The sequence below is a fragment of the Schistocerca americana genome, chromosome 2, assembly GCF_021461395.2.
Source record: "Schistocerca americana isolate TAMUIC-IGC-003095 chromosome 2, iqSchAmer2.1, whole genome shotgun sequence".
In the NCBI taxonomy this organism is placed as follows: domain Eukaryota; kingdom Metazoa; phylum Arthropoda; class Insecta; order Orthoptera; family Acrididae; genus Schistocerca; species Schistocerca americana.
Window position 1 is genome coordinate 613,323,764 of NC_060120.1, and position 72,089 is coordinate 613,395,852.

The 72,089-nt window shown below is 43.7% G+C and overlaps 1 protein-coding gene and 1 long non-coding RNA gene across 2 annotated transcripts; both read left to right on the forward strand.

Annotated features, from left to right (window-relative positions):
- Positions 1-1,575: 1,575 nt before the first annotated feature.
- On the forward strand, positions 1,576-15,935 carry LOC124594249 (chymotrypsin BI-like). The gene is made up of 3 exons (XM_047132613.1): positions 1,576-1,623; positions 6,597-6,702; positions 15,664-15,935. Exons 1-3 carry the CDS (start codon positions 1,576-1,578, stop codon positions 15,933-15,935), a joined length of 426 nt encoding a protein of 141 aa, XP_046988569.1.
- A 12,674-nt stretch (positions 15,936-28,609) lies between these two features.
- On the forward strand, positions 28,610-34,415 carry LOC124590567. Its single transcript, XR_006976630.1, has 3 exons — positions 28,610-28,740; positions 34,063-34,161; positions 34,296-34,415. It is a non-coding gene; the product is annotated as an uncharacterized LOC124590567 (long non-coding RNA).
- The last annotated feature ends 37,674 nt before the right edge of the window (positions 34,416-72,089 follow it).

The following is a 72,089-nucleotide window of genomic DNA, read 5'->3' on the forward strand; positions in this document are numbered from 1 at the left end:
GTCTCTACGGCATAAATTTAAATATTAGAGCAAGCCTAACGATTGCGAAATTTATTTTACTTACAGTTATTCCTAATAGGCGCAATAACCGCAGATCTTCCTTGCTTTGTCGTATTTTGCTAAGCAAAGATCAGACATACTGCCGAGTCAGATATATGATTTTAGTCTCCTCTCTGTTTTTTATCAGTTGCAAACACATATTTTTCCTTATTTCTTCCCGTATTATTGAATTACCATCGAATATTTCTTTTCTATTGCCTTCACTGATTGACTACTTTTAAGTTTTTATCTCTTTTTATCAAATAGAGTTTTACCGTTTATACCAGCAACTTCTCAATCAAGTAGCTCCTCAATTGGCCTCGCAATGGCTGAATATGCGCTGCTGGCCAACAGCGCTCGGCAGACTAGGACGGTTACCCATCCAACTAGTAATCAGGTCCTACAGCGCTTAAGTTCGGTGATCCGAAGGGAACCACCGTTATCACTGTGGCAAGCTCGTTGGGTAGTTTTAAGATGGCTTTTCTTTTTCATTTGGGGGGGAGGGGGAGGGGGGAGAGGCGACCTTCAAAATCAGAAGTCGGAAACGCTGTTTTAAATGTTCAGTAATCAAAGTAGTGAATCACAAAAAAATGAAAACAAAAAACCTTCCGCCAATTTAGTCCCTGAAGTTAAACAAATAAACAAAATTCTGCCTCTTTAAGTGTTGGCTTAAGCTTCCCAATAGCGTTTCTTAAATTAATTGTCACTCGCCACAATAACTCTGCAAGTAATGATACTTCTGCACAAGGCCCGCACTAATGGTTGCGATAGGGTGCAGCAATTAAATTATTCAGGTAAAGATCTTTGTTGTTCAAGGATTTCGTGAAAGTTGGAAGCATGGAAAGAGTAACGGTCAACGCAGAATTTACATAGATAATAATGGGATGAACTATGGTCTTTTATGCGTAGATGAAGGCCGGGGGATGGTCTCCACGTTTTGCTGGTAAGTAGTTTCAGTTGATATTATTTTGAATGGTTAGGATTCGGGATTCCAAGTTAGTTTTTTTATCGAGTGTTAGGCTGAGTGTTTAGTATTCTAACTCGGTGAATTTGGTGGTTTTAGATTACTAGATAGTTCTCTGAAATACAATGCATGCGTGGATTTTCGTACAGTTATTGCCTGGATTTACATAGGATTGATGGTGAAGTGCCTTTTTTTCCGTCAGGTGAAGAAGTTATTGACATGGAGTTGAAAGACTCTTTGGGATGAATGGCGATTGATATGGACATCAAGGAATGTAGTGTTACCAGTATACTGAAGTAGGTACACAGGAGGGGATATCACTTGTTTACTGACGAAGGTTATATGATCATTATCGTGATGTCCTACACTGATGAGTAAAAGAATCATCCCGTATCAGGATTCACCTGTGGCCAGTTGACCGACACGTGTCTATTTCGGCGTAGATACGATATTGATCTTCAGTACTTGAAGCTTCGTAAACACTTCACGCACGTTCCCAAGCTCCTCTATCTAAGTGCTTTGGGGTGACCACATATATGTCCACGGGTGTGGGGCAGTGTGTCCATCCCGAAATGAAAGTCCTGCTCGTGTGTCTGATGTTCGTAGCGGCAGCCGTCCAGGTGAGATCGCCTGTAGAAGTACAGATTCCACTGTACGCTAATAGCGCTTATTTCTTCTCTAAAAAATGTTCTAACAAACGTACACATATGATGGTAGTACTCATAGTCTGTTCTACTCTTAGCTGTTTTGCGCTTCCTTCTCAGCCCCAGTTTAATTGCAAGCGATCGGGTGCATGTGGTTTCTCGCATTTATTTATACTATAGATAATATTACAACAATCAAATTATATCAGAAAAATTTCTTTCAAAAGTTCTAATGTAGTAAAAGCATCGATTTTCATCTCAAGTTCCATGTTTCTTGCCAGCACAATAGTTTAACACTTAACTATGGACTGTCTTTGCCAACAGTTGTACTGTGAAAACCGTTAGAAATGGTAAAAGACTCCTATTTCATTTTATACACTCTAGCAAAAAAAAAAAAAAAAACGCACCACGAAGGGATTGTCCGAATGGGACGGAAATCGATATATTTACAGACAAACAAACCACTACAATTTCGGAGAAGTTGAATGATTTGTTCAAGAGAGAGCTCCAGAAATTGAGCAAATCAATAACGCATTGGTCCACCTTTGGACCTAATGCAAACAGTTATTCGGCTCGGGATTGATTCAGTAATTTTTGAAGTTGTCGGATGTTCTCCTGAAGCATATCGTGCCAAATTCTGTCCAATTCGCGCGTTAGATTATCAAAATCCGGAGCTCGTTGCACGTAATGCTCCAGACATTGAAGAATAATCTGGGCAATTCGAGCTAATGATTTGGCCACTCATCGAACGTTAATGGGATGTAACAGACAGGTCATTTCGTGCACAAAATCCTGCATCGGCAACACTTTCGCAGCTATGGACGGTTATAGAGGCAGCATGGCTCAATATTTCTGCAGCGTACATGCAATGACTTGTTGAATCCATGTCACGTCGAATTGCTGCACTACACTGGGCACGTTATTAGGAGATATCAAAATACTTTTGTCACCTCGCTTTGTAGATCTGAACTATGATTCTGAACTCCGTTGCATGCCGGGTTGTTTAAAATGATTCTGGCTTTTTTCATCCATATTTCTTTGAGATCACGCCACTTGCAGTCGTAACGTTTGCTATATACTGAGCTTCCGGCCGTCGACCTAAAGTAGACCTCTGTACGTTAACACTTCGTGGTTAGAGGCGGTGACCTGCCTAGCTTATGTCAGGTTACGAAACAAGGCTTTTATTGTGTATTGAAGGTGTAAAACTAAAAAGAAGCTATAGCTGGTTAATATTAGTGGTATGGCATCAACGAACATCAGTATTGCTAGGCTATCTGAATCTCAATTGATGATGTTGAGGGCGGCCGTGGTGGCCGAGCGGTTCTAGGCGCTTCAGTCAGGGGCATGGATGTGTGTGATGCCCTTAGGTTAATTAGGTTTAAGTAGTTCTAAGTTCTAGGGGACTGATGACCTCAGATGTTAGGTCCCATAGTGCTCAGAGCCATTTGAACCATTTCAATTTGATGATGTTGAGCTGAGGTAGTTTGCGACTAGCATTTCCGTTCGATAAGTGTTACTTCAATTCATGTACATTTTCCGCAGGTTTGTTTCCTACATAAAATCTTTGAAATGTAATACAGACATATTAAGAATTAGGCTGCTTCGAAATTTCTTAATGCTATGAGCAATGGACTGAACAAAACAATTTAGCAGAGAAATGCAGTATGTAAATAATCAAGGGCTCGAAGACGAAAATAATTGCATTTCCGTCCGAAACGAATAACCGTTCATAAAAGGTTAAGTATCCACCTCAACAGTCGAGGTCGCTGACGCACGCCGTTGCTGAAGCAATCGACTCAGAATTATCCGGTTCGAAATTCGTGTTGCCGGAGAAATTTTTGTCGCCAGCAAGGAGAGGAGCGGTAGTGTCGTAAAGTTCCTCATCGCCAGACTTTGTTTCACGCCAAGGTCCTGCATTAAGTTCCAAACCTCTCCTCACTGTCTCATAGACTGAAGGCATCTTACACTGTATGATGGTGATCCACTCTTCAGGTGGAAACGCTAAACCCATCGTTCCATTTAGTGCTAGTCGAGAATAGTTGCCTAAGTCAGGACAGTTCAACCCGCAACAAGCAGGCCTCATGCGGCCGAAAGGAAATATCAGTGAGCATCTAGCCCGGAATCGATAAAAGAAAAAAGAAAACTAAAGAAAGATCGATGAAATTAGTTTGTGGTAAAGTTATGAAAAACTGATTGCTTTCAACCTGAAACTAACGCCACACGATGCTGTTCTCTCATTGGTCCATCCCGTTCTTGATGTTGCCGCCCATGCTATACTTCAACCCCCGGAGTCTCGTTTTTATAACCGGCCAATCAGTCAGACGCTCTGGTCTGTTATCTTACTGCTACTTCAGTTGCAACTGCGAAACTAGACATTCAGAAACGTGTAATGAAATTAATTCATGGAAATACGAGGGCCGGCCGGGGTGACCGAGCGGTTCTAGGCGCTACAGTCTGGAACCGCGCGACCTCTACGGTCGCAGGTTCGAATCCTGCCTTGGCCATGGATGTGTGTGATGTCCTTAGGTTAGTTAGGTTTAAGTAGTTCTAAGTTCTAGGGGGCTGATGACCTCAGAAGTTAAGTCCCATAGTGCTCAGAGCTATTTTTTTTTTTTTAATACAAGGAAACAATTCTGGTAAAGAAACTTTTTCACAGTAGTTCTGATCACAAGTCGTGTAAGTTAAAAATCTTTCTGTGGATTGCAATTATTGCGAATGTTTGCTATCTAACAGTAGACCTACCGTAATTCTGTAATTACAGTAAGCTAAATGTGACATACTTCTAGGATTTGTAAATTACTTATGTATAAAATTATTAACGAACGCTCATATATAAATTGTGAAATTAATGTCATCTTCCTTCTCTTTTTTCTTTTGAATTAAGAATCATAAAGTAACATTCTTTTCCCCCGTACTCTAATGTGGATCAGGAAAGCTAAAGGGTTCCTCACCCCTTGGCTGTATATTGGCTCAGGTTTCACCCTCTCCCTTCTCTGATCATGATATAACACAAACATGATACAAGCAGATTGCCGTTATCTGTATTCAACACACAAACTTAAAACTTTCTTAAGCTGCGTGGAAACTGACCATTGTGCGTAGAAGGGAAAAAACTTTCCGTTTTGTCGGCTGAATAATCACAAGTGAATCCAAACAATTAATGTTAGTTTGGATCAAAAACAACGTGACGGAACTGAAAAGCAATAATAGCATGAAATTATGACGCCGAGTAAAATATTACCAAACGTAAAAATGGTTTTTGACTGCAAATATATTTTTAATGCTATCATATATAATAACCACAACTAAAGTTGAAGCCGTTTGAGTGAAAAACGTCCGAACTGTTCTCCTCTTGAAGTGTGATGAAGATTAGTTCAGCATCTTAATTTGTCAGGAGCTCCATTAGGCAGGTTGCACGCCATTTCATCATACTTAAAGTTGTTGAAACTTTACAAGGGAAGCTGTTACTTCACCTCGTACGTTTTTGGGACATTGCTTTATATCAGGCAGCGATCGTCTCATCTTTGGTTTCTTTCGTTTTATGTACATAGACGGAAGAAGTGACGTGAAATGAGAAGTTAGTTAGTTACGTGCTTCATACACTATTGGCCATTAAAACTGCTACGCCACGATGATGTGCTACAGACGCGAAATTTAACTGACAAGAAGAAGATGCTGTGGTATGCAAACGATTCGCTTTTCAGAGCATTCACACAAGGTTGGCGCCGGTAGCGACATCTACAACGTGCTGACATGGGGAAAGTATCCAACCGATTTCTCATACACAAACAGCAGTTGACCGGCGTTGCCTGGTGAAACGTTGTTGTGATGTCTTGTGTAATGAGGAGAAATACGTACCAACACGTTTCCGACTTTGATAAAGGTCGGATTGTAAATTATCGCGATTGCGGTTTATCGTATCGCGACATTGCTGCTCGCGTTGGTCGAGATCCAATCACTGTTAGCAGAATATGGAATCGGTGGGTTCAGGAAGGTAATACGGAACGCCGTGCTGGATCCCAACGGCCTCGTATCACTAGCAGTCGAGATGACAGGCATCTTATCCGCATGGCTGTAACGGATCGTGCAGCCACGTCTCGATCCCTGAATCAGCATATGGGGACGTTTACAAGACAACAACCATCTGTACGAACAGTTCGACGACGTTTGCAGCAGCATGGACTATCAGCTCGGAGACCACGGCTGCGGTTACCCTTGACGCTGCTACACAGACAGGCTCTACCCTTCATTCGATCCCTGCGAAATCCTACATTTCAACAGGATAATGCACGACCGCATGTTTCAGGTCCTGTACGAGCCTTTCTGGATACAGAAAATGTTCGACTGCTGCCCTGGCCAGCACATTCTCCAGATCTCTCACCAATTGAAAACGTCTGGTGAATGGTGGCCGAGCAACTGGCTCGTCACAATACGCCAGTCACTACTCTTGATGAACTGTGGTATCGTGTTGAAGCTGCGTGGGCAGCTGTACCTGTACACGCCGTCCAAGCTGTGTTTGACTCAATGCCCAGGCGTATCAAGGCCATTATTACGGCCAGAGGTGGTTGTTCTGGGTACTGACTTCTCAGGATCCATGCGCCCAAATTGCGTGAAAATGTAATCAGATCTCAATTCTAGTATAATATATTTGTCCCATGAATATCCGTTCGTCATCTTCATTTCTTCTTGCTGTAGCAATTTTAATGGCCAGTAGTGTAGATCATATAAACGATTCTTGCATTGTAATGATGTGGAATGAGTCAGTTTACAGGAGACGTATACGTGATTAGTGTTAACATTAATGAACACCTTATTATATTAGTCCTGCTCATGCAACTACACTTAATTTTTCACCACGAGGCGTCCGAAAAACACTAGCCTGGGACTGGCGGCCATTAATGCCACACGGTCAACTGATTTTTGTGTGTGTGGCTGTGTGTGTTGTACAGGCGGTGCCAGCTGGCGGCCTGCCACGGCTGCCGGAGAGGCGCTCCGACGTGAGGGCGCTGAGGCCCAAGGGCGCGCTGCTCCAGCCAAGACAGCACAGTGAGGAAGGTTAGTTACAGCTCTTTGCCGCTTGTCTTAGAACCTTTGTACAGTTTAAGTGAAAAGCAATAGCAAATCTACACGTCCACGGTAGAGAAATGTTCTAGTTAGCAGCATCGCTGGCTGTGTAAACCTATTCGTCATCGATGACGCAGTTCTTTACAGGGATTGTTAACAGGGGCATTGTCAGACATTTTAATAACTAAATCTTCATTTCCATCTAATCTATACTCCAGAAGCCACCTTATAGTGTACAGCGGAGAGTTCTTCTAGTGCCACTACCATTTCACGCTCCATTCGCGAATGATGCGAGGGAAGAACCACTGTTATTAAGCTTCCGTATCACCCCCAATTTCGCGGATTTTCTGGTAGTGGTCATTTGCAAAATGTACTTGAGACAAACTAATCTGTGGTCATACTCTTCATGGAACGAAAGCTCTTGGAAAGTCATTACCAACTGTCTCCCTGATGCACGACATCTCTGTTGTAGTGTCTGCCATTAGAGTTGGTTGCGCTCTCGCGCTTACTAAACGATCTCGTGACGAAACGCATCGCTCTTCTTTGGATCTCTCTTTTATTATTCTCTCTTCTATTAATATAAACTGTGAGGGTCCCTTACTTAGGACCGATGCTCTAAAATCGGTGGAACGAGCGTTTTGTAAACCCATTCTTCTTTAGGTTCCTCCAATCTTGACCTGAAATGTGCTAATCTTACTACTACACAAATCCGAATTGTTATTCTCAGATATGTTACGGTTGTTACTACTTCCGGTGTTTTATCATTTCCTCTACTTATGCTCTATTTGTTAGATTTATTCCCGTTCGGGATCAATTCCAGTCTCTGCACCAATTACTGATCCTATGAATGTCTTCCTGCATTTCGCCAGTCTTGTAACTTTGTAACTTCCCTACAGGCGACAGCATCGTCCTTTAAAAGCCTCACGGATCTTTCGATCTTATTCACTTGACATTTCACACACAGGGTGTCCCAAAGTTTAGCGACAGGTTCCCTACAGTAAAACAAGAATAAATTTGCGATGTGAAATGCATACCTTAAGGGCTATGAGCATTTGTTCATCTTCCATACTATGAAACAGATCTCTTCTACTCCAAGGACTTTACTTTCCACATTTTGAGAGGAGGTACCGCGCGACCGCTACGGTCGCAGGTTCGAATCCTGCCTCGGGCATAGATGTGTGTGATGTCCTTGGGTTAGTTAGGTTTCAGTAGTTCTAAGTTCTAGGGGACTCAAGACCTCAGAGTTAAGTCCCATACTGCTCAGAGCCATTGAATCATCCCCTGAAGAACATGCTGAGTTCTGTCGACAAGGAAGTCCTGAATCCAATTACAAATCTGGTACAACATTCGATTTTCATTAAACGAAGGAGCGGAATTATATCGAATTCCTCCTTCAGGTCAAAGAGCTCTGCATCAACTTACGTATCGTTGTCTACTGTGCTCTGAATCTCGTGGACGAACAGGGGAAGGTACGCTTCGAAAGATCTCTGTTAGCTGAAACCATCAATCGACAGAGAAGATTTTTATTTAACAGAAACGTCATATTGGATGAATATTATACATGTTCCATCATTCCATAACTGACGTCAGTGTTTATGCGAATCTGTCTGACCGACTTGTCAGAAAACGAAGGTGATTTGCATGTTTTTAAATCGCTTTATAACGTTCACTGATACTAGGAATGTTTAAATCGTGACCTGTAATACAACAAGTGCTAGTTATCACAAAACTGCCCTTTGTTTCGGGTCGCAACAATTTTTCGTCTATCGGACTCCGCCTTAGTTACGGTCTCGAGTGAGATTCAATATTGTAATACCTGATTGTTCAAAACAAACATTATTTGAAGTGTCTTCCATGTAGTTAGCTAACACTCGCTGTTCCCGCTGCGCTAGGATTGTAAAATCTGTTTAAAAAAACTCTCTTTCCCTTGCAGCAGGCCGGGGCAAAACCTCCTCCATCTTTACTCTCTCAAACCACCTCCACTCTTCCTTATCTCTCACATTTTGTGGTAACGGCCTCGTTGCAAAGTAAAACTTGCCACATCCATACCAGTATTCCATATTAGCCTGAGCTCTGAACACAATGCTTTGGCCAACACCGCTGAACGGCGACCCTCAACGTTATGGAAGAAGCCAAGTCAAAATGTAAATGAATGAGATTAAACATAAAAGTTTCTTATTAATTATACTACTGAAAGAAATTAGTAGTTGATGTTCTGGTATCAAGCCATAACAATGACAGAATGAATCAATTGAAAGGTATTTCAGGCAGTTAAGCCTATTGTTCAAATGGCTCTCAGCACTATGGGACTCAACTGCTGAGGTCATAAGTCCCCTAGAACTTAGAACTACTTAAACCTAACTAACCTAAGGACATCACACACATCCATGCCCGAGGCAGGATTCGAACCTGCGACCGTAGCGGTCGCGCAGTTCCAGACTGTAGTGCCTAGAACCGCTCGGCCACTCCGGCCGGCTAAGCCTATTGTCTGATCACAGTTACAGGTAGCTGGAAACTTCACTTACCTGTGAAGTCCTCACAGCACTGATCTCAGCGAGGAGATGCCAGGCTCCCTACCTGCCCTAATATTGTTTATCGCTAAATTTTCAGGGAGAAAATGTGTATGGGCACATGCAGTAATTTACAGTTATTTGAAGAGATAAAAGCAGCACTGGTTCAGACATCTTTTATGAATGATACATTCCCAGTAAACATGGTAGATGGTGTAAAGAGAATTCTGAACCATCAACGCAGCGTTAAGATCAGCTAATAAAACGCCATTCCAGCAAGTCTTTGAAGCTGCACAGGTCGTATCACAATGGCAGTCCCTCTTTTATGTGGCGCAGCAAATGCCAGCCATCTTTACTTTCGACCGTCTAATACATGAAGCCTAGGTGTTACCACTGAATCAGCCCATAATTTTGGATGAGGTCTTCTCGCCTACGAGGACAGCGTCAAAGGTACCCCGTTCTACTTCGCCGGACCGCGCCCAGTAAAGCATGCTAGCTGCAACTACGGTCCCATACCTCGTCCACACATACTGTAAAGCCTCCGCGTCTGGCAACATTCTGCCGTCTTCTGTCTCACAAACGACCCACTACCGCGTCTCTCCCACCACTCGTTGCCTCCTCCAAGAGACACTCAGTGGTTGCTTTTGACCCTACTTGTTTACGTTAATATATTACATCTTGCATGGTTCATAACAGTGCGGAAGTTTAGCACAAAGTAGTCGTTAACTACCGCCGCACTGTAGGTTAACGGAAGACAGAAATCTTGGCGACGTGACCACCCTCGTCGGATTGGAAACCCAGAATCTACTATGTAGGAATCAACATGGATTCCGGAACCAGCGATCGTGTGAGACCCAACTCGCTTTATTTGTTCATGAGTCCCAGAAAATATTAGATACAGGCTCCCAGGTAGATGCTATTTTTCTTGACTTCCGGAAGGCGTTCGATACAGTTCCGCACTGTCGTCTGATAAACAAAGTAAGAGCCTATGGAATATCAGACCAGCTGTGTGGCTGGATTGAAGAGTTTTTAGAAAAAACAGAACACAGCATGTTGTTATCAATGGAGAGACGTCTACAGACGATAAACTAACCTCTGGCGTGCCACAGGGGAGTGTTATGGGACCATTGCTTTTCACAATATATATAAATGACCTAGTAGATAGTGTCGGAAGTTCCATGCGGCTTTTCGCGGATGATGCTGTAGTATACAGAGAAGTTGCAGCATTAGAAAATTGTAGCGAAATGCAGGAAGATCTGCAGCGGATAGGCACTTGGTGCAGGGAGTGGCAACTGACCCTTAACATAGACAAATGTAATGTATTGCGAATACATAGAAACAAGGATCCTTTATTGTATGGTTATATGATAGCGGAACAAACACTGGTAGCAGTTACTTCTGTAAAATATCTGGGAGTATGCGTGCGGAACGATTTGAAGTGGAATGATCATATAAAATTAATTGTTGGTAAGGCGGGTACCAGGTTGAGATTCATTGGGAGAGTCCTTAGAAAATGTAGTCCATCAACAAAGGAGGTGGCTTACAAAACACTCGTTCGACCTATACTTGAGTATTGCTCATCAGTGTGGGATCCGTACCAGATCGGGTTGACGGAGGAGATAGAGAAGATCCAAAGAAGAGCGGCGCGTTTCGTCACAAGGTTATTTGGTAACCGTGATAGCGTTACGGAGATGTTTAGCAAACTCAGGTGGCAGACTCTGCAAGAGAGGCGCTCTGCATCGCGGTGTATCTTGCTCGCCAGGTTTCGAGAGGGTGCGTTTCTGGATGAGGTATCGAATATATTGCTTCCCCCTACTTATACCTCCCGAGGAGATCACGAATGTAAAATTAGAGAGATTCGAGCGCCCACGGAGGCTTTTAGACAGTCGTTCTTCCCGCGAACCATACGCGACTGGAACAGGAAAGGGAGGTAATGACAGTGGCACGTAAAGTGCACTCCGCCACACACCGTTGGGTGGCTTGCGGAGTATAAATGTAGATGTAGATGTGGATGTAGATTTCCTGTCAAGAAGAATGTTTCACGTGCAATATATTTTCATCCACAGTCTGCTCGTGCTGCAACTATGCACCACCATAGCGCGTGCTGCTCGTTTTCACTTTCCTATCTCCGCACTCGGTCAGATAAATCAGTCTTAGCCAGACAGGTCGCAAACACAGCCGGGAGGAAGTATGGCCAATCTAGGCGCCTATTGCCAACATGGGATCATAGCGCCATACACAGCACAATGTTTATAATAACAGCCATGAGGAACTTCATCATGTAACACAGAGCTTGATTTGAGTCTGGTTCAAAATGGTTCAAATGGCTCTGAGCAATATGGAACTCGACATCTGAGGTCATCAGTCCCCTAGAACTTAGAACTACTTAAACCTAACTAACCCAAGGACATCACACACATCCATGCCCGAGGCAGGATTCGAACCTGCGACCGTAGCGGTCGCGCGGTTCCAGACTGAAACACCTAGAACCGCTCAGCCACATCGGCCGGCCAGTTATTCGATCTACACATTCAATTTCATAGATTTGTCTGTTGGATCACCAGTAAAAAGCTTCTGCTCTCTTATTGTCTGAAGTGCTTACTGTCCACGTTTCAGTCCCGTACAAGGATACATTCCAGACTAATGCCTTAAGAACAAAAGTCATTACTTTTGATTTTATATTGTATGTTAACAAATTTATCTTTTTCACAAAAAATTTTCTTGATATTGACAGTCTGCACTTTATATCATCTCTTATTCGGCCACCGCCAGCTATTTTGCTGAACAAGTAGCAAACTCGACTACTTTTAGTCTCTTATTTCCTAATCTAATTCTATCACCATCATTTGATTTAACTTCACTACACTGTATTACCCTTTTTTTAAAATTCTGTTTATATTGTTCCTATAAACTCTTTCCAAGATGCTATCAATTTCAATCAACGTTATTGCAAGTCTCTGACAGAATTATGTCGTAGACAAACGGCAAAGATCTTATTTCTTCCCCTCACTTTTAATTCCCTTTCCAAATTTTTCCGTGGTTTCTTTCACTGCTGCTGAATATACAGATCGAGAAACATTGGGGAGAGGCTACAGCACTGTCTTAGTCCCTCCTCAGTCATTGCTTTCATTTCATGGCGTTCGACTCTTCTAACTGTAGTCTGGTACAAATTATAAAGATAAGCCATAAGGGTGGTATGACCTCACGGGTTACATTTCTGTGGAACTCAAACTGGTCTTCCCGAGTTGTGCTTCTACCAATTACACCATTCAGTTGTTAGTAAATAGTTCGAGTATTTTGCAAGTATGACTTTTTAAACTGATATTCACACCTGTCAGTACCTCTCTTCTTTAGAATTGAAATTATTACATTGTTCCTAAAGTCTGAAGGTATTTCACCTGTCTCACAAGTATTGCCCACCAGGCGGATCATTTTTGTCATGACTAGCTCCCCTGAGGTTGTCTATAATTCTGAAGGAATGGCGTCTACTACAGGGGACTTTTTTCGAGTTAGGCCTTTCAGAGCTGTGTCAAATTTTTCTCAGCATATTGTATATACCATCTCAGCTTCATTTACTTCCTTCACTCATTCTGTATTATAGTCCTCAAGTTCAATTACATGAAATTCTGTGTTCGAGAGACATGTTAAGTATCAATATTCTATTATGATAACGAACGCAAGTCAAAGCAATGAACTAAAATTTGTACCGAGCCTGGGACACGAACCGAATCCTCTGCTCACCACGCAGATGCGCTAAGTACTGCACCACTCTGGCAGTGTTGCTAACACAGCATTGTGGACTACCGTAGTATATAAAACGAACTCCAACTCAAGAGTGGAGAAGGGAACCATCAAGATGGGCTGAGGCGTGAACTGGAGGGAAACATACTAGTTAAACCCGCGAAGCGATTTTAGTTGCAGTGCCAGTGGTGCAATGGTCAGTGCATCTGCCTAGTGAGCAAGATACGCAGGCTCGAACCTTGGTCTAAATATAAATTGCTTTGGCCTGTATTCATTATTGTTGTAACTGCGACCAGAACGGTCGCAGGGTAACAATGACGGAAAGCGCGGCAGGACCCACGGAGAGGCCCGCGAACACCAACGGGAGAGGAGGGACACGACCAACGAAGGACAGAACGAATACAACACGATCGAACAACGGAGTCACCAGGAAACAAACACGTCCACTCGTACACAGAACAAGGAAGTAAGCAGTCTAGCGCGAAGCGAGGTGTAAACCGACGTACGCGAGATTAGACTCGCTGGCAGAGCTTTTTTTTTTTTTTTTTTTTTTCCTTTATTGAATTTCAATTTCCCCCCCCCCCCCCCCCGGAGGGGCGGGCTGGTAGCAGCTTAGTAAGCTGCTCTACAGCCTACAGACTTTTTAAAAACGTAAGAAGAAAAGAAACAAGAAAAACAGGCGATAAAACGGTGACGTAAATTGTAAAACGGCGGAAAATTGTGGAAAGTTAAAACATAAAGCAAAGGGGTTGGCAATGTTAATAAAATACACAGGAATCAGACAAGTAACATAGTAGACACACAATTAAAACAACATGGCGACAGTCTGGTTTCTGTTCGCAAGAGATGAAATCACACCCAGCGACAGTATGATGGCCGTTTGCAACACTTCCCAAAAGACACACAACACGGAACACTCACTGTAAAACACTCACGGTAAAACACTGCATGAAAATGTCGGCACAAAGATGACCGGTGCCCCTGCATCTACTGTAAGACTGCTGCACCTTTTCCGGGACCACATGTTTGTCAGGACTCTTCATAGCTAATCACCCGTCCGCCCCGATAGCTGAGTGGTCAGCCTGACGGATTGCCATCCTACGGGCCCGGGTTCGATTCCCGGCTTGGTCGGGGATTTTCTCCGCTCAGGGACTGGGTACCTACATCCACATCCATACTCCGAAAGCCACGTGGCGGAGGATACCTTCTTTACCAGTCTCGTATTGTTCGTGGAAAGAAGGATTGTCGGTATGCCTCTGTGTGGGCTCTAATACCTCTGATTTTATCCTCATGATCTCTTCGCGAGATATACTTAGGAGGGAGCAATATACTGCGTAACGCTTTCGCGATTACTAAATGATCCTTTAACGAAGCGCGCTGCTCTCCGTTGGATCTTCTCTATCTCTTCTATCAACCCTATCTGGTACGGATCCCACACTGCTTAGCAGTATTCAAGCAGGGGGCGAACAAGCGTACTGTATCCTATTTCCTTTGTTTCCGGATTGCATTTCCTTAGGATTCTTCCAATGAATCTCAGTCTGGCATCTGCTTTACCGACGATCAACTTTATATGATCATTCCATTTTAAATCACTCCTAATGCGTACTCCCAGATAATTTATGGAATTAACTGCTTCCAGTTGCTGACCTGCTATATTGTAGCTAAATGATAAGGAGGAGGAGGATATTAGTGTTTTAACGTCCCGTCGACAACGAGGTCATTAGAGACGGAGCGCAAGCTCGGGTGAGGGAAGGATTGGGAAGGAAATCGAACGTGCCCTTTCAAAGGAACCATCCCGGCATTTGCCTGAAGCGATTTAGGGAAATCACGGAAAACCTAAATCAGGATGGCCGGAGACGGGATTGAACCGTCGTCCTCCCGAATGCGAGTCCAGTGTGCTAACCACTGCGCCACCTCGCTCGGTCTAAATGATAAGGGACCTATCTTTCTGTATACTCGCAGCACATTACACTTGTCTACATTGAGATTCAATTGCCATTCCCTGCATCATGCGTCAATTGGCTGCAGATCCTCCTGCATTTCAGTACAATTTCCATTGTTACAACCTCTCGATATACCACAGCATCATCCGCACAAAGCCTCAGTGAACTTCCGATGTCATCCACAAGGTCATTTATGTATATTGTGAATAGCAACGGTCCTACGACACTTCCCTGCGGCACACCTGAAATCACTCTTACTTCGGAAGACTTCTCTCCATTGAGAATGACATGTTGTGCTGTCTTCATCATCATTCCATTCCCATCCGGCGCGCAGGTCGCCCAGTGTGGCGTGGAACGTAATAAGACCTGCACCAAGGCGGCCGGACCTACCCCGCAAGGGGCCTCCCGGCCAATGACGCCAAACGCTCATTTCCATAGATATTCCTCCGATGTGGTTGCACCTAATGTCTGGCTCACTGTATCGTGGGAACTTGTCGTTTATTTAATGCACAAAATTTCTTATCTATATCGCTTCCTGAATTAAATGTTATACCCTTCATGAAAGCTCGTCTGTAAATTGCCTTGATGACCACATATTTAAGAAAGAAATACAATAATGCGCCTCTAATCTGACTCGTTCCAATCGTTACGGTGAGCCGTGAAACACTTTTCTAACATACTAGCTGCGGTAGAGAATTCCTCCTAACGTGAGATCGGAACTGGCGTGAAGCGCTGACAGCTACTTTTCTGTACCGCAGATGATGCCGACTCGGCGGGGAAGCAGCCGCGCATCATCTACGGCAAGCAGGCGGAGGAGGGCCAGTTCCCGTGGATGGCTTCCCTGCGGCTCGACTACGTCGCCTTCTGCGGCGGCTCGCTCATCATCCAGCAGTGCGTCCTCACAGCGGGCCACTGCGCCGACGGGTCAGTACCACGTCTGCACCTGCACCTTGGGCTCTACCTGTGTTCGGATCCCCTTCAGCAGTCTCTCAAATCCACAACTCCGGAAGACATACTCGCGTTTTTATAACCCTTTTGTCCAGGTTTGCAAGTCCTCGGTTTCATAGAAGGTAATCTGAATGGTTTCAATAACGAACTAAAATTTAGCGTCATATTGGCATGTTGCTCCACTTCTATATACGTTTACAGGGTGTTACAAAAAGGTACCGCCAAACTTTCAGGCAACATTCCTCACACACAAATAAAGAAAAGATGTTATGTGGACATGTGTCCGGAAACGCTTAATTTCCATATTAGAGCTCATTTTAGTTTCGTCAGTATGTACTGCACTTCCTCAATTCACCGCCAGTTGGCCCAATTGAAGGAAGATAATGTCGACTTCGGTGCTTGTGTTGACATGCGACTCATTGCTCTACAGTACTAGCATCAAGCACATCAGTACGTAGCATCAACAGGTTAGTGTTCATCACGAACGTGGTTTTGCGGTGAGTGCAATGTTTACAAATGCGGAGTTGGCAGATGCACATTTCATGTATGGATTAGCACGGGGCAATAGCCGTGGCGCGGTACGTTTTTATCGAGACAGATCTCCAGAACGAAGGTGTTCCGACAGGAAGACGTTCGAAGCAATTGATCGGCGTCTTATGGAGCACGGAACATTCAAGTCTATGACTCGCGACTGGGGAAGACCTAGAACGACGAGGACACCTGCAATGGACGAGGCAATTCTTCGTGCAGTTGACGATAACCCTAATGTCAGCGTGAGAGAAGTTGCTGCTGTACAAGGTAACGTTGACCACGTCACTGTATGGAGAGTGCTACGGGAGAACCAGTTGTTTCCGTACCATGTACAGCGTGTGCAGGCACTATCAGCAGCTGATTGGCCTCCACGGGTACACTTCTGCGAATGGTTCATCCAACAATGTATCAATCCTCATTTCAGTGCAAATGTTCTCTTTACGGATGAGGCTTCATTCTAACGTGATCAAATTGTAAATTTTCACAATCAACACGTGTGGGCTGACGAGAATCCGCACGCAGTTGTGCAATCACGTCATCAACACAGATTTTCTGTGAACGTTTCGGCAGGTATTGTTGGTGGTGTCTTGATTGGGCCCCATGTTCTTCCACCTACGCTCAATGGAGCACGTTATCATGATTTCATACGGGATACTCTACCTGTGCTGCTAGAACATGTGCCTTTACAAGTACGACACAACATGTAGTTCATGCACGATGGAGCTCCTGCACATTTCAGTCGGAGTGTTCGTATGCTTCTCAAAAACAGATTCGGTGACCGATGGATTGGTAGAGGCGGACCAATTCCATGGCCTCTACGCTCTCCTGACCTCAACCCTCTTGACTTTAATTTATGGGGGTATTTGAAAGCTCTTGTCTACGCAACCCCAGTACCAAATGTAGAGACTCTTCGTGCTCGTATTGTGGACGGCTGTGATACAATACGCCATTCTCCAGGGCTGCATCAGCGCATCGGGGATTCCATGCGACGGAGGGTGGATGCACGTATCCTCGCTAACGGAGGACATTTAGAACAAAGTGTTTGAAGTCACGCTGGTACGTTCTGTTGCTGTGTGTTTCCATTCCATGATTAATGTGATTTGAAGAGAAGTAATAAAATGAGCTCTAACATGGAAATTAAGCGTTTCCGGACACATGTCCACATAACATATTTTCTTTCTTTGTGTGTGAGGAATGTTTCCTGAAAGTTTGGCCGTATCTTTTTGTAACACCCTGTATATCTACATCCATAGTTTGACGTGCGTGACAGAGGGTACTTTCCATTGCAGATAGTGTCTCCTCCCGTTCCATTCAACATACGATGCGCGACAAGAATGTTTCCTTAAACGCCTCTGCACGCGCTGTAGTTAGTCTAATCTTGCACTCGCGATCCCTACAGGAGTCATACGTAAGCGATTCTAGCACATTTCTAGAGACACGGCCGGGATGGCCGAGCGGTTATAAGCGCTACAGGCTGGAACAGCGCAACTGCTACGGCTGCAGGTTCGAATCCTGCCTCGGGCATGAATGTGTGTGATGTCGTTAGGTTTAAGTAGTTCTAAGTTCTAGGGGACTGATGACCTCGGAAGTTATGTCCCATAATGCTCTGAGCCATTTGAACCATTTTTTTCTAGAGACTTCTCTTAAACTATATATGAAGGTAGTGTCTGTTCCCGCTAGAACAGATACCATTGATGACCGTGCAGCTTATCTAGAATGAAATAAGAATTAAATCGACACCCTAGCTGCAAACAGTCGTTGACATATATCATTGGGGACATGTTGAAAATGCGTGCCCCGGCCGGGACTCGAACTGTATATCAACGACTGTTTGCAGCTAGGGTGTCGATTTAATTATCATTTCATTCTAGATAAGCTGCACGGTCATCAATGGTATCTGTTCTTTCGGGAACTGACACTACCTTCATATATAGTTAAAATATGGCTACCTAGCCTTTGACCTTCTTGTGCGAACGCACACGCTATGCCCCAACTCGTACGGGACTTGGTACATTAATCTGCCACGAGTAATGAGTGTGACGGGAAAACACGTATTAGGCGCACTACGAATGTAGTGGTGTGGACATGTTGGGGATATGGGTCTCACGGGGAGCGTGCAAGGGATAAGTCCCTGCAGGCGCACTATCCTCTGTGCCCTCGGCGGCTCAGATGGATAGAGCGTCTGCTATGTAAGCAGGAGATCCCGCGTTCCAGTCCCGGTCGGAGCACGCATTTTCAACATGTCCCCAATGATGTGTATCAACGACTGTTTGCAGCTAGGGTGTCGATTTAATTATCATTACTTCTCTTAAAGCTGGTTCTTGAAGCTTTATAAGTAGGCTTTCCCGGCATGCTTTTCGTCTACCTCCAAGCCAATTCTGGTTATTCAGCACCATCGTGAAACTCTCCCGTCGTTCAAACAAACCAGTCAACATTCGTGATGCTCTTCTTTGTATGCGTTCCACATCTCCTGCGAGATCTCCTCTGGCACGAGTCCCAGACACTTGAGCAATATTCTAAAACGTGTCGCACGAATATTTTGTAAGCAATCTTCTTTGTAGTCTGAATGGATTTCCTTAGTATTCTGCCAACGAATCTTAGCCTGCAACTTGCTTTACTTACGACTTAGCCTATCCGATCATTCCAGTTTAAAGCTCTACAAATTATCACACCTAGGTGATAATGAGACACCGATTCCAGTTGTGATTTTTTGGTATTGTACTCATATCACACTACGTTTCTTTGTTTTCTGAAGTGCAGCTCTACAGTTTTGAGCATTTAAAGCAAGTTGTCAGTGTTTACACCACTGAAATAATATCAAGATATGACTGAATACTCGTACAGCTGTTTTCAGAAAGTGCTTTATTATAGATAATCACTTCATGTGAAAAGTCTGAAGTAGTTAGTGATATTGTCTACAAGGTCATTAATATACAACGAACAACAATGATTCCAAAACATTTCTCTGGGGCAAAAGCGAAGTTAGTTCTACGCCTTTGAATGACTCTCCATACATGAGGAAATGTTGCGCCCTTCCTATCGAACATCCTCAAGCCAATCACGAAGTTCGCTTAATGCTCCATAAGATCATACTTTCGATAGTTAGTGTACCCCTTCTACTATATCACCTCCTTTTCAGAAGTGAGCAAATACTACGTCTACGTGATTAACCTGAGCCATAGCTTTCAGGATTTCATGTGAAAGAAGTATGAGTGCATTTCACGTTATGGATATTTTTGGAACCCATGCTGGTTGGCATGAACTAGAACATCCTGTTCGACATACCTCATTGCATTTGGGCTCATATGTTCCAAGATTGTACAACAGATGTCAGGGTCATGGGACGATAGTTTTGTGGGTCGTTTCTTCCTCCCTTCTTTAGGAGAGTGTGACCCGTTTTTCCTTCCAACTTTTTTCACTTTTCCACTTTTTTCCATGGACCTACGGTAGATTCCTATTAAAAGATCGCTACCATAGCCGTAATTTCTTTATAGAATTTGATAGAGAATCCATCGGACACTGGAGGTTTGTTCAATTTCAGCTGTTTATCTACGGAGCGTTCCAGCAGAAATGGTCGATATTCAGGGATACGACAGAAAAGATCATTAGAAGCAAAAAATTCTAATAATCGTGGGCTCTAAAATCCGTAGCTTAGGAGCTATGAATACTTGTTCAGTAGACGAGATGTGTTTCAAAGTAGCGAAGATGAACAAGTCCTCGTGGCTCTTAAGGAATGCACTTTAGTGCCGAGTTTACTGGTCATGTTTTTCTTGTTTTGATCCATATTACCGCTCAAAAGACGGAAAGCAAAGACTTTATAGTAGAAGAGATCTGTTTCACAGTATCGCAGATGAAGAACTGCTCATAATGTTTAAGGTATGCACTTCACAGCCAATGTTTAGTAGTCAATTTTTTCTTGTTTTGGTCCATACTACCTCCTCCCAAAATGTGGAAAGCAAAGAGCCTGTAGTAGGAGATATTTGTTACACGGCATCTCAGATAAAGGATTGCTCATAGCTCTTAAGGTATACGTTTTAGACCCGATGTTTACTAGACTTTTATGCTACTAGTGATCGATCCTGTCATATTCCTGAATATTCTCCTGGAACATCCTGTATATCACTCATCTTCCAAAAGCTGAAATTTTAAATTTAGCATTTGAGAAATCTTTCACGCAGGAGGATCGTACAAACATACTGCCGTTTGAGTCTCGTAGAGATTCCCGAATGGAGGACATAGTGATAGACATCCCTGGTGTTGTGAAGCAGTTGAATGAGTTGAAAATAAATAAATTGCCAGGTCCTGATGGGATTCCAATTCGGTTTTACAGAGAGTACTCTATTGCATTGGCTCCTTACTTAGCTTGCATTTATCCCTAATGTCTTGCCCAACGTAAAGTCCCGAGCGACTGGAAAAAAGCGCAGATGACGCCTGTATATAAGAAGGGTAGAAGGACGGATCCTCAAAATTACAGACCAATATCCTTAACATCGGTTTGTTGCAGATTTCTCGAACATATTCTCAGTTCGAATATAATGTATTTCCTTGAGACAGAGAAGTTGCTGTCCATGCATCAGCACGGCTTTAGAGAGCATTGCAACTCGCCCTTTTTTCACATGATATCTTGCGAACCATGGATGAAGGGTATCAGACGGATGCCATATTCCTTGACATCCGGAAGGCGTTTGACTCGGTGCCCCACTGCAGACTCCTAAGGTACGAGCGTATGGGATTGGTTCTCAAGTATGTGAGTGGCTCGAAAACTTCTTAAGTAATAGAGCCCAGTACGTTGTCGTCGATGGTGAGTGTTCATCGGAGGTGAGGGTATCATCTGGAGTGCCCCAGAGAAGTGTGGTAGGTCCGCTGTTGTTTTCTATCTACATAAAGGATCTTTTGGATAGGGTGGACAGCAATGTGTGGCTGTTTGCCGATGATGCTGTGGTGTCCGGGAAGGTGTCGTCGTTGAGTGACTGTAGGAGGATACAAGATGACTTGGACAGGATTTGTGATTGGTATAAAGAATGGCAGCTAACTCTAAATATAGATAAATGTAAATTAATGCAGATGAATAGGAAAAAGAAACCTGTAATATCTGAATACTCCATTAGTAGTGTAGCGCTTGGCACAGACACGTCGATTAAATATTTGGGCGTAACAATGCAGAGCGATATGAAGTGGAACAAGCATGTGATAGCAGTTGTGGGGAAGGCGGATGGTCGTCTTCGGTTCATTGGTAGAATTTTGGGAAGATGTGGTTCATCTGTAAAGGAGACCGCTTATAAAACACTAATACGACCTATTCTTGAGTACTGCTCGAGCGTTTGGGATCCCTATCAGGTCGGATTGAGGGAGGACATAGAAGCAATTCAGAGGCGGGCTGCTAGATTTGTTACTGGTAGGTTTGATCATCACGCGAGTGTTACTGAAATGCTTCAGGAACTCGGATGGGAGTCTCTAGAGGAAAGGAGGCGTTCTTTTCGTGAATCGCTACTGAGGAAATTTAGAGAACCAGCATTTGAGGCTAACTGCAGTACAATTTTACTGCCGCCAACTTATATTTCGCGGAAAGACCACAAAGATAAGATAAGAGACATTAGGGCTCTTACAGAGGCATATAGGCAGTCATTTTTCGCTTGTTCTGTTTGGGAGTGGAACAGTTGTGGTACGAGGTACCCTCCGCCAAGCACCGTATGGTGGATTGCGGAGTATATATGTAGATGTAGAGAGTATTCACTGGGGCAGTACTGCTGAATTTTCCTTTGTAAAGGGACAATTAAAAAGGCAACTCAACGTATCCGATTTCGCTTTGCTACCGTCAACTTCCGTTGCTGTATCGTCCATGAGTGCCTGGACACTAACTTTTATACCACTAAGAGCCTTCATACACGACCAGAATTTCTGCGAGAGAGTTCTCTATAATATTCCGCTACGGCAGTCTTTGAAGCCTTCGCGCATTTCTCTCTTGACAGCCAAAAGCGCTTCATTCAGTGTATGTCTGTCTATAGATATACAATCCGCTTTATAACTATTAAGCAATAGTTTCTTTAGAGGCTTTTTTACAATGACTGTGTACCATGCAGTAAAAAGCCTGAGTTTGATGCACACATAACTTATTAAAAACCGGATTCTTCCAAGGAAAAGTCCTTATGGTATTTTTATCGACGTTTGAATTTAATATGAAGTAAAACATCGTGTTTTAGATAAAAGAAATTACCTATGACGTATTTTGACCTCGTAGATAAACAGCGATACCTGAATTGCTTAAGAATGCTTTTTTAAAAAAGAATGCTTTTTTTAAAAAAAGAAACTGTCTAAATGTATGTTGTGCAGTGTTCTCATATCAGGCCTTGTGGGCTTAGTTTGTTGAAGCTGTCCTACCACAAAAACTATTGCGTCACTGCGAATAAGAGTTGATTCTGTTCCAGTAAATGTTAGTAAAGTTGGACTGATAGAAAAGAGATGGATAATTTCAAGCAATTTTATGTTGCAACCAAACGTTTCGGTTACTTTACATCAGTAACAACTGGTATAAGACAAAAATTGAATTATGATGAACAAAGAACCTATTGTATGAAGAAGTCCATAGATATAGGTTGAGTGATTGTAATCGATCTTTGTTTTGCATAGCCTAGAGGCCATAGAATTATGTCACAGTTTTTCCGCCAGTCAATATCATTTTACTCTGTTTCTGTTCAATTTGCAAACGACACATAAAAGGAATAGTCGTCGGCAAGCGGCAGTACAATCCCGAACTTCTCTATAGTTTTGCCGTCATGGGAATGATATACGTAATTCCTTGCACAGTATATGCTGTTTTGAATATATGAAAGAAGCTGAAGTTGCGTTCCAGTGTATAAACACAGACCCTGCCTTTCACAGGCAGTGTGTTGCCAATTACGCCAGCCAACTGCCTGAAAGCATCAGCTTGCCATAGACTCCTCCACTTTAGTTCCAGGTTCTGCAGAGAGTCTCCCAAAGTGGTATTTGCGACTCGGAGTCAAAGGATATCGTGCGTAGTTTGGTTCATCTAAAGCCCACAATATCGCTTATTTCTGATTTCAAAATATGATACTGGATTGTATGGTGTATCAGGGAACAGGTACACATTCATATCACAATTTATGAATGATGAAGAGTATCCTGAAGTTTGAAAGATTCGTCAGGAAGAGTCAACGTTCAAATAAGTGGGATAGTGAAGTACTGACAGTAGAAGATGTGCGTTCGCAATTCTCTAAGCCCGTAAATACTGCAGTACTGAATATCACAGTTGATAGTTCAAAAATGGTTCAAATGGCTCGGAGCACTATGGGACTTAACATCTGTGGTCATCAGTCCCCTAGAACTTAGAACTACTTAAACCGAACTAACCTAAGAACATCCATCTCACACATCCATGCCAGAGGCAGGATTCGAACCTGCGACCGTAGGAGTTGCGCGGCGCGGTTCCAGACTGTAGCGCCTAGAACCACTCGACGACACCGGCCGGCCGTTTATAGTTCAGCTGAGGAAGAATAGACAACTGTAAAAAGGGTAACTGCAGAAGTGCGACAGATAAATCTACGTCTATAGACACATTCTGCAATACGCTATGAAACACATGACAGAGGGTGCTCCTCATAGTACCAGATATCGAGGTAGCTTTCATTTCGATTCGCGTATGGAGTGCTGGAAGCGTTCTTGCTTAAATGCCTCTTTGAGTGGTGTAATTAGCTTAACCTTGTCTTCACTGCACCGCAGGGGACGACACGTAGGGGACTGACTAAATACTGTTTGTTGATACTTCGTAAGTAGCTTTTCACGCGATAATTGGCGCCTGTATTCAAGCGTTCTTCCAGTTCAGTTTTTTTTCAGCATCTTAGTGATGCTCTCCCTTGGGTCAAACGAAACAAATGTGGATGTAAGAAATAGGAGAGGAAATGGATCTCGATTCTGGGGACATAACTTTTGAAAACTTGCGATCAAATAAAGCAGGAAGGCCACATAACACTCTTCCCAAAAGACGAGTTCGTTATAATTAAACTGATGGTGTTCCGAGTGTTCCAGTGTGGGCTGTATACGTTGCAAAACGCTGAAACGTTGTAGGTAAGTTTATCAGTTGGTGTGCTGGCAGAGTACACAGAAAAATAATAGTTCCACTTTCTACCACCGGGTGAAAATATGGCGCTGTAGACAGTCAGAACGTGAAATGCTTCCGGTTCTGATGTCAATATGCTGTTTGTCACTTGGTGACAAGCGTTAAATTCTTTAATTTTATTGTTTTTAAGTCATCGTTGGTGCCAAGGGTTAAGAAGGGTGAAATTTTCCGCAGAAAACTCGATGACTACTAAGAAAAAGATCGCACAGTGCTGGTAAAGTTGTTTTATCAGAACGGTAGTAATAGCAGCGTTGCATTGCGGGAATATCGCCGACAGAAACAGCTGCTAAGAAGCCTCATGTCAATAAAAGAGGTAAAGAATATAATCAAGAAATCTGAAGAAACAGGTGAATTATGTGGAGCAGCAGGGAGGCGTCTGTACCCATGGCAGTTGTTGATGAAGTTGCTGTAACTATAGCCAACGGCGTAGCACGTTCCTCAAATTCTGCAGTCAATGCTCGAGCTGTGTCACAGGAATTGTCTCTCCTCTGGTCAATGCTTCAAACGATTTTACGGCGTATCTTAATCTGATAACCGTACATGTTTCAGAATGTGCACCAGATGAAGCCCCAAGACAGCTTACAATGCATTGACTTCGCCCTTCATTCTTTGGCATGCATGGCGAATATTCCTTGGGCGGGCGAGACACATTTTATTCTGCACGGTGCCGTGAATGCACAGAACTGTCGCACATGTTGCTCAAGAACATCAATGGCACTCAGCTTGTTTGACTGTGTGATGTGGTTTCACAAGCTCCTGCATTTACTGAGAGGAGATGGTACGTCGCCGGTCTGTTAGGTGAATAGTGACATCCGCGCATTATAAGACCCATCTTGTGCAACACTTGATTCCAGCTGTACAAGAACGCAACTGTGTCCACATCACTACTTTCATGCAAGATGAGGCCACACCACATGTCTCTTGTAAGGTGAAAAATTGCCTCGAGAAACCTTTGGTAGCGACCGCATCGTCTCTAGGCAATACCCATGTGACTTCTGGTTGTAGGGGGTATCTGAAAGATCGTGTCTGTCAAGGATGTATCAGGACTCTTCTGTCTGAAGGATAGCATACGACGACATATTGCTCTGATTACACTGGATATGCTATGAACAACTGTCGACGTCCCTCCCCTTTTCCTGCATCCACACCGCAATTTGACGGTTTACAGCGCCATATTCTCGTTTGGTGGCAGAAAGTGGAACTATTAGTTTTTCAGTGCACTCGGCGAGCGCACCGATTAATGAACATACTTACGAAGTTTCAGCGTCCTGCAGTGTATGCAGCCCACACTGCACCACTCGGAACATAGTAATTTAATTATAGGCACCGTGTATCTAAAAATCACTGTAGTGTGTGGTAATCAAACGATTATTCACGTTAGTGAGTACAATCAATGGCACTGGAGACATGCTATCGAACTTTTAGAAGAATATCATCCACACTGTCTCAAAGCCAGCAATGAAAGGTGAAAGTGAGAAATAATGCACAATCCTGCAGCCATGTTACTAACCTGAATAAAAACATGAAGTTAGAAAATAAAATAGAGATTCTGTTAGATGACCAAGAGTTTAACTAAAGGTACCAGAGAAGCAGTTCTGGCTTTATGCTTGTTAACTTAAGAAAGACTTAAAAGAAAGGTCCAAATATTTCCTTAGGATCTGTCGGCCCAGAAGGGCAAAATATTTGAAACCCTCAGAAAAACAGGTATACGGTATTGGGTTCAAGTGGTTCAAATGGCTCTGAGCACTATGGGACTTAACAGCTGAGTTCATCAGTCCCTAGAACTTAGAACTACTTAAACCGAACTAACCTAAGGACATAACACACATCCATACCCGAGGTAGGATTCGAACCTGCGACCGTAGCGGTAGCGCGGTTCCAGACTGAAGCACCTAGAACCGCTCGGCCACCACAGCCGGCCTACGGTATTGGGAAAAAAGGGTATAGTAAGGGCCATCTTTTAAGTTTGCATAAAGATAATAAAACAAAAACATATTTTGGTACAGATCATTTTGTTGTTAGTCAAAGTATTCGCCTTTAATGTTTATATACTTTCGCATGCGTTCAAAGTTTAATCTCAAAATAGGCGTTTCAGAAGATTTTAACAGCTCCTTGTAGTGATGAAATTAGCTGTCTACTGGCAATAAGCCATTAATTTGACATTTTCTTCCCTCAAATAATTAACGGTTTACGTGCTGTGTGGCACCTGCCAATATCGTAATGAAGAATTATGCTAAATTTTCTATTGTTTTTTACTGATTCCAAAGATGGCTTGTGGGAAACAAATTTTTGTATATTATTTAGTATCAACAGCTCTTCCACCTTATAAAGCAGGGTTATATAGACTTACTAATACCGTGGGCTGCAAACCACTCTGTAAGGGCCGCAAGAATGAAAAAGAATAAAAAAGGTACATATTTATGTAGTCCTATTTCTGTGCTCCCTTACCTTCGTTGCAAAAAGTTCGGAGCACTAATGAATCGGTTCGTGGAGCTCTCGGATCCATGGCATGTACTGTAGAAAACACCTAGCACTGTCGTTCCCCGCAGGCCCCGGTGAAGGTCATGTTGCCGCGATTGTATTGTTGCGCAAGTGCGCAAGTTCAAAAATAAAATGTTGTGACACAGGATGTTATCGGATTGGGACACCTCTTTCCTAATGCCAGCAAGACTGGCGTGACTCAAAAGAACTAAATTCCACAGGGACCCGCCCTCTCCTTTTCGAGAGGCAATAAAAACTGAGTTAAAAACATTACAAGAACGAACTGTAAGGGTCGGGCGACCGTCAGAACAATGGCGGACCGCTTTCTGTGCATGCTTGCCCTAAAGCAGTGGTAGCTCAAAGATAGTTTAACCAGAGAAAAAAGCGATCATTTTCTTGCTATCATTTCGTGAACGAACCACTGTTGGTTTCGGTGCATTTTGGAACGGCCAAATTGATTGCCGCTTAGTTTTCGGCTGCCAGCGAATGTACCACACCTGAGTTTCGTCTACTACGGAGTTGTTGTAATCAGATTTGGCATTTTCTCGTTCGACTGTTTTTGAGGATTTCCTTACACCAATTGAGACGAGGCTGTTCGTAAGCTTTGGGGTGAATTGAGTGGAATACATTAACGACAGATCTTTCCATATCTGAATATTCATACTGCATTCTTCGACAAGCTTTAAGGATTACTGTCTCACGGTGAGTCACCTGTCACTAATCTTCAATTATGTTCCGCCCAGTATCCATTTCTTTTAACAACTACCTATTTAGGGTCGAACTCCATGGAATTGTCGCTCTCACAAGCACAACCACTACGAAATTCTGCAAAGGAACGATAATAGATTTTTCTAAAACTTATTGATTTCCAAAAGTTTAACGAAGCGATTCGAGACATTCTTGTTGGTTTACACCTTATGCAAAAATCGTGAAGAAATCATCCAACAAAAATTTTTACTTGATTTTATCATGGTTTTCGCAACAGGTTAAATGATCACTGTAGACAAACATTTCGACCAATTAATAAGTAAAACTAACGTTCCTGAGACACCGCGGTACCTATCATTATGTTTAGAGGCAGAGAACGTGTTTCGGAGAGGATTTACAATGTTTTGATTTCAGAACAGCATTTTCATAAAAACAGAATGAGATCGATGGCTTCTGTGCTGTAGCTAATACACATTCATAACATCCAGAGAGAAAGAGAGAGCGAGAATTCTTTGACATACAAATTCAGAGGTTTAGTCCTTGCCATCAATATTAAGCAGTTTCATATATTGTTAGAGTCTGAATCCAAACGACCAAGCAAAAAATAGCACGCTGCACAAGGAATTCAAAACAGTAGATCTATACTCATTAATGGCACTCATGTGATAACCAAGTTAACAAAAATCTGATATCTCTCATAGGCTATATTTTTCGTGCAGTGTTTGTCTAAGTAGGGAGTTCGCTAAGATGATGAAATTTTGGAATCCTATGAAACACTTGACAGACGCTCCAGGTACTTCTGTAATGATTTCTGGTTTTGTCTTAAGAATGGTTCCTCAGGTGAGGTATATTGTCCGCAGGGTGAGGCAATTCGCGATCAACCTGGGCACTATCTGATCGGACTTATATCCTGAGGACGCGCTCTCGCTGGTATCTACAGATGCCGTCGTACACCCCGACTATTCGTCCGATGGCAGCACCACCACCTCTGACGTCGCCGTTGTGCGTCTCTCTGAAATGGTTACGCTTACAGGTAAGACAATACTCACATAACAGATTACTACAAATAATTATTTTCTCTATAATTTTTTTAGTGGAAACACAGCTATTGCAATCATAGGAATGCAATATATTCCTTGTGTGTGACCAAGTCCTAAAATCCGCTACTGTTCGATTCTCTGATAATGTACCTCTAAATTTTCAGTATTTTGAGACTGTCTTCTACGATCCGAGTGTATAGTTAACAGATCAGTTTGCTGATTAATTTCACGTCGTGAGTGACTTCTACTAATATTTTAGCCTAACACCATTTACCCCCTAAGAAAACCCTTTTCCCTAACTGTAGCAAATGAAAGCATTTACGCTCAGGTAATTCCAGCGCTTCATGAAAGATGCAAAAATTTATCTTTATCTCTTCTGAAATGTGTGATTTAATTTTAATAATTACGGTAGAATCGCGACTGTCATAACAACGTAGCACGATGTTTAAAGAAAATCGAAAATTCCCACAGGTGTTGAGATGGACAGTTTTTATTTATTTATTGAACAGTTTCGATCATAAACGATTATCCACAGGCAAAGAAAGGAATGGTCACCTTAACTTCCCTATGGGTTTACAGTCATGACATTTACTAATTAATCATCACAAGTCCAAGTCTGCATGAATAATTTCTGTCCTCGTAAATAGCATTTTTAGTAATATCAATAACTAACACAATTTGCTTATAGTGGAGTACCGGATTCAAAAATGTTTATTCGTGTTTACAACGATGTTGTCGAACGAGGTAATGTTTCCAGTACACAATTTTCGTCGAGAGCGTGCAACTATACAAAATATAGATACAGCATAAATCATTGTTCAGTTGGTATAATGCAGTTCTATATGCACAAATAGAATTTCACCGAGCATGGAGATGCCGCGAGAAAGACAATGGACACACATTTGTGAGGAGCAAGCTTCACATCATATTCTGGTTCTCCAATTTACGTTTTCTGTGGTTTCTTCCAAATCTCCTCCGGTGAAAGGACGATTTCGTTAACAAGCGCACGGAAGACCGTCTCGTTCTTGGACAGTCCGAGCTTGTCCATTTCTGTAATGGCCACGACATCAATGGGACGATACCCACCAACCTTCCACCCTTCCACGTTCCACGTGCAAAAGTATGACACAGATTAAGTCAGCATGATTTGTAAGCTTTTCGTAATCAGCTGATGCAACGTATTCGCTCAGTTGACGAAGCTCCAACATCATAATTTTGGCATTGGGCAACTGCTAAACGCTAATTTATTATCGTTATAACCACTTTATCACACAACCACTTAAATTAGGAGCATAATCGTCAGTAACGCAGTACGACAGTCTGAGTCCAAAAATGGCCCAAATGGCTCTGAGCACATCTGTGGTCATCAGTCCCCTAGAACTTAGAACTGCTTAAACCTAACTAACCTAAGGACATGACACACATCCATGCCCGAGGCAGGATTCGAACTTGCAACCGTAGCAGTCGCGCGGTTCCGGACTGCGCGCCTAGAACCGCTAGACAGTCTGAGTCCCTCAGCAAGTTGTTTCAGTTAATCTCTTCTACGTACAAGGAAATATTCTGACATTCACGGACTCATCATCGCCCAGCGCAAACCGCTAAGGATAGAAACTTAAATTTTAAGACTGGTGTTGATCTCATACTGTAGACGTCCTATAAAAAGGGATTTTTCAAAATTCCACCCCAAAGGGGGTGAAACAAGGGGTGAAAGGTTTTTCGAAAATATGTCGCTATTGAGGCAATTTTGAAGCTAGGACTACGAAAACTGGTATCAGGTTTGTCGGTCAGAAATAAGGGGAATGCGTGTTCCAGCATTTTCAGAAATAGTGCGTGAAAGGTTTCTTAAATAAATTACTATTAAAGAACCACTCCAGCATTTTAAAGCTACATCTACGAAAATTGGTATTTGACTTCTTAGTCAAATTCACCCAAGAGCCAAAGAAACTGGTACACTTGCCTGACATCGTGCAGGGCCCCCGTGAGCACGCAGAAGTGCCGCAACACGACGTGGCATGGACTCGACTAATGTCTGAAGTAGTGCTGGAGGGAATTGACACCATGAATCCTGCAGTGCTGTCAGTAAATCCGTAAGAGTACGAGGGGGTGGATGTCACTTATGAACTGCACGTTGCAAGGCATCCCATATATGCACCGTAATGTTCATGTCTGGGGAGTTTGGTGGCAAGCGGAGTGTTTAAACTCAGAAGAGTGTTCCTGGAGCCACTCTGTAGCAATTTTGGTCATGTGTGGCGTCTTATTGTTCTCCTGGAATTCCCAAGTCCATCGGAATTTACAACGGACATGAATGGATGCAGGTAATCAGACAGGATATTTACGTACGTGTCACCCGCCAATTGCACACGCCCCACCATTACAGAGCCTCCATCAGCTTGAACAGTCCCTCGCTGACATGCAGGGCCTACGGATTCATGAGGTTGTCTCTGAACCCGTAAACGTACATCTGCTCAATACAATTTGAAACGAGATTCGTCCGACCAGGCAACTTGTTCCAGTCATCAACAGTCCATTGTCGGTGATGACGGGCCAAGGCGAGGCGTAAAGCTTTGTGTGGTACAGTTAACAAGGGTACTTGAGTGCGCCTTCGGCTCTGAAAGCTCATCTGGGAGGTTGATGACCCAGCATTCAAATCTGCAGCAATTTGCGGAAGGATTGCACTTGTGTCACGTTGAACCATTCTCTTCAGTTCTGGTCTTGGAGGATCTTTTTCCGGCTCCAACGATGTCGGACTCCTGATATTCATGGTACACTCGTGAAATGGTTGTACGGCAAAATCCCCACTTCATCGCTACCTCGGAGATGCTGTGCCCCACCCGGCAGGAGTGGCCGAGCGGTTCTAAGCGCTACAGTCGCAGGTTCGAATCCTGCCTCGGGCATGAATGTGTGTGATGTCCTTAGGTTACTTAGGTTTAAGTAGTTCCAAGTTCTAGGGGACTGATGACCTCAGCAGTTAAGTCCCACAGTGCTCAGAGCCATTTGAACCATTTGCTGTGCCCCAGAGTTCGTGCGCCGACTGTAATACCACGTTCAAAATCACTTAAATCTTGATAACCTGCCATTGTAGCAGCAGTAATCAATCTAACAACTGCGACGGACAATTGTCTTGTACAGGCGTTGCAGACCGCATCACTGTCCTCTGCCTATCTACATATCTCTGTACTGGAATGAGCATGCCTATACCAGGTTCTTTGGCGCTTCAGTGAAAAAAAAGGTGTTTAAGTGTTTTTGTGAATTCAACATCTAAAGGGTGAAATAAGAGATGAAAATTATAGAAATACTTCATTGTAAAAGCATTTTTAAAACTAGGTCTATGAAAATTTGTATTTGGCTTCTCGATTGGAAATTAAACAAATACATGTTTCAGTGTTTTTTGAAATTCAACCCCTAAAGAGGTGAAATTGGGGATGAAAGATTTTATGGTAATATTTCATTATGAAAGCACTTTTGAAGCTAAATCTCTGAAAATTTTCATTTGGCTTCTCGGTTGAAACTAATAAATGTATCAGTGTTTTTGGAAGTCAGAACATTAAGGGGCTAAAGATGGTGATAAAATTTCTATGATAATATTTCGTTATATTGCAATATTTTTAAAGCTAAATCTATTAATTCTGGTATTTGACTTCTCTGTTGGGAATGGACAAATATGTGCTAGAAGATGAAAGTTTCTATGGAAGTGACAGCATTAGAGCCTAAAAGACAGTATTAACAAATACTTCTGACTCCAGCTACCAGAATCGCTATTTGGTCAGAAGTACCTACCGAAAATACCATGCATCTACGGGCTTAATTAGTGTGAAAAGATTAGGAGGTGTTTCCATAAGTCAAAGAAAGCTATTTAACTATTTGCACAGTGTGTAGATTTACACATGAGCAATGAGCGTAACAACATACAAATGTGATTAAAGGAAAACACATCAAAAAGTCAGAGAAGACAATGTGGTTTAGTGAAGCGGCAGACGTAAAGTTAGTTCTATATAAACAAGCACTTCAAAAGCTCATGAGGTCAAAATATAAAAACAAAATTAGTTGGACATGAAGTCGTCATCTTTTTTTAGAAATGACAACTTCCATAAATTAAACGCTTTGGTGGATGGGCGGTAACATGGACAAGCTGAGAAGAGAATCTAGTATTGTCAATTCTAAAGTAAAACGGGGCTTCAGATAATTTTGATCTTGTGTGCTTTTGAGAATGCTTGCTAATGTGGAATTAACTTAGACAGCCAGATGACGGGAACTAGACTCACGAAACTCGTTGCTGAGGATTACGCTCGTAATATCAGTGGTTGTTTGCTAAAGTATTTGCAACGATTATCTTAACAAGCGCTACCTGCGGTCCTTAAGATGGACAATATTGGATCATTAATTCCCAATTTTTTCTGATAGGGAATCTCCACTTTTCACAGCATCATTAACACCCGTAATATACCAGATGAGTAGCCAAAACTCACATACCAATGTAGAAACATACTTCGGCGCCGTTTCCCATTGCGTGTCTGATGCAGTGTGATGAACCATTGGTTCATTTGAGCGTGTTGGCTAGCCAAGTCGTTTTAGCATAAGGAGACTGCCTGTGAAATGAGCAGTTACTGCTACAAAGTTATGTTCCTTTGGTTACAAGACATGTTCTTTTAACCTGACGCAATAGTCGGCACATTCTACCCGACGTGTGATGTTCCATCTACGTGTAGCATTGCCTGATCGATGGACCAGCGGCACCCCGACACGTTTACTGATCACCAAGATCGCTAGTTGTTATTCCAAAACAATTGTATGTATAGACCGATTAAACGTAATTTAAAAGAAAAAAGCAAGAAATATTGTTACTCATTTTACAAGCATCACTATTCTTGGAGGAATTCACAATGATATCCTCAGAAGAGCTAAGATATCTGCAAGATAAAAACTATTACTTTTTACGTAACGTTTCGGTGTGTCGACTACATGCCATTCCATCAACATCTCCACGGATGTCTTTCCATGGGGCGAAGCAGGGGTCACTTGTAGGCCATTCACAATAGTATCAAAAATATTAAGTCATCACTAGTGAAAAAAGCAATATAACCAATAAATGAAAATCATTGTATTTCAAATATTCCACAGGATTCAGAGGAACATAAGTAATATAGTGTTTTTCATTTATCATTTTGTTGTTCTACCAAGAAGCGACGGAAGAATCAATTAACATGCTATAACCAATTTCTAGCAGATATCTCTAACATTTTAGTTTAGTTTTCACAACCGTGGACTTGTGGCGGTGCTGTGGATGTAATGGAGATATGCTGATGGTTTGTCCACAGACAAAATCAGGCCTGTGCGATTGCCATCTGCATCACAAGTTAGCGAGACATTCGCTGAATGGGCTGCTGTGATCAATGGCTGGGGATATCGCTTTGACGGTAAGTGAGCCTACACCCTTCAATAGCACCTGTCGATAGCTAACTTCTGTTTGGTACTGGTATTTAATTTCTTACAAGAAAAAAGTCTGATTGGAAAAGCTACTGATTCAAACAGTTGTTCCGCACTCTTGCAGGTATTCAAATGATAAGTCCCTACCTGCAGTATGCTGAGATGACAATCATCGAGAACTCCTAGTGTGAAGAGACATTCCCAGGAGCGATAAGTAATCATCATATTTGTTCCAAGGCATCCAACGAAGCAAGTCCTTGTCCAGTAAGTACGAATTAGAAATCCAAGCCTCTAAAGTATCACGCATTTACTTGGGTAAACTTCTCTTAGGTTTCTTGTCTTACCAACCAACAAATCGTCCCCAATTTTTTGACAGCCTTTGCAATGACCTCGTTGAACAATATTCCTGACGAAACCCTTTTTACCAACAACAGGGACATCACAAAAGCTTCATTAATCACACTAAAGGAAACTCAGAAGAAATTCACGCTATCGGAATATGAAAGTATATTGCCATCTACTTAACTGTAGCCGAGAAATGTTTGGTGGTCCAACAACTTTCTGGAAAGACATGTGGTAAACATGCCATAAAAGAGGACTGATTGAAGCTATTTAAATCCATTATTTGTCCCTGCATTCAAAATTAAGCTACACTTACAATATGCTTGGCTGTAACGCTACTATTGCCATCTGTACATATGTCGCAAACTCGTCCTGTTTAGGAACTGTTATAATTGGATGAGCAATAACTCGAGAAACCACAATTCAGTAGCACATGACGTAAACGGTTTGCGATAGAGCTCTGGATCAACGGAACGATCGACATGATCAGAAAAAAATATCTAACAGTCGTAGTTTTTTCCACATTCAAGGAAGAGTTTCAGGACATGGGGACAATGCTACAGATGTGAAGAACGGACGTCAAATTTGTGTCGAACAATGATATATGTGTCGCACCTAAAGATGACTTACTTGGAGTTGAAACTGCACATAAATATAGTTATAAGCAGGGACTTAGTGAGCGCTGACTTGTGACACCCATCCCTCTTTTTCGTTCTTGGAGCTCTAGAAGGTGATATAAACACCGATAACAATCAAATAAGTTCCATGTTTGAAGCATATTCCTTCTGATATGCGACTGGGTTAAAAATTCTCCTCCATTAGTGAAATGTCTCGTCTTCGTTTTACTACATGCGGTCAGCTTTTCGAATTTTTATGACATTCCTCAGGATGAATCCAACACCTCTATAAATGAATAAATGAACCACAAGCCGAATAACTGCTTGCAGAGGTGGACCAATATGTTATTGACTTTATCGATCTGCGAAGCTCTTTCTCTTGAATAAATCAACCAAATTTTCTGAAAACATCACATCTACCGATTTCCGTCCGATTCAGGTAACTCGTTAGTGTGTGTCGTTTCCATTCTCTCTCTCTCTCTCTCTCTCTCTCTCTCGCTCTCGCTCTCTTTACCTCTCTCTCTCTCTCTCCTTGCCTTAGAGTGTAGATTCCCAAAACAATTTAACGTAGTTTTTGTGTACATATTTCCATGTGCTGAATACATCTAAGAGCAAAAGCCAGTTACATTAACGAGGTTATTATTCCCGAAGATTTCGTATGCAATGAGACACCAGACTGTAAGGGTAGCTCCTCCTACACTTAACCGCCTGAGGTGTCTGTGCGCTGCCATTTGGTGATCTACTTTGAGATCGGACGATGACTAGGTCAAGTTAATGGAATAGTTTTAACTGAAACTGTACTTATCAATGAAGAACGCAGCTTCCTTTATCACATATATGAAAATACATCCCGATTATTACTACGCGCCACAATGGCACTCTGAAATTGATAAAGCAGAGAGAAGTTATACACTCCTGGAAATTGAAATAAGAACACCGTGAATTCATTGTCCCAGGAAGGGGAAACTTTATTGACACATTCCTGGGGTCAGATACATCACATGATCACACTGACAGAACCACAGGCACATAGACACAGGCAACAGAGCATGCACAATGTCGGCACTAGTACAGTGTATATCCACCTTTCGCAGCAATGCAGGCTGCTATTCTCCCATGGAGACGATCGTAGAGATGTTGGATGTAGTCCTGTGGAACGGCTTGCCATGCCATTTCCACCTGGCGCCTCAGTTGGACCAGCGTTCGTGCTGGACGTGCAGACCGCGTGAGACGACGCTTCATCCAGTCCCAAACATGCTCAATGGGGGACAGATCCGGAGATCTTGCTGGCCAGGGTAGTTGACTTACACCTTCTAGAGCACGTTGGGTGGCACGGGATACATGCGGACGTGCATTGTCCTGTTGGAACAGCAAGTTCCCTGGCCGGTCTAGGAATGTTAGAACGATGGATTCGATGACGGTTTGGATGTACCGTGCACTATTCAGTGTCCCCTCGACGATCACCAGTGGTGTACGGCCAGTGTAGGAGATCGCTCCCCACACCATGATGCCGGGTGTTGGCCCTGTGTGCCTCGGTCGTATGCAGTCCTGATTGTGGCGCTCACCTGCACGGCGCCAAACACGCATACGACCATCATTGGCACCAAGGCAGAAGCGACTCTCATCGCTGAAGACGACACGTCTCCATTCGTCCCTCCATTCACGCCTGTCGTGACACCACTGGAGGCGGGCTGCACGATGTTGGGGCGTGAGCGGAAGACGGCCTAACGGTGTGCGGGACCGTAGTCCAGCTTCATGGAGACGGTTGCGAATGGTCCTCGCCGATACCCCAGGAGCAACAGTGTCCCTAATTTGCTGGGAAGTGGCGGTGCGGTCTTCTACGGCACTGCGTAGGATCCTACGGTCTTGGCGTGCATCCGTGCGTCGCTGCGGTCCGGTCCCAGGTCGACGGGCACGTGCACCTTCCGCCGACCACTGGCGACAACATCGATGTACTGTGGAGACCTCACGCCCCACGTGTTGAGCAATTCGGCGGTACGTCCACCCGGCCTCCCGCATGCCCACTATACGCCCTCGCTCAAAGTCCGTCAACTGCACATACGGTTCACGTCCACGCTGTCGCGGCATGCTACCAGTGTTAAAGACTGCGATGGAGCTCCGTATGCCACGGCAAACTGGCTGACACTGACGGCGGCGGTGCACAAATGCTGCGCAGCTAGCGCCATTCGACGGCCAACACCGCGGTTCCTGGTGTGTCCGCTGTGCCGTGCGTGTGATCATTGCTTGTACAGCCCTCTCGCAGTGTCCGGAGCAAGTATGGTGGGTCTGACACACCGGTGTCAATGTGTTCTTTTTTCCATTTCCAGGAGTGTATTTACGTCCTAACCAGGCCGTGGCTTACGCAGAATGGTGCGTTTGGCCACTATGCTTACTGAACTTTCTGAAAGGCAATGTTGACATCAGCGATACACTTCCTTAACCCACCGACGCTGTTTCAGTATATTGAATTCATATCATGTGTAATAACCTTTTCTCTCATAGACTACAGAAATATTATCCAATAATAATTATATGTAAGGGGTACTGTACCGTTGCAAGGCGATACATTCCACATCATAGCCAAGTATTGCGATTACAATGGATCGAAGATAAAAATAACTAACAGAAAATCAGGTTTAAAAATACTTTTGTTTTGATGCTTATGCGACAGTGTTTAGACATTTACACTTAATTTTTATTTAAATTATTAATTTCAAAGTGCACATATGTCAATATTATAAGGTGCATTTTTACAAGACCAGCGTCGTTGGCAATTTCAATAAAGGTAACAACATACACAACTGTTATCTGCCTAGAATTTCCTCTGTAAATTTTAAGCGGGTGTCAAGTACAAAATTATTTCGTTTTGAGGTTTAAATTGTTTTTAATAAATATAAGCATTTCGGTTGACTCGAAGGTGGTCGAATATTTTTATGGTGGTATAAACTGTCCCCCGCTGCGTAAGACTTGAATTAGCTCGTGAACAGTATAGGTAAATTGTATTGCTATTTCTATTTTTATAAACGCTGTTGTCGGTTTCAAATTGATATATTGTTAACGGCAAACTACATTACGGAGTAAATGAACTGTGGGGCTGTTAGAAGGTCCAGATGCGTCAACAGTTGTCTACAGGTAATCAGAGGACGTGTTGCGTCGATGGCCCTCGTTGTGCATATTTATGGAATGAGTAGTTTCTGTTTAAGTGTAGAATTTCCTCAGACCTTTACTTCGTAATTATTATTGACCAAAACTACCTACCACTTCTATCACCAATTTTAGTAATCAAAAATAGAGCAAAATTTCCTGTTTTTCAGCCTTTAAGCATTTTGAAATTTGACTTTGTAAACATGTACACACATATATTTCTCATATTCCGTGTTAAATATCACCAAATTCCCTATAATGCACTAATTGTAGAAGCTGTTCCATCTTGTACAGAATTATTTGAGTTGTGTAGTAAGTGACTGTCCTGTTACAGAAAGCCAGTTTTATATTTAATGAAAATTTTGTGTATCACTCCTTTGTCTGGGGCATCTTCGATGAAACTGAGACACGCATCGTCAACAAAGAGAGTTATTTCCAGTTTATTAATATATAATGCCGTGTCATTCGTGTTTAACAGGAACGACGATGGATGAAATTTCAAATTCGGGTTTACTACTGCAGAATTTATTTCCAATTGTTATATACTGATACAGCTACGTAACAAACCCCTACCAAAATGAGATAATACCCCTTCGTCAATGGAGCGCAAACACAAACAAAAAGACAAAACAGTTAGACCTTAAAACAACAGGTACTTACTGAAAAACCTGTACGAATTGCATGTCTTAAGGGACGAGGATGTATTTAAGGAGCGGGATGTGTTTCGGAACTATTCAAAGTGCAAAGCAATGAGAGTCTCTTGGTTTCATATTCTTTTGTACTCCATCACCGAAGAGGATATTTGTGTGATCTCTGTTGAAGTTCACATTTCATTTTAAGCTATCAAGAGTTGAAGAATAACACACTACGAAACAGTTCTGTCGACAAAGCTAAACATTCACTTCACTTGCCTAGGCAGAATGTCATTACATGCTTCCACATGGTACAGTGCACTAGTTAAAGTATACAGCAGTAGCAGCAGTAATAGTAGTAGTAGGAGGAGGATTGGTTTTATTCATCCGTAGATCACTTTTTGAAGGACACTGAACACATCATGATAGCACAATTTAAGAACGACAACAATAACGTAATTCATGTGTACGCGCGATTACAGCCTTACTAATCTAGATTAATAAAGATGGCCTTATGGTACGAACCATGTCAAAATTTGCCCGAAGTGATTTAGAGAACCCATGGAAAACCTGAATCAGGGTGGCCGAATGAATCTGGGACCTCCATCCTCCTGAATACAAGGCCAATCTGTCTAAAGCAGTGCTACCTCATTCTGGTTATCCCTGGCTTTCAACACAACTACCCAAAGAAGTTGTTTCACATGGTATAAGGCTAATGCTACACTGTTCATTCATTCACTGCACACACTACACACACTGTTTCGTTTCATATCCTAACATCACCTAACATCAGAACCACAGTGATGCTGATAGGTTTCCCTTTTGTGTAACACAAATTCCCATTCCCTATCCCAAATAACTGAGCCAGCTTCTCCACATAATGAGCGAGATGTTGAACTCCGAAGACGATAAGGTATTAGTATTATACATAGCACAGCTTTGGGAGAAAGGTTCCCAGAAAAAAAAACCGTAGCGTGAAAGTGTTGTGTGAAATGACAGAGGTATTATGTTTATTATCGTTATATTATTTACTTGTGCTATATACCGAGCGAGGTGGCGTAGTGGTTCGGGAGGACGACGGTTCAAACCCCTGTCCGGTCATCCAGATTCAGGTTTTGCGTGATTTCCCTAAATCACTCCAGGCAAATGCCAGATTCCTTTGGAAAGGCAAGCACGATTTCCTTCCCCAACCTTGATACAATCATAGCTTGTGCTCAGTCTCTAACGATCTCGAAGTCGATGGGACGTTAAACCCAATATTCTTTCTTTTTTTGTGATACATTTTTGTCCAACCCCTACTCTCTGTTAGCTAAGTAATCCTTAGCTGTGTAGCATGTATTGCTTAACATATTCTTTGTCACTGCCTTTTTAAGAAACTTCGTTTTAGTAATCTTTTTAATCTCCTCGGGCAATTTATTGTGTAGTATTATTCCTTGGTAGAAAATGCGGTTTTGGGTTTCATGTTTATTCTTCTTTCTAAATCTAAGTTGTTCCGTGGCCATGGACTCAGCTGATTGTGCAATAGTTATTAATGTTACTTTTTATGTGCGCCAACTTATTGATAAATGCACTAACATGGTGTAGTTACAATCACCAGTGTTTTGAAAAGCTCTTTACAATGAGGTCGACTGCTACTTTTGGTTGATATTCTTATGTTAGATGTAATTTCACGCAGTATTCAAGGACTGTGTGAGTCACTCCTTTCATGTAATGAATTTTCCATGTACCCGCAGGGCGACAGCGGCGGCCCCATGTTGGTACAGGAGGAGGATGGCGAGTGGACCAAGGTGGGTGTGACGAGCTTCGTCTCTGACGAGGGTTGCGTGTTCGGATACCCGGCGGGCTACGCTCGAGTCACCACGTATCTCGACTGTATCAACGAGAACTCCATTCCCGAAGGCCGCTGAGAACGAAATACTACCCGTATCTAACACTTTTTCACTTTTATATTTGTTACACTAACGTCAACTGACAAAATGTAAAATGTTCTATGCTTAAATCGGCTTTGTATCATTTTATGTATACCATTATTGAATAATTACACTGTGAACCTCATTTCAGATATAAACTTTTTCTTTTTCCTGGTTTTCATGGTCCTTATTGTAATCTTCTTTCACACCGTTGTCCTGCTTACAGACCTCATTGCCTCTTTATAAACAGAGAGGAAATAAACTTTAGGCGCTCAGTCCGGAGCCGCGCGACTGCTACGGTCGCAGGTTCGAATCCTGCCTCGGGCATGGATGTGTGTGATGTCCTTAGGTTAGTTAGGTTTAAGTAGTTCTAAGTTCTAGGGGACTGATGACCGTAGATGTTAAGTCCCATAGCGCTCAGAGCCATTTGAACCAAATAAACTTTAAAACTTCAAATCTAACCATATGGCGTACGATAAACCCTTGTGGAAGAAGGAAGAGTTAAGGTAGTAAAACATCCTGTTGGTGTTACTGACACGGATGACCTCGATAGAGAGCAGTTTCCGAAGAGTGATTAATTAACCCCTGAGGGGTGAAATGAAATTTTATGCGGGATAAAAACTAAAGATTTCGATTGTGTTTCGGTCACAAGTTTAATTTTAAAATGTTATTAATATTATCACCATTCCGTAAGACTGTAATAGTGACTACATAAGTGATTAACCATTACACATTTCTAAATACTAGCTTGAGACACAATGTGGTGCATGGTATAGCTTGTAACATCTTCCTCACGTAGTCCAATCACTACAAGCATAATTTGTACGTTGTACCAAGCATCTATGGCAGTAAAATTGAGACATATACATCACATATGCTTAAAGACCTCATGAAAATGCTTTCTCTGAGTTGTAGATTGTTTGTTCCCATAATAAACCAGAAATTTCTTCTTTATCAACAAGTATATGAATTAACTGTGGCACAACATGACAGCAACTTTCTAATGGCTACAACACTGCTGTAGTGCCTAAACAGTATTATAATTAGCATCCTTTCCCCCAGCTTTGATCGTGTATGCATTCCACACAAATAATACACGCAAATCCCCCTCCACCCTCTCACTCGCTTCTCGCACCTATCTCTCTGTCCCTCTCCTCCCCCTCTCTGTCTGTTCGTAGCCTCCTGCCCCACCTCTTCATCTCCTCTTGGCCTCTTTCTCCCTATCCATCTCTTCCTGCCCCTTCTCCCTATCTAACTCCTCCTCCTCCTAACCTCTCTTTGTCCATCACCCTTCGCCCCCTTCTATATCCACCAACCCCTCCCCCTCTCTCCCTGTCCATTGGCTCTGATCCTGTCTCTCTGTTCATCACATTCTTTTCCCAGTTGTGCCCATCCACATGTGTAGCCCTGCAACACAGGTTGATAATGCAGACTGACAGTATTCCCACAACACACCTATTGTGGATGGCAGCATTTATGTCAGGGGCTTGAAAATCATTTTTTGCTCCTGGTAATAGAACGTCATGCAAGGCAGATCGATAAATTAGACCAATACTTTTACAATACAACGTGCCTGTTATGCAAGGCAGCCTACATGTCGATGACTGGAAAAACAATGTACTTCCGCTGACATCTGTCCTGCAGAGTAGGTCGATAAGGCATACAGATACTGTTCCCATACAACATGCTTGCTATACAGAGCAGTCTATGCAGCAGAGGCTGAAAGAAAAACTTTTTTTCCAGCATCTCCACTCTTACTGGAGCTAGGACATTATAAACCCCACAAGCTGAAATCGAACCAGGGTTTAGGAGGAGATCTCGACACGCACTCTCTCTTCCAGCTCTCACACCCACTTACCTTTCCACCTGCCGACTACCCCTCTCCCTCCTCTTCATGCCTCCTAGACATCCCTCTCCTCTCCACTCTCTCTGTCCATCTACTCCCCTGCACACCTTCTCTCTTTCCATCTCTCCTTACCATACTCTCTCTGCCTGTCTCCTCAACGCTTTCTACCCATCTCCTTCTTCACATTCTCTCTATGTCTTCTCACACCACCTCTCTCTCTGTCCACTTCCTCCTCCCCCTCTCCGTCAGTCCATCTCCTCATACCCCATTTCTGTATCTCCATTCCTCCTTCCCACTGTCACTGCTTCTCCTCACCCCCCCCCACTATAATCATTGACCCCCCCCATCTCTCACCTGCCCTTTTCTATCTCCTCCTCTCACTGCCTATCTTAACCTGCCCCCCTCTCCCTATCCATTTCAACCTGCTCCCTCCTCTGTCCCATTTTTCTACATTTACCTGTTTATCTCGTCCTGCTCCTATATCCCTATCTATCTACTCTCGCCCCCTCTGCATAAGCACCTCCTCCCTCCTCTCTCTTTGCCCACCTCTACCTTCCCCCATCTCTCCCTGCTTTCTATTCCTGCCGCTCTCTGTCTATTACCTCATCCTCTACCTATGCTCATCCCATCTGGATCCCTCCTCTCTCTGCCCTTCCCCCCATATCCTATTCACCCTCTGCTGTCTTGCTCTCTCTGTCTATCCCCTCCTCGCCCTCTATCTTCATCCACCTATGTTCATCTCCACTTCCTCACTCACATTGCTCATTTTCTCCTTCCCTCACTATCTGCCCATCTACTCCTCCCCCTCTCTGTCCATCTCTTCTTCATCTCCTCTCTGCCCATCTCCTGCTACCCTTCTCCCCCTCCATCTCCTCCTCCATCACTCTTCTCATCTCCTCCCATCCCTCTCCTTATCCATCTCTCCTGCCCTTCTCTCTCTTTCCTTCCCCACATCCCTCCAACTGAAACTTCCCACAGTCGTACCACCCTGCAGATGTAGCCCCTGCAAAACAGGGTGATAATGCAAGCTGATACTACTCCCACATAAGACGCCTCTCATGCAGAACAGCCTACTCAGTAGGGTCTGAAACGGTTTTTTCCTTCAATCTCACCAAGCGAGATGGTGCAGTGGTTAGGACACTGGGCTCACATTCGGGAAGACGACCTTCAAACCAGAGTCTGGCCACGCTGATTTAGGTTATCTGTGATTTCCCTAAATCGCTTCAGGTAAATGCCAGGATGGCTCCTTTGAAAGGGAACAGCCTATTTCCTTCCCCACCCTCCCATAATACGAGCTTCTGCTCCACCTCTAATGACCTGGCTGTCAACAGGGCGTTAAACATTAATCTCCTACTCCTCCCGCTTGCATCACCACTCCCACTACACTAGGAAGCTCTAACCCCGACAGTGCTGATACTCCTGAAGTGTGCAGTTTGTGTGCCAAATCCAAATATGGCTGAAATCGATTAAGGAGGAGATCCCAGACATATGCATGTACATGCTGTTTGATATATATATATATATATATATATATATATATATATATATATATATATATATTGGAAAATTTCGGACTGCCAACGCTTTGTGCATGACCAAGGCGTTGGCAGTCTAAAATTTTCCAATTTCTGTTAGTTCTGAAGAAAGGAATGCGTAAATCAAAAGGTTTCCGAACTGTAAGTATAGTGCGCATATTTTAACTTGGTTGATTTTAAATGGGGATGCACCTTGTGGGCGAAGTAAGTGTAGCTGGCGGGATGAGTCGTCCAGAGGAAAGACATTCGATACCAAGTGTCCACCCTCAGTGCGGAGTTGTAGGAAGCAACTGCAATGTACTAAGAATTGCTTCTTCTTTCTATTAAAAAAACGATTGTTAAAAATAAGCATTCTCAAATGTTGTATTGACTCATTAGTTCGTGGTTTAATGAAACACCTACAAAAACTAAATATCATTCCACTTTAAAGTTAAAATTTTTCAAATAAAATTGCTTTTTTTCTAAAGTTTATTCAGGCGCTATTGTGGTCGGGGGGGGGGGGGGGGAGGTGGGGTTAGTACCTAATGTCTGGTTGCACTCAGAAGTAATGTCTCAGAAATACTGGCAACCACTCATATATGGGTTGTGTGAATATTGCCCAAGCCAGCACGCCTTCCAGATATTCCATCCAAAGAAAATATCACTCATAAATTACAGAGAGATTGTATCGCCAGCAGTGACCAACAACAGAATGAAGATATCTGGTACAGAATGACGTATACTATCTGTCATCCAAGCTCAGTTCTACTGAATGCCCAGCTGTGTTACAGTCGTTGTTGCTGCCAGAGGTGGCAGCTCAGCGTACCGAATTTCGCTCCGTATATACACTCAGATCACCTACAGATTTGTTCACATTATTTCCACTATATTGTACGTACGCGAGAAACAGAATTTCTTTATTTTCTACCCTTTCTGCTGTTGCGCTTATAACGACAAGTGGTATACATTCACGCGTTGTCATTAAGAGAAGAACGGTATCCACCACTGACCCGCAGACGAATGACGACGTCTCTAAACGACAACTTTTTATGCTTGTGTTTAGTAGGCAATGCCAGTTACGAGCACTTAGGGCCAGATGCCGACTGATGTCGCTACCATGTTAGTTCCGTACGTGACCCTTCTAACTTCCCAAAAGAAGAACAAATAAATTTACCCACCCATATTTCCATATACATTAAATTCGTACGTCACGCATGCTATAAGATTCAAATATACAGGAAAATCTCCGAAACAAACTGTCAAACAACACTGTACACGACAGTTTCAGGTTCGTTTGCCCCACTCCTGACAGCTGTAAACTCATTGTGAATTCCAGGTCAACAGTTAACCGTAGAGTCATCGACAATGTCTCGAGCATCGACACTGCTTCAAATAATCGTATAGAAACCTATGCATACAAATTACTTACTAGAAGAAATGTGGATCTAAAAGACAGGACAAAGCACTGAGCGATTCCCTAAAATCCCTCTTCTGGTCGTTTGTTGACTCAAGTGCACCTCCTCACAACTACACGGAATTCCATAAATTTCTGTTTTTCCAGCAGTTTGCAAGCATCCTTGGCCACTTTTACGTGATCTTCCCTATGCATTTGTAGATTACCGCAATGTTCCCTTTTTTTTTTTTTTTCAAAATGTTTCCTATGCGGTCAGTGAATTCCTTAACGAAAGGTAGGAAAACTTTCGATTTCACAGGCGCTTGTGCATTGCTATGATTTCTGCCCGGCGGTCTTAACGCTCTCTTTACCTCAGCAGACGAATAACCATTATTGAGCAATACATTCGTGAGATGTTTTAATTGCACCTCAAACAGCTGTAGTTTGCAGATGTTCCTTGCTCTGTTCACCAACGTTTTTATAATGCCCCGTTTTTGTTGTGGGTGGTGGTTCGAACCCCGGTGTAGGTAACGGACTGTGTCTGTCGGTTTACATTTAACTGTATGGCCTAAACAACCATCTTCATCTTAAAATGTAGTAGATCAAAGAAATCTTTAGTCTCCCTTCTCCTCCAACGTAAATCAATTCTTCGGATTAACCACGTTGAAATGCTGATGAAAACGACGTAGTTTCTCTCTGTCATGCCTCCACAAAACATACGTTTTATCTAAGTGGAGGAACCAAAGTTCGGTTTATAACATTTCAGCAATTACAATAAGAAAGAGGAGGGCATTAAAATGGAATAATATTTGGATCCTGTTGGTGAAGAAGATGTGTACCAGATGCGTACAAAACGTTGTGTTTTAATGTGAAATCCCTTCAACGACGTGTAATGTCTCTTGCAGCGGTCTCTCCGCGATATTTTCAGAAATTTTATAAATTATATAACTCAGTACCTATCTGGAAATATCTTTTCTTATCTTACTGATCCCTAAGCTTTAATATACGATGATTATCAATGCAAAGTAGTTTCAAGCCCTATTATTCATTGGAGCGTGCATTTACTCCATGGAATAGCTTCTCTGCTATCTATGTTTTCTCTTATGAAAAGAAGGATTGAGATCTTGCCGATTAGCCGCGAAAGAACGAAGATGTATATGTATGTACTGTTGATCTAGTCGCCATCTTGATGAGATGCTGTATGAGAAGGAATTTAATACATGAACTAAACTAAAGTAAGTGTGTTCGCGTATTATTTAACTGATTATTATTGACAGTGTCTGCTTACTACGCTGTGTTGCACGGGATCAGTGGGGAACGTCTGATTTACACTGGACGAACCTGCCGTTTCGTACGCTCAAGATATCCAGTTTATTACTTTCAATAAATGGACTAACACGGTCTTACCAGCAGATCTCCGGTCTTCCCCATGTGATCACCGAAAGTTAATAATTATTACAAATGTTTTCAGGAGATCGACTGACAATTTTCGTCGCACCGAAACTTCGAAATTGCTTCACTGCCTTATGGAATGTAAGTTAAGCTCAATTTAATCAGGATAGAACAGTATTGAACTGTGTGAATGTGATAAGCCTGCTTTGTGAATGAAAATTCCCTTAATGTACGCATGTTTTTTACTATCCTGATCAGTGAAGATAAATCAGGTCGGTGTGAGAGAGGCTTTTAAATTTCAGATTCCACAAAAAAATATTAAAGACGATATAATAGCCCAGAAAGTTTTATTAATGGCGATATTTCCCCTTGTGAAATTTCACATTTTTCAATCAGAATGCACAGCGTTCCACCTCCGTCTCGTCTCCTCTGGTCAGAGCCTAGTTACAAACGAAAGAGCTAATTTCAATGACGCTCCATCTCGACTGTGGTCAAAATTAACCGAATGCTCTGAATTATTCATTATATCCCTTCCTCCTCTCTCTATATCTCTCTCTCCCTTTCTTCCATCTCTCCTCCAGTCAGAAGCTAGTATTAAAATACAAGAGCCGATTAAAAAGTAGCTCCATCTGGGCTTTCTCAGAAGTATGCATAGTATTTATCAAAAAATGTGTCAAAGTATCTGAATTGCCTGAAGTACTGAAAATGTGCTCTGAAAAATGTTTGTATTATTGGCCTCGGTTCATGAACTGGTCACAGTTCTATCATTAAATTTCGTATGAAGCTATACACGATTCACTACGGAGTATTAGATCGAGCATGCAACATATTTTCTATAAATAAACAAAAACCAACATTTCCTCATAAAATATAAATAACCCATTACGAATACTATTCGTAGACCTTGAAGGCGCGAAATAAGATCAACTGTTGTTTTATGTTCCAGTCGCTTACTCTCTATAACAGATGTCTCCACTGTTAAAGAGCAAAAATAATCAGCCTCTGTACCACAACAGTTGCTCGCACTAATCAACAGATGTCTGCACTGGTAAAAACGTTGAAAATTCCATGTACGGTTCACACTTATTTTAAGACACAACAGGGACTTAAATTATTTTCCATATCTATGGTACTAGTCCAATATCACAATGTTCTAAAATGTCTACAAAATACGAGGGCAATACAAAAAGTGTGGTGTTTATCTCTTTAATCACAGTGTATACATCAAGTTATTTACACACATATCCATCTATAAAACATGATTGTGTACTCCAAAGTATGCACATTCGAGGGTTGGATTCCCTCTCTTCTTCATCGAAGAGTTTCACTGCCTGGGCTACTCTCAGGGTGCGCCTTCGTCGTGGAAGATCCCTGCCGTGTCGTCTGCTTGCCGCCGCCGCCGCCGCCGCCGCCGCCACCGCCGCCGCCGCCTGCTGATCGCCGCCGCCGCCGTCGCCGCCTGCCGGGGCTCGCCACCGCCGCCGCCGCCGGTGCCCGCCGCCGCCGCCGCCATCCGGTGCCCGCCGCCGCTGCCATCCGGTGCCGCCTGGTCGCCGCCATCGCCGCCGTCCTGACCCTGGTCTACGGCCGTCTTCGTCTCCATCCGTCTTCGTCTTTGTCTGTCCCCAGTTTCTGTCCTCTCCTCTTCGTTCTGTTCGTTCTTGTTTCTCTCTCCCGTCATGTCCGCCCCCACCACCACTGTCACTACTACCACCACCGCCATTGTCTATACCTCCCCTTCCGCCGCCTCCACCACTATAACTTGGTGTGCCCAACCCCACCCCCCTCCTTCCCTTCCACCTCTCCTCACTCTCCCTTCACCCTCTATCTTTGTCGCCCCCTCTCCCGCTTCTTCCTCCCGCTCCTCTCGTTCTGATCCCTTCCCCCCACTCCCCCAGCCTGTCACTGCAGCTCCGGCTCGGGTGGTGGCCCGTCGGGCCACTGCCCACGCCCAGCTCTCCCCGTCACCTTCGCCATCACTGCCGCCACTGCCACCGTCATTGTCATCGTCGCCGTCGCCTTCGCCTTCACCGTCACCGTCACCATCTCCGGCGCCGACTCCGGCCCCGGGACCTGCCCCTCCCCGCCACATTCCCGTTGTTCCCATCCCCCACACCTCCTCCACCGCCGTCAAGCGCCCCGGTGGCACTCCTGCTTCCTCTGCTTCCAAAAAGGCTGCGCCTCGTCCTCCTTCCCCCACCCATGATGCCATGGAAGTCTCCCCGCCTGTCCCTGCCCCCTCATCCTCCTCCTCTCCCCCTTCCTCCTACTGCTACATCCTCTCCCGTCCTGATCCCTCTCTCCTTGAAGCCCGGAACCTCACCCTCTTCCTTCGCCAGCATTGTCCTGGTGCCCCCATCTCCCTCCTCACTCCTCGCCGAGATTCCCTCTCCCGTCCTGATCCCTCTCTCCTTGAAGCCCGGAACCTCACCCTCTTCCTTCGCCAGCATTGTCCTGGTGCCCCCATCTCCCTCCTCACTCCTCGCCGAGATTCGGTCCTCATCTCCTCCCCCAGCCCAACCCTCCACACCTACCTCCTTTCCCGCGTCCCTGTCACCCACTTTGGCCCTCATGCCTCTCTCACCCCTGCTCCTTCACCACCTCCCTCCCGCCAACCCCAACCTCCGCGTCGCCCGCCAACTCTCACCGCCGTGATCACTCGGCTTAGTCCAGTGATCACGGAGGAGGAGGTGTTGGCGGAGCTCCAGGCGCATCCCCATTTGGAGGTGCGTGCGGTTCGCCGCATACATAACGCTGCCGGCCCCACCCGCCTTATGCGGGTTTTTTCTGAGCACGCCCCCTCCATTGACCGTCTCCTGAAGGAGGGTGCCCTCCTTTTTAACCAGCGGTACAAGGTCGACCCCTCCCGTTCCCCTCCTCAATCCCTGCGCTGCCAGAGGTGTCTACGCTATAACGCGCACCCCACAGCTGAGTGCCGCAAGGCCCCCACCTGCCCGCATTGTCGGCAAGCGCACTTCCTCAGGCAGTGCCCCAACCTCCAATCCCCTCCTTCCTGCAATACCTGCAATCTCCCCCATCCCACCTACTCCCAAAAGTGTAAAGCCCGACCCCCTCCAACCACTCCTGAACTCACCGTCCCTGTCCGTCCCCTGGACGCCCCCACCCCTCCTGGCAATTCCCTTCGTCCCCCCCCCCCACCGCTGAGGACATCATCAGGTTCCTTACCATCGTCCTCCAGAATGTTCATCCCTTTCAGCGCCCACACACCCTCCAACAGATCTCCCTTGCCGCCCGTTCCATATTCCAACTCAAGATGTACGCCACCTACTCCAACAACCAGGCCCATTTCACCTTCTCCCGCCTCGACACCCTCGTCTAAATCCCTATCATGGCGCGACAGCAACGTATCCTTTTCAACAACATCCGCTCCCTACCCGCCAACAGGAACCTCTTCCTGCACACCCTTGCCACCCACCGCGTGGATGCCTTCCTCCTTAATGAAACCTTCCTCCAACCCCACCACACCATTCACACTTCGCCCTACCTCCTCCACCGCTCCGATAATCCCCTCCCGATTGCGCGTGGCGGAGTTGCCATTGGTCACCACTGCCAGATCCCCGTTCGGCTCCAACCTCTCCTTCCCGACCCCACCGAACACCTGATCCTTAGTCTCTTCTTCCCCGGCCTTACCGTTACCTGCGCCACCATCTATGTCCGCCCCAACGCTCCTATTCCCTTCGACTTCCTCTCCCACGTCGATCGTACCTTTTCCTCCTACGTGATCGCCGCCGACCTCAACATCCATAGTCGTTCCGCTGCCCAGTTACGGCGATGGCATCGGTTCCTCTCCACCCTTCAAGGTGACCTCGTCCCCATCCCCCGGCATACCCGTCCTGAATCCAACTCCACTCCTGATGTTATCCTCTCCTCCCCCAACCTCCTTGGCCGCATAACGGTGGATGTCCTGGAGCCTATTGGTAGCGACCATCTCCCTGTCCTCCTCACCGTTTCAGACGGTCGTCGCCCTCACCCCGACCCTCGTACTGACCCTCCCCCTAAGTATGTCCACGACTATTCCCGAGCCGACTGGAATGCCTACCGGGATACCCTTTCCACCCAGGTCGATAGCCACCCTCTCACCTACCACCACCCTGACGATGTCACCCATGCCGCCTCCTTTCTCCAGCAGACCTTGTCTGAGGCCGTGGAGGCCCACGTTCCTACTGTCGCCATCCACCCCCACCGTCCTACCTTACCCCCACAGGCCGTTCTCCTCCTCCATGAATCCCGTCGTCTCTACCGTGCCTTCCTCCGCACGCGTGACCCGGACACACTACGACGCCACCGGCAACTCCAGCGACACGTTCGTAATTTGCTCGCGGCTAAGAAACGCCGGGACTGGCGACAGACATGCACCCGTTTAAATGCCACCCTCCCAATCAACTCGTCCAAGTTCTGGTCGGCCTTCCGTCGCCTTACCGGAACTATACCCTCCCCCTACTATCCTCTTCTCCACGATGATCACCCCTTCCCTGACACCCTTAGTAAGGCCAATCACTTTGCCTCCTACCTCTCCGATGTCTTCTCCATCCCCGACGATCCCCAGTTCGATTACTCCCTCTTCCCGGATATCCGCGATCGAACTGACCCCTCTGTCCCTCCCCTCGCTCCTGGTTTCCAGTACTTGGACAACATTACACACACGGAACTCAATGCCCCTATCACTACACAGGATCTCATTGATACACTCCACACAAAACGCAACACCGCTCCTGGTCACGATCGTGCCACCTACCGTCACCTTTGTGAAGCTCCTGTCTCTTTCCTCTCCACCCTGGCCAGGCTCTACAATGTAGTCCTGTCCACCGGTTACTACCCCGACCTGTGGAAAACCTCCCGTATCCTCATGTTCCTTAAACCTGGCAAACCGCCGTCCGCCGTCTCCTCCTACTGTCCCATCAGCCTTACCTCGGTCTTCAGCAAGGTCCTGGAATCTATCCTCACCCGCCGCATCCACCAGCATCTCCGCCAGCACCGCCTCCTTCCCGTCACCCAGTGTGGCTTTCGGCCATCCTTCTCTTCCGACGATCTTCTCCTTCACCTCACTCATCTCCTTTCCGAACAGCTTAATTCCCGTCGCTCCGCAATCTTCCTCTCCCTTGACCTCGAACGCGCTTATGACCGCGTCTGGCATTCCGGTCTCCTCTTCAAGATCCAAACCTTTGCCCTTCCCATTAACTACGTCCGTCTGATCGGTTCCTTTCTCTCCCGCCGTCCTTCCTATGTCACCATCCATAACACAGATTCCTACACCTTTTTCCCCTCCGCCGGTGTGCCCCAAGGCTCCGTCCTCTCCCCCCTTCTGTACCTTTTGTACACGGCGGACATGCCGCCGCCGTCGCCCCCCATCCACCTCCTCCAGTTTGCCGATGACACCGCCTTCCTCGCCCTTGCCCCCACCCTGCAACGCTCCCAACGCCTTCTCCAATCCCATCTTGACCGATTCACCGCTTGGTGTAACCAGTGGTTGCTCAAGATCAATCCTTCGAAAACCCAGGCGATCATTGTAGACAAAACCACCCCTTCCTTCCGCCTCCTTGATTTCTATCTCACCGTCTATGGCCGTCCCATCGCCCTCACTCCCACCCTTAAGTACCTTGGCGTCACCATCGACCGTCGCCTCTCCTGGACTCCCCATCTCCATACAATCCAAGCCAAGGCACGTTCCCGACTCCGTCTCCTCAAGCTCCTTTCCGGCCGTACGTGGGGTCTGGACCCTTACACAATCCTCCACACCTATAAATCCCTCATCCGCCCTATCCTTTGTTATGCCCATCCAGCCTGGATCTCCGCCCCCCCTACCTTTTATAAATCCCTCCAAATCCTTGAACGCCATGCTCTCCGCCTCGCCTATCGCATCCGTCTCCCCTCCCCCACGCGGATCCTTCCCCCACCTCCTCCTTTTCCTTGAAAGGATACGGCTCCTGTACACCTCCCGTAAACTCGATCCTCCTCACCCGCTCGTCTCCCCAATCCTCTCCCATCCCCGCCCGCTGCCGCGCCTGTATTCCCACGTCCCGCCCGGTCTCCATCTCTCCACTCTCCTTACTCTCTCCCAAGGTGGCTTCCGCCAGCTCCCCCTCCCTGATGATGTCCTCCTCCCCTCCATCTACCCCTCCTATCAACTTTGACCCTGCCCCACCACCCACTTCCGGTGTCCTTTCCTTTAGGCACCCTCCCTCCCTCCCTTCTCTTCCCTTCCCTCCCCTTCTCTTTCCTTTTCCCCCGTCCCCTCCCTCCACCACTCTTCCCCCCCCTTTTCTCCCCTGCCCGTAGCATCTCTGCTCTCTCCTCTCCCTCTCCCACTCCCCTTCCTCTTCCTCCTCTCTTGGCAGGTCCCCGGACTCGCACACGCATGGTGAACATTCGCGCGCCGGAGATCATCGCCGTCAGTGTCTAGTGTGTGTGCTTCGTTTTTGTGTTTCGTGCAGTTCCAACTCCACTGTTCACATGTGCCGTCGCAGCTCTCCGTGTTTTGTGCGCCGTGTCAACAAGTGTTAGTGTTTTTTCGTCCAACGTGAACGGCTTCTTGTTTTTTTTGTTTTTTTGTAACTACTTTCTTTGCCCGCCATTTTTTGTATTTCCTGTGTCACCTATCTCATATCATTGTACCCCATACGGCTGAAGAGCGGCGTATTAAGCTGCTGCCAGCCCGCCTTGTATGAGGTGCTGAAAATTACAATAAAGGAAAAAAAAAAAAAAATCCGAAGTATGTTTCACTAAACGACGCCCTATACTCAGCCCCAACATCTGAATCTGGGGCGTCAGAGTCCCGTGGGCCCAAGCTACCAAGTATCTCGGGGTTTGGATAAGAAACTTTTCTTCCACCGCCACGCAGAACACATCACCCATAAAGGGTTAAAGTTGACACAGGCCTTGTACACGCACTTCTTCAGCCGAGAGCAGAAATTAGGTACCAAGCTCCGGCTGTATCACTCCATTGTCCTATACTCAGTAACATATGGTTCCTCTGCGTGGGCCACGATTAGTATGTCCCGGGTGTTGACGCTCCAGCGCCTACAGAATAAAGTTCTCAGGTGGAGTCTTCACGACCCCCGGCTCACCAGGATAGTCACTCCGCATGAGGAGACACATACGGCCCTTCTCAAGACGACCTTTCGCCGTAAGGCTCGCCAACTATACAGTAAAGTGGACGTCTTCCGTGAGACGGTCGCAGGACTACAAACCATCGGCACCACAGTACCACGGCGCTGGCACCGACACCCCGTTTTGCCCACCATCCTCGAGGATCCGGATTCGGGCTATGACAGACGATATGCCCAATACGACCACGTTTTTCTGTCCGTTTCGTCCACTCACTAGCAGTGGTTTGTTCTCGTCCAGCCACTTTTTTCCTTCACCATAGATTTGGCGCATTACTGCACCCCTCCTCTCTACATCCACCGTCGGAGGGTGGCACTAAACTTAAAGTTCCAACGCCACACCTTATGGTCGGCTGTTATTCAGCCGTTGCTTTGAGTCTCTCCTCACTTGTCCACCGAGACAGTTGGACCGTATCTGAACCGGTGACACGGCCACACACAAAAAAAAGAAAAATCCAAAGTATGTGTGGGGACGGGAGAGTCAAGATAAAGTGTCATTAGAAAAATGTAATCGATAACAATTGTTGCAACTGATTGGGACGTTTTTGAGGTTAATTTCAAAACGCCACAAGGCTCAAATTAATTATTTTACCTCTCATATATTGCTTATCAAATCCCAATATACTCTAAAATGCATCGGCGATGCAAGAAACTGTAATGTTATCTTCACAAAAATATCGAAATAAGTGAAGTGTATTCAATCTGATAGTATGTTCTGTCATCATCCAACGCTCTTGTTTTTTTAAATTCTTTTTATAGGCAGATTATAAGGGTAACAAAGATAATGCATCACACTAAGAAATTCAACAGTGACAAGTACTACAGTAACTGGTACTGCAATTGGATCTATGGCTCGTTAAAAAACTTGTAATCAACCATACCAACATCTAATGAAGATACCACCACACGCACAATGCGATTTTTAGTGAAGCAATGACGGAAGAATGTGTTCAATTTTAGAAAAGAATAAAGTTTTTTATTACGATACATCATTTAACTGCAGAATGACAGGGATTCCTTACACACACAGTCTTGAGAGACGACCAAGGACCGTAACAGTGGGAGATGTAACATCTCCAAAGACAGTGACAAAGTCGATATCCCGGAACAAATTAAAATTATTTATCATTTATGACATTACATGTTAGACTTCTCACACTTTACATCGCATCTAAACTGTCTGTATTATTTCCTAAAATACTCGAGGAATAGCTTGCATATTGGCACTACTGATAAAAACTGTTAGATCAAACGCAGCACTCATAGGAGATACACAAGTGCTTCATACGTAAACCTGCCAGTATAAAAAAAAGAACGACATTCTTTTTTACAAGAGAGCTTTATTTTTCACACCTTCTGCTTAAAAAAAAAAAAAAAAAAAAAAAAAAAACAATGTTTTCATCGTCTTTATCTCTCTTCTTTCCGAATAGTTCTCCCAACATCTGAGAAGCTCGTCTGATGGGAAGCTGAAGTACGCGTTTCCAGAACCACATCTGTCTCTCTTCTGCCAAAATCTGAAGATATATTTTATATCCAAAGTTAGTCACAGCTGGACTGCGGCCTGAAATTGAGAATAATGTCTCATTAATATTTCTGTTAAGTAATGGTGCAGGACTACATAAATATTGTTATTTTTCGTTTCTCCTCACTGAATCTGATGGGAGATTGAAGTTCTCACGTCTTCTTCTCCTCTGACAAAACCTTATGAGACTTTTTGTACCCAACATTACGCAAAGCTGGATTAGGGTCTGACATTGAGAAAAAACTATCTCTGTTAAATAATGGTGAGAGACACTATACACATTACTTTTTTACAGTTTTACTCACCGAGTCTGATGGGAAGTTGATTCTTTAAACAGATTGTAGATTCAGATGTTTTGACACTGTCTGAACATTTCCTTCCAAAGCTCTAGTCCGATTCATTTCTTCTGCTTAATCTGGTTCGCAGTGCCTTAAAACGTATTTTAAAAATTTCAGCAGACTTTCTAATCCTTAAACCTTCACCAGCAGCTTTTTTTGCTAGGTCCAGACCTTTTGCAGTCCATTTTCTACGATTCAGAAACACAAAGATCAACACCACTTAATCAATACTGGTCAATGAACAATGACAGTCAGTGATAAATGATGGTAAGCGACTATTGTTGGTTAGTGATCGAAGACAGTTAGTGATCAACAATTATCAGTGATCAATTATGGTCAGGGATCAGCGATGGTCCGTGTCCAAAGATGGTCAATAATCAGTGATGGTTAGTGATCAAAGATGGTCAGCGATGTGTGTTGGTCAGTGATACATGTGATCAGTTATCAACGGCAAGAACAATTACGTGATACAATGTAGGTCTTACCTTGTTGCTGTGTAATCAGTAGTATGATGTAATCAGTTGTGATCTGTGTTAACTCTGTTACTCACTAGACATCAACTGACAAGATAACTGACAAGATAACTCACACCGCTCCTCTTCCAAGTTTTCTGTAACAAACTTGCCTGTATGTGAGGAAATTGAATACATTGATTTAGAAAACTTTCTCCTCACGTAGCATGTACTTTAGATAACGTATGCAATTTCTGAGCAAAACTGACTGTTGGTTGGCTCTGTGTTGCGCATGTGAACAGTGTCGTGAAATGAAACTAAAAACTTCATGAAATTTAAAATTTGCAATAAATAAAACGAATGTAATTTAATGCCAAAGGTAACTAATTGCGTGATCGGTGAAAACTATATAACTAAATTCCAGTATCGAATCCTAACTACACACTATTTTCACAAAAACGCAAGATGAGGTCTGCCCTGAAAAAAAATTGACTTACCTCATGTTCAGAATGCTGTTTTTTGTGTCTGGAACATTGACGTGCTCGAAAACGAATACAAATCAGCAGATGCAGCAGCTAAAGATAAATAACCTATTCTAATTTTTTTGTCAGAAGCAGTCTGCTGCTTCGTGTGCGTACGGTGCAATGGATACACGATAAAAATTCAAAACTTTACTGTAAATCATGGAGGTGGGCTTTACTTTAAAGAAAATCGCTTTTGAGAAATGAAAGTCAGATTATTGAGAAAAAGACACCACAACATAAGAAGACTAACAGTTCTCTCATTACAAAAATTATAAACATCAAAATTTCTCCAAAATCTTCTCCATAAGTATAAGGAACAATAAAGTATTATATATGTTTTCACCTCCATAATATAGTATTCTAGATAGCTTGTCCCATATTCACTGAAAATAAATCATCTTCTTTGAAAAACTCAACTGCATGCTATAGTGCCTCAAATAAGAATGCCCCAGTGCTGCCCTACTGACTGACAGACGAGTCAAAGATCTTAATCACTACTCGTACAGTGCTCTCATTCATCTCTCTACCAGTATAGTAAAAGTGAATTATTTACAATAACAGAAAGCAAATGGAAATCTTACACTTTTAAATACAGAAAACCACTGCACTTGGCCAACAGTATTTCCCAAACACAATAATAGTATTTCTCTCACAACACGCTATGGTTAAATTTTAATAGAGCACACCACCTCTAAGGGCTTGCTGGAGGTAGGGCAAGGCCACAAGGGCATACATGCTTTGGTGAAGATAGGACGTTCCAGAGGAGACTCCCTTCCCATCAGCATTGGCTGACTTAATTGCGAGTACTATTACATACAATACGATCATATACATACCTGCTTCACCATAACCTTCTCTCTGATTTATACATCACAGTAAACTTCCAGACCATAATATAGTGCAGGGGAAATACAGTTATCCCTCCAACTATTGATTTGTCAAGTTTCAACTTGCTCTTGCTTGTCGGAACAAGTCTCAAACCAGCTTAGTCATTGTCATTATCCGACTTGCTGACGTCTGTGCATATGCATTAATACAGTCTCCAAGCATGCTATATTCCGCAGTGGAAATGCTTATCTGTAACTGATTATAAAATATTGCATTCATCTCCCTGTTGAGCAGTACAGCACAAATCAGATCATATTCAGAGTAAAGACACTTGGACTGTCCAAATTTTATCAGTAAACTGTAGAAGAATTCGTAAAAAAATTTATCACTCTCAAATTATTTTCGGACCCGAGGGCTAGATGTGCCCCCTAATAAAAAGCTCTAAAATATTTAGCGAGTTATGGAACGTGTACTTGGAATACCAGTTTAGACGCCTTAGGACGTGAGTGTTCACTGCAGTCGGCAAAAATATTGTATCTAACGAGGTCTATTTTGAACGTGACTATGATGTTATCTGCATGTGTGTAACAGGTCAAAATGAAATCAAGTTTATTGTTGGATGTTTTTATCGGCCAACCGATTCCGCTGTGAAAGTTTTAAAGCCACACAAAGAAAGTCTACGCTTAGTAGCTCGGAATTACCCAGGTAGTGCAATATTAGTTGGAGGCGAATTTAACCTATGGACTATAGCATCTATGAATTCATTAAGATATTATGACCGGGCAATCTTGTTAAGTATCTCTGATCACATTTTCTGAAAATTTTTTTGAGCAGCAATTTCGACAGCCATGGAAATATTTCAGACCTAGTAGCTACGAAGAGGCCCTTATCATCAGTGTCAGTTCAGAAATAGGAATTAGTGATCATGATGTCATCATAGCGATAACGGTTACTAAAGTTAATAAGTTAATCACGAAAGCTAGGATGGTATTTTTCCTAGAAAGAGCAGATAAGCAGTTGCTAGCAATTCACTTAGACAATGAAGAGACATCGTTTAGTTACAATCTGATGGAAGTAGAGGAATTATGGGAAAAATTTAAACGGATTGTTAATCATGCCCTGGAGTAATATGTGCAAACTAAGTAGATTTAAGAAAATACCATCATGGTTCAATAAAAAACATTCTGCAAATGCTAAGGAAGCAAAGACTGTTGTATTCACGGTTCAACACTGAATACGCAGGTGACGGCAGGCAAAAGTTTTCGTGCATCTGTAAAAAGATCAATGGACGAAGCATACAACAACTACCACCGTCATACTTTAGCAAATCATCTGGCCAAGAGTCTGAGAAAATTCTGGTCCTACATTAAATCGCCAAGCACTACGAATGCTTCTATCAAGTCACTCGCTGACCAGTCTGGTGTTGCAATAGAAGATAGCAAAGGTGAAGCTGAAGTGTTAAATATGCCATTTAATAAATCATTCACTCATGTGAGGTAACAGGTGAATTGTGACGCCCTGAAAATATTCTCAGTTCGGAGTTGGCGTGGCCTAGGGGCCGCTCGTCCAGCCAGGGCCCAGCAGCAAACATGCGGTGCACAACGTTAGCCAGATGAGAGGGGTAGCCCCTGTGCATGGTCCAGCCGCGTGGCTGGGAATTCCATTGTGACACTGTGTCGATGAAGGAGACACACTGGGAGTGCCAAAGATGGCGAACTTTGTGAAACCTAATGGCAGACATTTCACAGTTCGTAACACGCAGGAGGATCATACAAACTTACAGTTTGTAAGTAGGCTGTTTATGTTTTCTTATTGGCAACGTTACGTAGCGCTCTGTATGAAAATCACTGGCTGTGCTGTGTGCAGTCTGTGGCCAGTTTGCATTGTTGTCTGTCATTATAATGTTGGGCAGCTGGATGTTAACAGCGCGTAGCGTTGCGCAGTTGGATGTGAGCCGCCAGCAGTGGTGGATGTGGGGAAAGAAATTGCGGAATTTTGAAATTTGTAAGACTGGATGTCATGAACTGCTATATATATTATGACTTTTGATGACTATTAAGGTAAATACATTGTTTATTCTCTATTAAAATCTTTGATTTGCTAACTATGCCTATCAGTAGTTAGTGCCTTCCGTAGTTTGAATCTTTTATGTAGCTGGTAGTAGTGGCGCTTCCTATATTGCAGTAGTTCGAGTAACCAAGATTTTTGTGAGGTAAGTGATTTGTGAAATGTATAGGTTAATGTTAGTCAGGGCCATTCTTTTGTAGGGATTTTTGAAAGTCAGATTGCGTTGCGCTAAAAATTTTGTGTGTCAGCTTAAGCACAGTCTTGTATAATTTTTCTCAGGGGACGTTTCATATGTCGACCCTTAGCCGAGGATACCTCACTGGAATCTTCTGATTTTTTTTGTAGTTTGTGTAATTAGTGTACCTTTTGTTTATTGCTAGCGCGTAATTGTAGAGAGAATTTCCTTTGTAGTTGTAGTTTTTCATTCTTGTACAGTAAAACAGTTGTGGCATGCATGTAGATTTGCACCAAGTATTTCGCAGCTGCGATTGCAATCAACAGGATATCATTTTCAATGCTATGTTAATGTGTTTTCTTATTTTGCTCTTCAAATTGTGCTTTTCTGTGTTGTCGTGTGAAATATTGTGACAATAATGGCGTGTGAAAAACGTAATACTAGGCTCCAAAGTAAACTGAGAAATGAGAGTGAAGACGAAAGCAGTGTGTTAGCGCCACCGTGTAATGAATTAACTAATATTCAAAGTAGTAATTTGGTAATTGTGCATAGGGAAATGGAGCGGGCGGCAAACAATGGTGTAGACAGTGAAACAATTAGTGAACAGGGAAGCATTATCGATCGGTCGGTCGGCAACAGCCCGCCTCAGGAATCGGGAATGACAGGACACAATTTTGCAACTACTGCAGATTCAGGTTTTGGGTCCTCACCGTTTTCTCAAATAAGTCAAGACACATTTTCTGCTTGTCAAAATGTGAATGTTGCCAGTGTAACTTCACTGCCGAAAAGCACTGAGGAACATGTTTCAGACACCAGTGCATTGTTATTACAGTTAATGCAACAAATGCGACAAAGGCTACAAAAGTTAGACACAATGGAACAAAATCTTCAAAATTTAGACACAATGGAACAAAATCTTCAAAAGTTAGACACAACGCTTGAACAAAATCAGAAACAAATGGGACAAAATCTTCAAAAGTCAGACACAATGGAACAACACCAGAGACAAACACAGCAACATTTAGACGCAATGGAACAAAATCTTCAAAAGTTAGACACCACACTTGAACAAACACGTGAAGATTTAACTACTGAGTTACATAAAATCGAATCGAAATGTCAAAAAGTCTGTATCGACGTAAAAACACAAATTTGTGAGCATTTCCAACCTATTTTTTCGCGTCATGAAAATGCATTACAGAATCACGAAGCAGCCATAAAGGAACTGCAAACTATAGTTCATGAAAATCACGACACCTTGCAAGCTAAAATTGAATCAGTTGCATCTACCGATTCGTTACGCAACTTGCAAAAACTCAGGAAAACTTAAAGGACACAGTAGATAATCTGAAAATTGGATCAGAAAGACACATGGAGGAAATTAGTTCATTATCAGATAAAGTAGTTGAACTTTCGAATCAGCTAAATAATTTATCTGCGAAGGTAGCTGATAATCTGAATGACACAAAACCGGTAGTCTTTAATGACACAGAAGAGTGCGAACAAATTAGGAAATTCAAACAAAATCAGAATCAAATTAATACGCAACACCAAAGAGAAATCCGGGAAGTACAAGATCAGTTGACACAGGTAATACAGGAATTACATATTTTAGAGGCCACTCGCGCTCCAATACGGGAAGATAGACATAGAAATACGGAACAGCCACAAATAATAACTCAGGGCACTTCGGAAATTATGAAAGAAATTGGCAAGGTACACCGAATTTTGAGATGGAACCGCCGAAACGACGTAACAATGACCGACATGCGACTCGCCGACATGATGATTTCGACTATAAGCTGTTCATTAGTACACGTAAATTCAAAACATTTAAGAATTCTGGCAACGACATTCATCCACAAGCATGGCTCCATCAATTCTCTCATCGTTTTCCTCCCAACTGGTCATTAGAGCACAGATTAGAATTTATGTGTGGCTATTTAGAGAATGAACCAGCTGTAAGAATGCGATCGGTCACTCACAATTGCCACAGTGAAGGAGAATTTTATTATGCCTTCCTCTCAGCATACTGGTCTCAAGCTACACAAGACCGAGTAAAACATAGCATCATAATGATGAAACATTTCGAACAATCTGAATTTTCCAGTCTTGTGAAATATTTTGAAGACATGTTGCGTAAGAATCAGTACCTGTCAAAACCATACAGCCCCTCAGAACTCATCCACATTTGCTTAATCAAATTGCCTGAACATTTACGACATATTATTTTGGCAGGACGTTGCAAAGACGACATTGAAGCTTTTCAGGGACTCTTACAAGAATTAGAAATTGACACTGAAATCGCGGATCGCGAAAACAGGAACACAACAATTACAGGTCACATCCATCGCAATTCCGCGATGAAAGAAATAGTAACTGGACACAACGAGGCTATTCTCACAACACAAATCGTGACGAAAACAGACACCACCCGTACGACAACCACTGGCAGAGTAATAGTTACAGAGAAAGTTTGCATTTACATAGTAATGAATATGACAGAGACAATCATAGAAACAGACAATATGTTAACCAGAACTATTATTATCAAGGGAGACAGAATAGTTTCGGCCGCAACAGTTCAGCGCGCAGTTACGATTCAGGGAGAAATTCTCCACCACGTGACCGACAAGAAAGAAACTGTGGAATCTACCGACATGTCGACAGACGATATAATCATAACGACAGACCTGAATTTTATCAGAACTGGCGGGATTCAAACAGAGCAGGGCACTCTCGACAAGGTGAATTTGTAGAAGTTAGGTCTCCTAATCCTAATAACGACGCGCGCCAACAAAGAGACAGACAATGACTCGTACCGCAGGCAGCCACGTGTGCCAGCTGGCTCAGAGAAAAATAACATAGACGCTAACCTTGAGAAAAATTCCAGTATTCTTTATCGACGTATACCGCATGATAACTGCGTTCAAGTTGAAACTCTGAGTACTATGAAGAGTAAAAGATTGCACCACATTTCACATGTAAAACCGTTTATTGAAAGATAATCTACTTTTTAACTTTGTCTTTGCCATAAAACTTTTCACTTCATATTTCTAGTATGCATTGTCAGACTTAGAAACTGTTACCATGCAACAATGTTTGAAGTTAAATATCCAATCGAGAACCAAGAGAACTTATTTAAACAGAAATTACGAATGCATTGTTATAGTGAACAGAAGTCACAGTGTTATTGTGTGTGTACATTCTTGCTCATTAGTTGCACGATTACGTAACGACTATAAGGCTTACGTACTTAGAACATATACTGGTACTGCTAATGAGATTTTAATGCAACATTTTGGTTTACTTGAAAATACATTCTGGATTTAAAGTACTTTCTGTGAGATACCAGATGACACAGTGGTTAGTTTATGTGACAGCTACATGATTGTATCATGACGCTACTAATGAGTGACAATTTGCAATGTTACTTTTGCAGTGTTTCTGTTTCACATCTGCACAGTTTTTCTGAATTATTCTGGAAAGTAAAACATGTTTTAGTAGTAACTTTTGTGGTATAGCTACAATGAGACAGCCTTTTCCGCAGCACAACAATACGTTACAGCACAGTACTTTCTTCATCACGGCAATAAGCGTAATAACTAAGATATCTATACGCAAAGCATTTCACTTTTGTTTATCATGAGGTAAGTACATTGACTTTTGCAGAACTTAGCTTTCGGAGGACATTAACTACGACACTTCCACAGAGATTATCTTACAACAAGACGCACAGTTTAGCGCTACAGTACACGTATTTGAGTGATTAATTTTGTACTTAAAACATTTATTTTTAAAGATATTTGAAGTACAATGATACAAAGGTTTTCCGTGATACATTTCATTCCATTGCTGTAATCTGTAACACCTGAGGGTATTATTCATTAATTCCCAGGGGGGTACACGTTTACTTTGTGTACCATGTGTTTGGCAAGCACAGGGAGCCCTAGCTAATATGGTATTTGCTTATACAACTTTACACATCGGTACCATATTTCTGTAACACAGAATTACACAACTATCTGATCATTTAACTGAGAGAGACAAACATTTTTTTTACTACATCAGTGACACATGTTTACACAATTACACAGTTGGATAACTTCACACTTATGAAACTGTATGTTGTCTGTACTTTGTGAACTGTTCATATTTTTTTCGGAACCATTGTGATACTATACGAGCTTTGAATGTTGCATTTGGTATGGGGTCATGATTTTTAAAGTACGTTTGAGGTAGATGACACTACTGAAATGAGCAGAGAATTTTTTTAGGTTTTGAAATTATTGCCGAAAGCTACAACGTTCTTGAGATTTGGCTGAGGTGTTATCATTACGACGACGATGTGTATTATGCTTCTGAGGTATGTTTATTAACAATAAGCTGATGCTATATGAGGAAGTTGATTATGCTATGTATTTATTATGATGAAATATTGAAGTGTCGCCGCAAGATTGATGTGTTGACGAATGTGTAATAAGGTAAGGAATAAGGAGTAGTGGTTAGGGACTCTGATTTATGAAAAGGATGTTGGAAATCAAGAATCGTACTTTAAGAGTTATGAAATGTGTGTATATGCGTGAATGTATCACAATGCCACCGAAAATTTTTTGGACACTGTTATATTTACAGGATTTTGTTTCTACACATTTGTAACGCAAATTTTCGACCTGTGAAATTTTTATATGAGACTGTCACTGTAGCGGAAACTGCTGTCGTAAATATGTCGGTAAGAAAGGTAAGTGACCATGACATAATGTGTTGTGAGCGGCCAGGTGTGCCAGCCGCCTTGAGAAAAAGCCATTAGGTGGAGACGAAAGAGGCCATTATCCTCGCTATTGACATTTATTTGTAGAAAGCATCGCAAATATGACACGCTCAAACTTGAAAACATGATTACACTGTAGAGTTCTTAATTTATGATATTTACTGAAATGAAATGATGAGAAACATTTCACATCTATTGTCTTGCTAGTTGAAAAACTGTTTACTGCATTATGAAATGCCGTATGGCTATTGAATGACGTTTCACGCCTTGCTTTGCCTATTTTGTTTAATATCTAGTTTCTAGCTGCACTGCAGCATTGGTTAAAATAAAATTTTATAGATATACTAATATAAATATTTTCTGTCTACAGATCCAGTAAATAATAGTTTTGTGATATACTCCCAAAAAAATGAGGGAGCACTAAAAGACATTTCCCTTCACAGGAACTGCATACATAATTTTCTTTTCAATACTTTGTAATTTATTTGATAGAATAAGTTTTTGTGGTGCACCACTTTAATTACATAGACATTAAGATGTGAATATACATTTCCCTTATCTCCGTTGTTGTCTTTAGTGTACTATTTTTTCTGCTTGTGGGTTTGTCATGTTTAGATATAAGTTATTACATTTACTGCTGCTAGCTTTGCCAATTTGCATTTTTTTCATTGCTGTTTGTATTAATTGTTTTGTGCTGCTGCATTGCCTCATCGCTTGGTTTTGTTGTGTCTAGACAAGACAACCTAGACACAATGAGAGGAAGCCGAAAGGCACGCGCTAAGCTAAAGTAGGATGGCGTGAAGTCTGAAACAGGATACGTAATGAATGTTATAAAGAAAAGTACGTAGCTTCTGGAATACTTAACTTTAATCCATCCTTTTGGTACATCTGGAGATTGTGGCGATACAAGTGAGACTCTTTAGATACATGCAATGTTACTAATGGCGCCTTGCTAGGTCGTAGCCATTGACTGAGCTGAAGGCTATTCTAACTATCTGCTCTGCAAATGAGCAAGGCTTCGTCAGTGTGCATCGCTAGCTACGTCGTCCGTACAACTGGGGCGAGTGCTAGTCAGTCTCTCGAGACCTGCCTTGTGGTGGCGCTCGGTCTGCAATCACTGACAGTGGCGACACGCGGGTCCGACGTGTACTAATGGACCACCTAGCAAGTGTGGTGTCTGACGGTGACACCACATTCCTCCCCCGCAAATTGGCGAACGGTCGTGTTATAAGGCTTCCGCCCGCTGTGGGGAGGACCCCATGTTGACGTATGCGATGAGGTGAGGAGCCTAACAACAGGCGAGGCTGTGCCACGCGCACCCGGCCATTCGATCCGAGGGGATCTAGGAAACACCTGAAAACCTAGTCCAGGGCGCACGTCAACATGCGGTGTATGCACCCGTAAAGAGACAGGAGGGGCCGAAGGGTCGACCTCCATTGCGTCGGGGTAGCCAACGCGCGATGACGCCATGTGGTCCGGAGCGGGCAAGAGTTCCATGGCGGAGGACGGCTGGTCACGGGAAGCGATCGGCGGCGCGTGACCCAGGGAGGTGCTTGGCGGCTGCAGCGAAGCATCCACTGCAGGCGGCGCCGGCTGGAGGACAGGCGGCGGCGACGGAGGCGGCAGCGGCGCGTCGCCATGGGCCAAAATGGAAGGTAGCGTCGGTAACACCTGGGGATGAGGCGAGCCAGAAGATGGGTCCCCAGGGCGCTGACTGGACGGCACCGTCACTGAAAGCAAACGGCGAGCGGCAGAACCCGTGCGACGTCAGAGGCGCAGCTGATTGAGATGCCAACGCACCTCACCAGAGGCCCCCAAAACCAAATACATCGCGCGGCCGAGGCAGCGAAGAATGCGCCCTGCGAGCCAACGCCGTGAACCGCGAAAGTTGCGATAGAATACAACGTCGCCTGGAGCAAAAGCAGGAGTCTGCCGCTGCACAGGAACCTGATGCGGCGGATGTAGCAAAGACATCAAGGTTCGATGAGGACGACCGTGGAGCAACTCAGCCGGCGAGCGACCATCTCGGGGCTGAGAGCGATACGATGACAAAAAGAGCAACAACGCGTCCTCCCGAGAGTGCAACTCTTTCAACTTCAACATCTGTGACTTGAAAGTGCGGACCAATTGTTCAGCGGCACCGTTTGACTGAGGCGAAAACGGCGCGGATGTCAGATGTTGAATACCATTGGCCGTGCAGAATAACTGAAATTCTGCGGACATGAATTGTGGGCCATTGTCGGAAACAATAGTCTGCGGAAGACCTTCAATGCAAAAGATAGCAGACAACGCTTGGATGGTGGCAGTTGACGTTGTGGAAGACATCCGGACAACAAAAGGAAAATTACTGAAGGCATCTACCAGAACCAACCATCGAGCATTCCAGAATGGACCAGCAAAATCGATGTGCAAGTGTTGCCAAGGGGAAGTGGCTTTCGGCCATGCAAGACTTTTCGTGGCGGTGCGGATTGTTGTTCAGCACACGCCATGCAAGAAGAACACACATTCGTAATCGCAGCATCGATTCCGAACCAAGTACAGTGCTGACGAGCAAGTTGTTTCGTTCGCACTATACCCCTATGTCCTTGGTGAAGAAGCCGTAAAACAGAGGACTGTAACGAACGTGGGACCATGACTCTGGACTGATCATTATCAGAACGCAACAACAAAACACCACGTCGAACAAAAAGTCTCTCCTTGTGAGCAAAAAATCGGCGAACCAACGGATCCTCGATCCGAGACTTTGACAAAGGCCATTGCGTAGCAACAAAACGCAAAACGGTAGCAAGGACAGGGTCAGCAGCTGTGGCTGTAGCTACACGACGAAAATCAATCGGAAACGAGTCGACCACTTCCTCGGTCTCCGAATCAATGAACATGCAAGCAAGTTCGGAAGAATCGAATGCTCTATCCTCAGCAACAGGCAAACGGGACAACGCACTGGCGTTTCCGTGCTTAGCAGTGGACCGATACAAGATATCGTAGCGGTACTGCGAGAGGAAAACAGACCAGCGAATGAATTTCTGCGCTGTACGCGGAGGTACAGGCTTGTTCGGATGAAAAAGCGACGTCAAAGGTTTGTGGTCTGTGATAATGGTAAAGTGACGACCATACGAGAAATCATGGAACTTAGTAACACCAAACACGAGAGCCAAAGCTTCTTTCTCTATCTGTGAATAATTTCTTTGCGCAGACGAGAGCAATTTGGACGCAAAGGCAATAGGGCGATCATGCGACCCATCTCTGTGCGCAAGCACAGCACCGATCCCGAAATCCGATGCATCTACCATCAACAAAAGGGGTTTCTGGGGATCGAATGGCGTAAGGCAAGTATTGGAAAGCAACGCCGATTTCAGCTGGCGAAAGGCGCGTTCGCATTCCGTCGTCCAGATGAACGGAACACCTTTACGGCGTAAGCGATGAAGCGGAGCTGAAATGGAAGAGGCATGCGCACATTCACTCACACCTTGTGATTCTAAATCGTTAAATGTTCTTGCGACCTCATCACGCAATGCGTGGGGAACATTGCGCACTCTGAAAAATTCCGGTTGCGTGTTTACTTTCAGTTCCAAATGTGCTTCATAGTTCTTAGCGCAACCAAGCCCCAGTGCAAAAATGTCTGCAAATTCTTCACATAGCCGAGAAACACTGGCGGAAGGCACAGTCTGATTCACTGATAGGACCTGATTTACAATAGACAAGTTAAACAATTGCAATAAATCTAAACCAAACAAGTTCACTGCAGTAGAAGAACGAAGAACGTGAAATGACACAAGTTTTGATCGTCCCTTGTATGTTGGAAGAAGAGTGCACTGTCCTAACACAGGGATATGCTGTCCTGAATAACTAGTGAGCTGAACATTTGCGGCACGCAACGGAGGTTTGCCCAGTTGTTTGTACGTGTCGTGATTGATCAATGAAACTGCAGCTCCGGTATCGAGCTGGAATGGGATGACCTTGCCATTAAAGTCCAAATCTACAAAAAGTTTATTGTCCTGCTGACGACAAGAGCGACTGTCTCGTGCTCTTTGAACTGACACAGGTACAGCATCACTTGCTAATTGACGTGATTTCCGGCGACGTCGATACACACTTGTTGTGGGACGAACACAGTCACTGTTAGAAAGAGTGGCACTGGATGAAGTGGAATTAACTACATGAATGTCCATGGGTGAAGGTCCACGAGCCTGAGTGTCCTTGGTTCGATTCCGGCGCGAAGCAAAGGGCCTGGAATGGTTGTGATTGGCTGATCTGAGCTTTTTCTGGCAAACACTTTGAACATGTCCTTTCTTATGACAGAAAAAGCAAATAGTTTGGCGTGACGGGCAATTTTTACACGAATGTCTAGTAGCACACTGCGGGCATGATTTCACTGCATTTGTATGCCGGCGCGGCACACCTGGTTTAGAACATGGCGGTAGCTGCGCGGACGTGTGCGAGGGCAGTTTACCGGGCTGTGCAGCGCGCCCGGCGGGCCGGTTAATGTTACACACAGCTGGCAAAGTTGCAAATGATTCCTGAGCAAAGTCAAACGTGTCTTGTCTATCCAATATGTCCATCACTTGTTGAAGGGAGGGATTAACTAGTTTCAAAATCTGTTCTTGTATACGAACATCAGAAACGTTCTATGCTATTGCATCACATACCATAGTATCTGAATAAGGGAGTCCACATTCACACTGAAAAGCACAATCCCTTGTAAGGCCTTGCAATGTTGCAACCCACTCCCTATTAGTTTGACCGGCCGTACGTTTTGTACGAAAGAACGTATACCTTTTTGCAACTACATTAACTGTTTCCTTGAAATAGGCATCTAAAGTAGACAAAATTTCTTCGTAGGACAGAGTTGCTACGTCGCGTCGGGGAATTAATTTCACTGTCACACGGTACGTTTGCACCCCTACACACGCCAATAAATGAGGCTGCCGCTCGTTACCTTGAATTCTGTAGGCGGCGAGATGAAATCCAAACTGGCGTGACCACTCCGACCATGTTTCCTTAGCTGGTTCATAGGGACGAAATGGGGGTGCAACTGCATGTTGTGGCTGCGGTAGCGATGAAGCGGCGGCGGCCGCATCGTTTTGCAGTGCACGTTGACCCTGGACGAGCTGTCCAAGGGCATCCAATAACGCCTGCGTCTGCTGATTCTGCAAGCGATAAAATTCGGACAGTACATCTGGCGAAGCCATGACACAAGTAAATGTAAGCAATTAGAAAGAACAAGACCCTTTGTTGACTCGTCGCCAAAAATTGTTGTGTCTAGACAAGACAGCCTAGACACAATGAGAGGAAGCCGAAAGGCACGCGCTAAGCTAAAGTAGAATGGCGTGAAGCCTGAAACAGGATACGTAATGAATGTTATAAAGAAAAGTACATAGCTTCTGGAATACTTAACTTTAATCCATCCTTTTGGTACATCTGGAGATTGTGGCGATACAAGTGAGACTCTTTAGATACATGCAATGTTACTAATGGCGCCTTGCTAGGTCGTAGCCATTGACTGAGCTGAAGGCTATTCTAACTATCTGCTCGGCAAAGGAGCGAGGTTTCGTCAGTTTAGTCGCTAGCTACGTCGTCCGTACAACTGGGGCGAGTGCTAGTCCGTATCTCGAGACCTGCCTTGTGGTGGCGCTCGGTCTGCGATCACACAGTGGCGACACGCGGGTCCGACATGTACTAATGGACCGCGGCCGATTTAAAACTACCACCTAGCAAGTGTGGTGTCTGACGGTGACACCACAGGTTTAGCATCTGAGCTCAGTAGATTTAAGTTAGCTTAAGAGGGGTAGACTATATAAGAGAATGAGTTGCGATGAATCAGAAGAAATGCATTGAGAAATTTTACGAAAAAATACAGAAAGCAGGTATAGATAGCACTTTACGAAGGGAGATCTCCAAGAAGTAAAGAAAGTTTTGTTTGCAAGATACTGCAGTAAAACAAACCCTGTCCTTTCCCTTTCTGTTATTCCGCTATGTGTTTGTGTATTCTTGTATATTTGTGTTCTTCCTTTCTTTATGTGTTTAGCTAATACGATTTATGTTGTAGAATTTTTCTAGTACTAAGGTACTTGATGAGGAATACTGTTATCCTCAAATATAATTTGCATTAATAATATGTTATTCACTTTGTAAAGATGATTAGACATTATTAATTCTGTTCTGATTCAATGCTCATGTGTGAAATTAATGTTTCGAAAACTATTCTCATTATTTTATATATTTACTTATGTCATAATTCCTGTAACACTGAGGTATATGTTTATTTCGATTCTTTTGTAAAGCCTGTACTACAAATGTTACCTGTATTGTTATGTTCTTTAATGATGTATTTTGTACCTTTTTAATTGTATTCTCATGTTATAAAATTGTAATTGACACCAGTTCATCATATTATTAACTTGTAAGTTCCATTTCACTGCACACTTTTCTGTTGGTCATAGTATATGGACAATATGTGAGAAGTAGGGACTGTTAGTGTTTGCACGTGTGTTAATAATTCAGCGAGGGACTGGATAACAGCATTGCTGGTTCTAAGGACAATTCCAAAAACTTTGTGAGTGTACAAGTGGTGGTTATGGACCTGCTATATTGTCTGCAAGACTCTTCGATGGTGATTGCGCAACTGCACAGTCGCAACAGATGGTTGCTGGCCGTCTCTACATGGACTACAGTGGGTCTGCATCTTTGATGGCCCACCAATACCATTATTTCTACAAGGACTGCAGTGGGTCTGCACCTCTGGTGGCCCACCAATACCATTATCTCTACCAGGACTACAGTGGGTCTGCTCTGTGATGACCTACCTACCAGTATTCTTCAAAACTTCGAATGACTCTGCTGTGGGTTTGCTCTGTTGTGGCCCATTATCTGTCTGCATGTCAAGAGTCATCACTGTCTTTCCATTGGAAGGACAACACTACTTCTTCAAGACTGCATGGAAATCCACTACTTCCATGTGCATTTTCTTTTACTGCTCAGACTTTGAGAAAAACACTGCAATTTTACTGTGATGAATGATCAGGACTGTCTTTATGATGGACTGTGAAAAAATTTTAGCTTTTGACCAACGTTGTATCAATAAGTGTGTGCATTTGAAATCTTTGTTATTGTAATTATGAAAAATTTTATAAAATCAATATTGGCCACTGCCCAAAACAATTTGTAAAATTTTTTGTGGGGAGCATGGGGGCTATGTAAGTAGGCTGTGCTGGCTGTGCTGTGTGCAGTCTGTGGCTAGTTTGCATTGTTGTCTGCCATTATAGTGTTGGGCAGCTGGATATTAACAGCGCGTAGCGTTGCGCAGTTGGAGGTGAGCCGCCAGCAGTGG

Excerpts from the sequence above, each read along its gene's own strand:
- LOC124594249 (XM_047132613.1), top strand. The coding sequence starts at position 1,576 with ATGAAAGTCCTGCTCGTGTGTCTGATGTTCGTAGCGGCAGCCGTCCAG. Across the intron at positions 1,624-6,596 it reads TCGTAGCGGCAGCCGTCCAG|GCGGTGCCAGCTGGCGGCCT; the intron begins GTGAGATCGCCT and ends TGTGTTGTACAG. Across the intron at positions 6,703-15,663 it reads AAGACAGCACAGTGAGGAAG|ATGATGCCGACTCGGCGGGG; the intron begins GTTAGTTACAGC and ends TCTGTACCGCAG.